At 37.8% G+C, this 59,547-nt stretch overlaps 8 protein-coding genes across 17 annotated transcripts; 4 read left to right on the forward strand and 4 right to left on the reverse strand.

The window, feature by feature from the left end:
• The first annotated feature begins 6,193 nt into the window (after positions 1-6,193).
• LOC120005177 (probable glutathione peroxidase 2) lies at positions 6,194-19,700 on the forward strand. Its single transcript, XM_038854670.1, has 7 exons — positions 6,194-6,381; positions 6,973-7,049; positions 7,150-7,211; positions 7,298-7,416; positions 18,547-18,714; positions 18,818-18,851; positions 19,523-19,700. Exons 1-6 carry the CDS (start codon positions 6,238-6,240, stop codon positions 18,848-18,850), a joined length of 603 nt encoding a protein of 200 aa, XP_038710598.1. The 5' UTR covers positions 6,194-6,237; the 3' UTR covers position 18,851; positions 19,523-19,700.
• Positions 19,701-20,309: 609 nt separating this feature from the next.
• Positions 20,310-27,593, reverse strand: LOC120006209. Of its 6 annotated transcripts, none has more exons than XM_038856159.1 (7): positions 27,441-27,565; positions 27,191-27,265; positions 26,928-26,989; positions 26,036-26,258; positions 21,895-21,995; positions 21,132-21,488; positions 20,310-21,049 (listed from the first exon to the last, which is right to left on the reverse strand). In XM_038856159.1, the coding sequence occupies exons 4-7, from the start codon at positions 26,088-26,090 to the stop codon at positions 20,366-20,368; spliced, it is 1,197 nt and encodes a 398-aa protein (XP_038712087.1). In that variant the 5' UTR covers positions 26,091-26,258; positions 26,928-26,989; positions 27,191-27,265; positions 27,441-27,565; the 3' UTR covers positions 20,310-20,365. The 6 variants fall into 6 exon arrangements, with proteins under 6 accessions (XP_038712087.1, XP_038712086.1, XP_038712084.1 ...); XM_038856158.1 differs by having other exon boundaries at positions 27,379-27,555; XM_038856156.1 differs by lacking the exon at positions 27,191-27,265 and having other exon boundaries at positions 27,441-27,590.
• A 3,540-nt stretch (positions 27,594-31,133) lies between these two features.
• LOC120005988 lies at positions 31,134-32,020 on the forward strand. The gene is made up of 2 exons (XM_038855866.1): positions 31,134-31,772; positions 31,853-32,020. Exons 1-2 carry the CDS (start codon positions 31,134-31,136, stop codon positions 32,018-32,020), a joined length of 807 nt encoding a protein of 268 aa, XP_038711794.1.
• A 383-nt stretch (positions 32,021-32,403) lies between these two features.
• LOC120005989 lies at positions 32,404-33,021 on the reverse strand. The gene is made up of 2 exons (XM_038855867.1): positions 32,893-33,021; positions 32,404-32,814 (listed from the first exon to the last, which is right to left on the reverse strand). The coding sequence occupies exons 1-2, from the start codon at positions 33,019-33,021 to the stop codon at positions 32,404-32,406; spliced, it is 540 nt and encodes a 179-aa protein (XP_038711795.1).
• A 63-nt stretch (positions 33,022-33,084) lies between these two features.
• Positions 33,085-34,734, reverse strand: LOC120005990. Its single transcript, XM_038855868.1, has one exon. The coding sequence runs from the start codon at positions 34,732-34,734 to the stop codon at positions 33,085-33,087; it is 1,650 nt and encodes a 549-aa protein (XP_038711796.1).
• Positions 34,735-37,512: 2,778 nt separating this feature from the next.
• LOC120006426 (pentatricopeptide repeat-containing protein At4g20090-like) lies at positions 37,513-41,571 on the reverse strand. 5 transcript variants are annotated; one of them, XM_038856457.1, is made up of 4 exons: positions 39,450-41,571; positions 38,303-39,085; positions 38,094-38,219; positions 37,513-37,931 (listed from the first exon to the last, which is right to left on the reverse strand). In XM_038856457.1, the coding sequence occupies exon 1, from the start codon at positions 41,374-41,376 to the stop codon at positions 39,694-39,696; it is 1,683 nt and encodes a 560-aa protein (XP_038712385.1). In that variant the 5' UTR covers positions 41,377-41,571; the 3' UTR covers positions 37,513-37,931; positions 38,094-38,219; positions 38,303-39,085; positions 39,450-39,693. The 5 variants fall into 5 exon arrangements, with proteins under 5 accessions (XP_038712385.1, XP_038712387.1, XP_038712388.1 ...); XM_038856459.1 differs by having other exon boundaries at positions 38,303-38,368; positions 38,527-41,571; XM_038856460.1 differs by having other exon boundaries at positions 38,094-38,234; positions 38,303-38,368; positions 38,527-41,571.
• Positions 41,572-43,033: 1,462 nt separating this feature from the next.
• Positions 43,034-49,523, forward strand: LOC120005103 (gamma-secretase subunit APH1-like). Its single transcript, XM_038854570.1, has 6 exons — positions 43,034-43,296; positions 43,903-44,058; positions 46,401-46,486; positions 48,222-48,347; positions 48,618-48,745; positions 49,254-49,523. The coding sequence occupies exons 1-6, from the start codon at positions 43,184-43,186 to the stop codon at positions 49,392-49,394; spliced, it is 750 nt and encodes a 249-aa protein (XP_038710498.1). The 5' UTR covers positions 43,034-43,183; the 3' UTR covers positions 49,395-49,523.
• A 1,561-nt stretch (positions 49,524-51,084) lies between these two features.
• Positions 51,085-53,206, forward strand: LOC120005991 (protein CROWDED NUCLEI 4-like). The gene is made up of 2 exons (XM_038855869.1): positions 51,085-51,266; positions 52,705-53,206. Exons 1-2 carry the CDS (start codon positions 51,085-51,087, stop codon positions 53,204-53,206), a joined length of 684 nt encoding a protein of 227 aa, XP_038711797.1.
• Positions 53,207-59,547: the final 6,341 nt, after the last annotated feature.

Here is a 59,547-nt window from a genome sequence, read left to right on the forward strand (position 1 = left end):
TGAAATATTTACAAGCCACCGACTTGCTTAAATGGTAAGTTTTGGTTTCCGTCTCAATCTTTTCGAGAGGAAACAAGCCTTGACGGCTTACCATTGTTTCTTTATCTACTTGTCAATGACATATTATATGTGATTTAGTTTGGTGATTATATAACCTGGAATGCTTGGTCATAAATCGGGCATTATATAAATCTTCATGCATCATGACGAATGAATGTTTATATATATATGTGTTGCACGAATGACATGAATTGTAAGAATTTACATTAGATGCATGGTGAGTTCCGAGGGTGGTCCCGGGCTCACGTTAGGTGTTGGATGTTATTTGGGCACGTGCGTGGATGATGGATAGGAACCTTGTGATGGTCCTAGTCCATAGGATTCCCGTAGCGGTATTTATTACTTCACACTGGCTAGTTATTTGACGCTAGGCCAGGCGTGGCAGGATAAGATATCACTGTGGGGCCAGCGGTAAGTGGTTGTGACCATATGCATGCCAACCTTCTCTCTAGCGGTTTGAGATTGGCAGACATGTGATTGTGGTATTGATTGGATGCTAGAGAGAGAGGTAGTGCGGTGGATTCTTATCGGCTTATCACCATATGACGGGAATCTGATCCGTCGGCTTGGGTGCGGATATGGAGGTTCGGTTGGGTTGATCGGGTGCATTAGTTTGCATTGTATTTTGTTGCATTGATTAAACGTTGTTTCTTCTCCAACCTTATTATTCTTTACTTGTGCCCTTATGTTTCATCCCTACTGAGCCTTCTGCTCACCCTATCTACTTTCCCTCCCCACAGGTGAGACAGGATCTAGTGCACAGGCCGCGGATCAATAGGAGGACACGTGACGGAGGTGGCCTGGACTTTTGTGTTTATTTGACATGTGTGTGTGTATATATCTATGTATGGCGTGATGTTAGCATCCTTTAGTTGTTTAAGTACATTGATGTACTATGGTTATGGCTGGATTGATGTATGGTGATGTTTTGTTGGCCGGGAATGGTGGCCCATGACTACGGTGTGTTTAATGATGATGATGAGGTATGTGTTTGACGGTAGACCTACGGGTCGATTGATTGTGATGGTATTAGAAGTGTTTTTCTTCGTGTGTGATCTGTTTACAGGTCGGTTTTTCCAATTTATGGGGAGATGCTGTTGAAATTTTCAGAAAAATTTTATGTTATTTTGGGATGTACCACATGAGATGCACGTGGTTGTGTTTGGTGTGTTGGTTGGGATGTCATTGTCCTTTTCTTCACGTTCCGCGGATCGGGGCGTGATATGCTCGATCCCCTGATATAGAAGGAGGGGGGTATTTATAGAAGAATGAAGATCAACCTTGGGAGTTGTGTGTACATTCCACTTGTCGTATTGGACCAGCTGGTATAAAGGAGATGTATGAAAAGTCTATTATCTTGGTTGTGTCAGGATTGATAGATAAAACGGTAAAGTAACAACATGAAATGAACAAGACAAGTGTCGATGAGGGTATGGATTGAATAGTAGGCGGTAATTAATGAGTAGATACGTATATGAAAGAAAGTCATACCTAGGGATATGAGCCTGTCACATCCATAAATGTCGGCCGTAAACTGGATTGACAGAAACTGCTTTACGGGAAAAGTAGTTCATGAAGTGGCGCTCGTACGTGCCAGCGCCTTTACTATATTGGCGCCTTTATACGGCTGCCAATACAGTAAAGATGTCTTGAAACCTAGTTCTTGTTTGTTAAGGAAAGGTTACTATAAAAGTAGTAAAGTAAACAGACCATAATACTCCTACAATAAGTGTCAGACATTATGTCACATATGGTGTCAGATGACTGCTACGTTACTTAGCAGTGATGTAATGATTATACATGGGCCTCAAGGTAGGTTTGTGAGCCCGGACAGTCCAACTAGATTTGTCGTTATATGACCATGTAGGGCCATACCATTTTGGGCACCTACATATATAACTAGTAATTTTTTTCTGAAATTCAGGGGGCACGTGCCCCTAATCCCTTAATACCTCCGTCCCTAAATGCTATCCGTTGGCAAAAGAGGAATCTAAGTAGCTTATTATCGGAGTCTTCTCGAATGGCACCATCGCATCAGGAATCCTTTGAATCCAACACTATTTCTTCGAATCTTGGGTAAGGATTTTTTGTTGCATCGCGTCAAACAGTTTCCGCGTCTCTAAACTTTGCCCTTTAATTTACACTTCACATGACTCCAATCAACTACTTTTTATCCCAATCTTTTACTTTTTCAAGCCTTCGTAGCTATTATGTTGATTTAGCTTGTAAAGCATGCTCTTTATACATTCCAATATGTATTCCCAAAGAAAATCCTAATGTATTTAAGGATGTGGTATTTTTCATTTTGTTAATAGAAATGCTGTAATATCCTGACCCGATTATACACTATTTATGGTATTTTGACACGTTGATCGAAGTGGAGTGAATCTCGGTAATCATGAATTGGGATTTAGGGAGAATAAAAATTAAATTAAGATAAAACTATGAAAATATTTTTAATAAATGGGGGATTTAAAAAGAAAATTATTGGCGCAAGAATTACTCGAATCGGATTTAAATTGGATTTATTATAAATTTATGAAGTTAATTTGAACATTTTAGTTAGGGGTGTTTTTGAAAGATGGGTGTTTTTGAAAGTAAAATATTGTATAAAAGAAAAATTAAAGAAAATAAAAAAAATAAAAAATTGCAAAAATACCCTCTTCTCTCACGATTTTCTCTCTATCCTCTTTCTCTCTCTAAAACGGGTTCAACTGTGATTTCATGATTCCGGCAACGGTGACGGTCAAGGCTGGTATCAAAAGAAGCGTACGGACGAGACGAGTGTAACCCAACTTGAATCACGTCGATCGGAGCTCCGGTTTGGGAGAAATCGGAGATTGAAGTTCCGGCCACCGTGAACTTTCTTTGGTCGATCCGGCCGATTCCGGCGACGGTTTGGCTTGATTTAGGTACCTATGAGTTCATTTCATCGAGATCTTCAATTTGATATAAGATTTGGCAGGTTTGGGTGGCCGGATCGCCGGCGGTGACGTTGAATGGGTTCCGGCCGAGTCAGGCCGAGTTGACTCGGTTGACTGAGTGTTGACCGGTTCAACACAGTTTGACCCGGTTTGACCCCGTTTTGACCCATTTGATCCGGTTTGCCCGTTGACCATTGACTTTTACTGTTGATCATAGTTGACCGAACGTATTTTAACTGTATTTTCGTATAATGTGTTTTTCGATGTAGACGGTGATCCCGGTTGAGATTTGAAGCAGGTTGACTTTCAGAGTTAGGGGTTTATTGGGGACGCGTGCGTGGTATTCGGTTTCCGATTTTCAGGTAGGGGTTTTCTATGTATCTTGCGTGTGATTCTAGGGTTCCGGCTTCACGGACTCTTACTATATTGTAGTTCTGTCGGTTTCCGGGGGTAGAAATACGACCTGTTTATATAAGTTGTACGTATTCTATGTTGATTATCATTGTTGGTACGTCTTTGGGAGTGGGGTGTTTGGAGGTGGTTGAGGTACACTGTGGGGCCCATATCAGAGCCTAATATATCGGATTATTATGGATTATACAATCAATCGGGTACGTACCTGTAGACCGTCTGAGGTGAGGTGCATCACAGGGGACGCTCTCTGGTGTAGGCTATGCTATCAGGATATCCGATCCTCATCCAGTTTTGGTATGGACCTGGACTGGGAGACACCCTACGGGGATTAGGGTGGGTCCAGGGGTGGATTATGGATTATGGATTACCGGAGATTAGTGTTTGTGGTTACGGTGTTGTATAGCCTTATCGGCTACCATATTACTTGGTTGAATTGCCAATGAATGTATATTTATTGTGCTGCATATTATGCGTCATAGTCTTGGATTTCTTTTTTTTTTTTTTTGGATATCGGTGTTCCCTTTCTATGCCCTACTGAGCTTTTTGGCTCACCCCTCTTCTTGTTTCCCTTTCAGGTGAGTTAGATTTAGGTGATGCTGGTCAGCGGCGGGACGCATGAGCTGGTGTGTAGCCTCAAGCTGTTTCTTTAGCAGGTTTTGAGGATTTGGGGTTTTGTATTTGTATATATGTTACTTATTTGCTCAGTCTGATCTCGGGTAGATAAGTTCTTATTTCCGCTGTTGTATAGATACTCTGATGTTTTCGATAGGTGTATATATGTGGTATTCTGGAGAGACTATGTCCATGTTATATTTCAGGAGTTGTTACTATTTTATATATTTTATATATTGATTTAGGTATATTGGATTAAGGGTTGGTTCGGGGGATGGGGTCCCCTGCTGGTCACATTCTTATGGGTTTAGGTACACTTCGGTATACCTTAGGAGAGAGGGGCGTGACAGATTTCTCATTCTGGTGTTAGTATTCTATCTTCTGCTTTTCTTACTTGACACTAAATAAATTCTAAGCCTTTTTCAAGGCAATATCGAATCAACAATTTTGTGTTCTTAAACTGCATACAACTCATTTGGTGGGAGGTTAGATTTGGTGCAATCTCATATCAAAATCTTTGAACTTACAGCAAATACGAACACACCTGAACATACACACATCATCATCAATCCAACACTGATATTTCTATAATTCAGGATCGATAGATCTCATGTCCAATGCAGAAGATCTCCTACATATTTTTGTCACGTTCGGTGGAACTCTGAGTGTTAGAAGCAAATAGCAACACAACTAACAATCTGATCGTTTCATTAATTTTGTCGACAATACAACCGCGGGTTAATACCACTTTTGCATACCCAAAGATAGTCAATGTTCCAATTTACACACCGTAGTTTAAAACGTTTCAATTTAGTCATTCATAGATGAAAATGTGCCAATTCGGTCATTCGGGCAGATTTTTTAAGTTTTGGGCAGTCAACCTACCCATGTGGCAGGTTGATCGATCAAGGTGGAAAATAAATTTATTTTCTCAAATGAAATAACAGATGTAAGAAATCAAATCATACACTTGTCTTCCTTCTCCTACACACTCTCTTCCCTTGCTCTCTAACCCTAAGTCAAAGAGGAGGCCGCCATGGAAGCCCACCTGTGCTTCGCATCTCTAGGCTTCGAATCTTAGTGAAAAAGACTCATGCCTCTGCTTATGGCTTTCATACCACCATATGATAAACAAATAAACACAAAAAAAAAATTGACAGATGGAAGAAATCAATACACCATGCCTATGAAGAGACTAAGAATTTCTTCGACTTGAGGGTGTAGCAGCGGGACCCAAACTGAATACCTTGCCTTTTGTTTTCTGTATTGAGAAGAAATCGTTAATTATTGGTGGGAATACTTGGCTTTGATCTGATGAGAGATTGGTGGTAATGAAATTGGTTGGAATACCAGGAAGCTTACGGACGGACTAGTGGTATTGGAGATGGTGGTTGCTATTGCAGGTAGTGATGGCAGTTGTTGGGAACTGCCGTGGGCGGAGGTAGGGGGAGAAGAAAATTCCTTCAGAGTTCGGTTTAGGAAAGGGAGAAGAAATTTTTTCTTGATTAATTTATATTTCTAATTTTTTTTCTGAGGTGGATAATATATAAATTATTTTTTTGTCTTATTACACATGTATGACTCTGATTTTGACATTTGTCTTTTTGTTTTTGAGAAAAAAAAATTATTTTCCACCTAGATCGGTCAACCTGCCACATGGGCAGGTTGACTATCCAAAACTTGAAAAATCTACCCAAATGATGGAACATTTAAACTACGGTGTGTAAATTGGAATATTGACTATCTTTGGGTGTGCAAAAGTGGTATTAACTCATACAACCGCCTCCAGTTGCCCAGGGCCGTACACGGACCCATCAAGTTATTTCAACATGTATAAATAAAAGAGAAAAGTTACGAGAGACGAGACAATCATGAATTTTCCAAACCACGTATATCAATTTTAGAAGGAGCTTGTTCTGATCACAATTGTTTAATTCAATACATTTAAAGATACAAATTCACGTCTGTGTGATTTTTAATTGGAAAGAAATAGTTTTGCAGGTGACAACCCACAAAACAACTAGTAAAATTTAAGGTTTTTGTTTTTTTACATAATTTTGAAGAAAGGATTAATAAATAATAATTACATGTTCACATCTGTTTTTGACATGTAAAAATTTCGTTTTTGGCATCTAATATTATATATATTATTACTTACAAATTTTTCTCAATAATATACTGTAGACAGAGCCTGTCGTCTTTGAATTTGGTACTTTATGGAACTGGTATGCATTCGTTGAAATTCTCAAACTGGGTTTCTCTTATCTTGCTAGGTCTTGCTATTCTGCTGTTTAACAGATACCCATATTCTCCTTCTCCTCAAAACATGGCTGCGGATTCTCCTCAATCCATATATGACTTCATTGTCAAGGTATTTTGTTCGATTTTGCACAAGTTTAAGCCTTTTAATTTTCAGCTTAGTTTTCGTTATTGATGTTTGGTTGCCGAGAAAGCTGAGGGAAAGGTACGGAAAGACATGATTGATTTGTGTGCTCGTTGTTTTGTTGGTTTCTGGGGAGCTTAATGAATCGATTTGGTCACTTTTAATTGTATTTGGGGGCTTAGTTGGCGCAGGAGTTATTTGTGCCCTCTCTTTTTGTGAAAAAAATTTGACAAATGATTGATAGACTAAAGACTTCCGGATGAATGTTCTTAACTTATAAGATTCTGATTGATCATGAATTCAGGCATACAGAATTTGGGCTTTTCCTTGGCAATTTTTTAAAATATTTATATATTTTGTAATCTGTGTCTGGTTGTGTTTGGACCCTGAGAAAGATCAGAAAGAAGAAAGAGGAGGTAGCAGTAGAATAGGGGTTGCTTGATATACCGATCTGCTGCTTCCTTTGTTTTGTGGGGTGAATCTATGTTGGGAATGATGTTTTGCACATTTGTGAATGTTCAATAGAGAGGAATTTTACTAATTTATTGATTATCAATTAATTCTTCAACTAAATCACAGGATATTCGTGGAAATGATGTAAGTCTGAGTCAATACAGGGGGAAGGTTCTTCTGATTGTGAATGTTGCTTCACAGTGGTAATCTTAGTGGATCTGTTTTTTTTTTTATTTCCGTCTATTACTTGTTCTGTTGCTATTCTTCTTCTCCCTCCCGTATGTTTATAATTTTTCCTTGCAGTGGTTTAACGCAAACTAACTACAAGGAGTTGAATGTTGTGTATGAAAAGTACAAAAACCAAGGTGAGAATCAACATAAACCTTCGTATGAATATTTTGGGGCTTGCGTGTTTTTCTTTGACATTTTTTGATTGACACTTCTATGGTAGACTTCGAGATCTTGGCATTTCCTTGCAATCAGTTTGGAGGACAAGAACCAGGAAACAATGATGAGATTGAAAAAGTGGTATGCACGAGGTTCAAAGCTGAATTCCCTATATTTGACAAGGTAATCTCTGATACTTCAGAAAATCTGAAAAATGGAGAGTGATTTTTCGCATAATCACTCCTTGGGATACCTTCTCGTAGATGAGCTGTCATAAATTACAATGTTTTTTTTTCTTGATCCCACCCCAAACCCCTGACTTAGTTCTCAGCATGTAAAAACGCCAACCCTCTCTACGGTTGCCATCCTAAACTGATTTTGCTATGGCCTTCTTCTTTGACGGAAGGTTGTTGAATTAGTCGAAGAATTACTGTTGGGTGTAAAATACACCTACTTTTACGGGCTTAAAATTACTATTTTTCTATGTTGTTTAGTGCAAAATAGTACCCGCATTGGTGTTTTTATGCACAGGTACTGCGGGAGAATAAATTCATTACTGGACAGAATTTGTAACCTGTTTTGCAACTTGTCGCGGCCGCAGAACGTGGGAACCAGACTTGTGTTAATTAAGTTGCTGACGTGGCAAGGACAATTGGGCCAGTTTAGGGCTTGCTAAAGACTATATAAGGCGTGTTAAGCTGAGAAAAAAAGAGACTTTTACTTTGCGCAGCCGAAGACCAAAGATTGAGGAAGTGGGTGTCGGCAGGAAGGAGGAGAAGCAACATCAAAGCTGGGCACATCAATTCTTCAGCAAATTTCTACTCTTCCATTGATTTGAACATTGTCTATGAGTATTTATATGGTTTTAATTTTAAGCATGTGTAGCTAAACTCTTTACTAGCTAGGGTTTGGTAATACTTCTACCATAAACCTTGTGCACATATTTAATTGACAATCAGACTAAGTTTAATTCTTTGTTCTCTGGATTAATTGTTTATTTCCTATTGTTATGCATGCCTGATCAACATCATAATTTTAGGAGTTGTTAGTTAAACATATTCGGCTGACCATGACCCGGTGTTTGACGAAGTAACAAGAATTTGCGTAAGATCCAAGTTTTGGGAACATAGGACATAATTGATTGGGTAATAGACCATTATCCTAGATTGTGCAACTGTCGATTTCCTAGTGCTTATGCTTGTCTTAGGAAACTCTTAGGATAGACCAACCAAGACTCCTTTGATAAGAAAAGATCTTGCAACTGGACCAAAGTCAGGATCGTTGTTTAGGGAAATCTAATTGACTGCAGCTGGACCAAGGCCTTTCAATTGACATTGTTAGACTTTTAAATTGTGTGATTGCATATTAATCTGTGTGCACAGGTGGAGGTAGTTGGAAGCCAAACCCAAGCTAGTTTTTCATCCATTGATATTTATCTAAATTTTATTGCTAGTTAATATTAGAAGCATCCGAATTTAATTTGCACTATTGTTAGTAGTTATAGTTGGTAATTAATACAGTCCTCGTGGATTCGACCCCTTTCACTATTATACTGTCAGTTGGCACGTACACTTGCGATTGGGATAAACCCGTCGGTATTGAGTTGCAAGTATTTCTTGCAATAAAAAGTATCGATCAAGTTTTTGGCGCCGTTGCCGGGGACTGTTAAGTTTATTATCAGTTGTTTCTTACGGCAATAGTGTGTAGTTAAGTATTTAGTTGATTTATCCTACTGAAACTTACTTTAATAAATAAATAAATTTTTGTGCAGGTCCAGAATTGTTGCTTACATTGCATGGTCAATACTCGCTCTCAACATCAACCATTAGAAGAATTTGACCCAGAAATTGAGAGAACAACTAGAGCTTTGAGACAAAGAAACATGGCTGAAAACCCACACAATCATGAGATTCAAATTGCTGGTGGTGCTGGGAATGCAGCGGGTAATGCAAGGATACCCATGATGAACAGATACATCCCGCAGAACATTACCCAGCCATCATGTATTACATATCAACCTACGGGAGCTGCTAATGTCAGCCTGTCACCTCAATTGCTGAACTCTGTACCACATTATGAGGGGCGGTTTGATGAAGATCCACACCAACATCTGAAGGATTTTACTGATCTTTGTCGTACTCAACACATGACAGGGATATCTACTGATAATCTGAAATTGGTGCTCTTTCCATTCACTCTTAGAGGAGGAGCCAAGATGTGGTACAACTCTATTGAAGCAGGTACTATTGGCACGTGGGAGCAGATGGCAACTAAGTTTTTAAGGGAATTTTTCCCAGCCCATAGAACCAAGCAGCTGGTGCGAGAAATTCAAAATTTTCAGCAAAAAGAAGGTGATTTATTCTATGAGGCTTGGAAAGATTTCAAGAGCCGCTTAACTCGTTGCCCAACTCATAATCTGCATAAGGATGATGTTGTGCTGCACTTTTATGAAGGGTTGAATGAGATTAATAGGATGAAGGTTGACTCAGCTTGTAATGGAGTGTTGATGCGAAAAAGTAGTGAGGAAGCGATGGAGCTATTCGAAGAATTGAGTGAAGATTCTCAACAATTTTCTACACGGGGTAGAAGCTCAACAAGGAAGCAAGGCATGTACGAAGTAAGTGCTGACACTATGGTACAAGCTGAGATGGGAAATATCAATCGAAAAATTGACATGATTGTGGAAGCCATGAAGGGAATGAATATGAAAACTTCGGTGCCAGCAAAGCCAGTTATTGTGTGTGCTATTTGTTCAAATAATGACCATGTGACTGAAGCCTGTCCATTGACTTCTATGACAGACCAAGAACAAGCCAATTACTTGGGGCAAGGAAATTTCAACATGAGAAATCAATCTTACCCATGGCGAAATCACCCAAATTTCTCGTGGAGGAATGAACAGAATTCTACTGAAACAACAGCTCCTGCACAGCAAACATCAAAGAGGAGTGACTTGGAGACCACAATGATGCAATTCATGCAGCAAACAACTCAAGCCATCCAAAAATTGGAGACTCAAGTGGGACAAATGGCTAAGGAGATGAGTGAACGAAAGAAGGGAGAATTACCTTCGCAGCCCTTGAATAACCCAGCTGGGCAACCAGAACAATTGAAAGCTATCACAACTCTCAGAAGCGGCAAGCAAATCAACAAGACAGAGCAGTTGAAAACAGAGTCTACAAATTGCAGTAAAGCTACAGACAGGGTACAAATGGGCCGCAAACTGCACCAGTGGAGACACAGGAATGGGAAAGAGATCCTCCACCTTTCCCGCAAAGGTTTGCCAAAAAGAACACTGATTCTAAAGCAGTTGATATTTTTGAGAATTTGCGGAAGGTTGAAATTAATATTCCATTGCTTGATGCTATTAAACAAATTCCATCTTACGCTAAATTTCTTAAAGAATGTTGTACTAAAAAGAGAAAATTTGCTGCTCATGAAAAAATTGCTTTGAAAGAAGAGGTCAGTGCTGTGTTGTTAAACAAACTCCCACCAAAACTCAAAGATCCTGGTAGTTTTACTATACCATGTAAAGTGGGAAATCAATTTTTTGAAAAGGCATTATTAGACTTAGGAGCAAGTATTAATTTGTTACCTTACTCTGTCTATGAAAAACTTGGGTTGGGAGAGCTTCAAGAGACTTCTATAACACTGCAACTAGCTGACCGTAGTGTTAAAAGACCCAAGGGAATTTTAGAGGATGTTCTGGTGACTGTAAATGACTTGATCTTGCCTGCTGATTTTGTTGTGTTGGATATGGAGGATAGTCCTAGATCAGCATCTTTGCCTATCATACTTGGACGACCTTTTATGGTTACTGCTGACATGAATATTAATGTGAGAAAAGGGACTGTAACTATGCAAGTAAATGACAAAGAATTGGAATTTCGTGTGTTTGATGCACTTAAATCTCATGATGATCATAGTGATTGTTTTAATGTTGACACTACACATGATCTTGTGAGTGAGGTTTTTCAGGTTACTAGAGTGGATCCAATTGAAGCAGTGGTGGCGTATGGTTTGAATGAGAAGACAATTTTGGAGGGAGAGTTGGAGGATGACCGTATAGAGGAGGCCATCCAAGCATTCCAGTTGGACCGGCCTTATGGTGGTAAGAATACTCCTCCATTTGAGCAACTGACGCCTACTAATGCATCTCTTGTTCCTTCCACAGTTAAAGCACCCAAGTTGGAGCTGAAGCAGCTGCCAAGTCACTTGAAATACATCTACTTGGGTGAACATAGCACTTTACCCGTGATAGTGGCTGCAAATCTAAGTTTGGGGGAGGAGGGAAAGTTGATCCGAATTTTGAGACAGCACAAAACAGCTCTTGGTTGGACCATTGCGGACATAAAAGGCATCAGCCCGTCAAGATGTATGCATCAGATTTTTCTGGAAAATAATGCAAAGCCTACCCGAGAAGCACAAAGGAGGTTGAATCCACATATGAAGGAGGTTGTCAAAGCTGAAGTTCTAAAGCTACTTGATGTGGGGGTAATTTATCCGATTTCAGATAGCAAGTGGGTCAGTCCAATTCATGTAGTACCGAAGAAAAGTGGCATTACTGTAGTGAAGAGTGAAAATAATGAATTGATACCTACACGAATGACCACGGGATGGAGAGTGTGTATTGATTATAGGAAGTTGAACAACGAAACTCGAAAAGACCACTTTCCGCTACCATTCATCGATCAGATGTTGGAGAGACTAGCTGGGCATAGTCATTATTGCTTTCTTGACGGCTATAGTGGATACAATCAGATTGCCATAGCACCTGAGGACCAAGAGAAGACTACGTTCACATGTCCATATGGCACTTTTGCATACCGAAGGATGCCGTTTGGGTTGTGCAACGCACCAGCTACATTCCAAAGATGTATGATGAGTATTTTCTCTGACATGGTAGAGAAGTTTATTGAAGTTTTCATGGATGATTTCAGTGTATTTGGAGCTGATTTTGATGAATGTCTTGAGCATTTGAGGTTGGTGTTAGAGAGGTGTGAAGAAACCAACCTTGTTTTGAATTGGGAAAAATGTCACTTCATGGTGCAAGAAGGAATTGTGTTGGGTCATCTGATTTCCAGCCGTGGCATTGAAGTCGACAAGGCAAAAATCGAAGTCATATCTAAGCTGCCTCATCCTACCACAGTAAAGGGTGTGCGGAGTTTTCTTGGTCATGCGGGGTTTTACCGAAGATTTATAAAAGACTTTTCCAAGATCTCGCAACCTTTGTGTGTATTGCTGACAAAGGATGCTGAATTTGTATGGACAGATGACTGTCGGACAGCATTTGATAAGTTAAAACAAGCACTCACTTCAGCTCCTATTATGCAGGCACCTGATTGGGAGTTGCCATTTGAGTTAATGTGCGATGCAAGCGATTACTCCTTGGGGGCTGTTCTGGGGCAGCGGAAAAATAAGACACCATATGCCATCTATTATGCTTCTCGCACCATGAATGATGCTCAGCTGAATTACTCAACAACGGAAAAAGAATTATTGGCGGTGATTTTTGCATTGGAAAAATTTAGATCTTACCTCATTGGCTCCCGAGTTATTGTGTATACGGACCATGCTGCGTTGAGGTATTTAATGACTAAAAAGGATGCCAAGCCTAGGTTAATACGCTGGGTACTTCTTTTGCAGGAGTTCGACTTGGAGATTAAAGATAAAAAGGGAAGTGAGAATGTAGTTGCCGATCATCTTTCTCGGCTGCTACCTGACAATGAACATGACGAACTTCCTTTGGGTGACTCTTTTCCAGATGAACAGCTCCTGTCCATAAACACACTGCCATGGTATGCCGACATTGTGAATTATCTTGTTACTAATTCTTTTCCTACTGACTTGTCATATCAGGAAAGGAAGCGGATAATTTCACAGGCTAGAGATTACATATGGGATGATCCTTACCTCTTCAAGATATGCCCGGATCAAATTATTCGTAGATGTGTAGCACAATGTGAACAACAAGAGATCTTGACTCATTGTCATGCCTATGCATGTGGAGGCCACTTTGGGCCTAAAAAGACTGCACTTAAGGTATTCCACGCTGGATTTTATTGGCCTACTATTTTTAAAGATGCTTGGAGTTTTTGTAAGACTTGTGACAGATGCCAAAGGACCGGTAACATAGCTGCCAGAGATCAAATGCCTTTAACAAGTATTCAAGTCCTTGAACTTTTTGATGTATGGGGAATTGACTTCATGGGCCCTTTTCCTAACTCTTTTGGCTTTGAATATATTTTAGTTGGTGTTGATTATGTGTCCAAATGGGTCGAGGCTGTCCCCTCACGAACTAATGATCATCGAGTGGTTGTGAAGTTTTTGCAGGACAATATTTTCTCTCGTTTTGGGATGCCACGAGCAATCATTAGTGATGGTGGCAGGCACTTCAATAATTATGCATGTTCGGCCCTAATGAAGAAATATGGGATCACTCACCGTGTGGGAACCCCATATCATCCTCAGACGAGTGGGCAAGTGGAGATAAGCAATAGAGAAATCAAGGCCATTCTTGAGAAGACGGTGAATCCAAATAGAAAAGATTGGTCTCTTCGTTTGACTGATGCTTTGTGGGCCTACAGGACTGCATACAAAACACCCATTGGGATGTCTCCATTCCGGTTGGTTTATGGGAAAGAGTGTCACTTGCCAGTTGAATTAGAGCATCGAGCTTATTGGGCTATTAAAAAGCTAAATTTTGACATAAAGGCAGCTGGAGACAGGCGTCGTTTGCAACTGAACGAGCTTGAAGAATTACGGCATGAAGCCTATGAGAATGCCAAATTATACAAGGAGCGCGCGAAGCAGTACCATGACAAGAAGCTTGTACGGAAAATTTTTTCTGTAGGACAGAAGGTGCTGGTGTATAACTCTCGTTTGAAATTGTTTCCGGGAAAACTCAAATCAAAGTGGCATGGCCCATATGTGATACAAGCTGTGTTCCCTCATGGTGCATTAGAGTTAAAACATCAAGATTCTGATCACACATTTAAGGTTAATGGCCATCGAGTGAAGCCTTATTGGGAGAATGTACAAGTTACTGTGGATGAAGTGGTATATCTCCACTCTATTGATGTCTGACCGAATCTAAGGCTATGTCCGGCTGAAGACAATAAATTTAGCACTTCATGGGAGGTAACCCATGTGGAAGAGAAGCATATTTTTGACAACTTAAATCAGCTAAGTCTCTCTTCCTTTTCCTTCACTTATTTGTGTTCGTTGGTTTCGTCATTGCAAAATTTCTGTTTGTTTTCTTTTTAAACATTGAGGACAATGTCAATTTCAAGTTTGGGGGAGAGGGAATTTGCTTTTGCCGAAAAGTTTTGAAAAAAAAAAAATTAGTGTTTTTAGAAGAGAGTTGGCATACTTGTGCTTAATTGTTATGAAGTGCTTTTGAGACTGATGGTGTGATTATTTGCATGACCTTTTGCAATGAATGTCTGCTTAGTTTACACATTATTTACAGCACCAATTAGCTTGTGAGGAGCCTTCAGGAAATTTTGTGTGCTATGAATTTCATGACTTTGTATAGCTAGAACTTGCATTAGACCATCTGAAGTAAATACTATGTTTTTGTTCTTTGAAAGTGATAAAGGCATTCTTTGTTAATTTTTGGCCTACCTTGAACCCAGCTGTTGCTTCCAATCCTTTCATTGAATTTCTCTGCTCTTGTGATAAACCTTCCCATCTATGTGATGTGTTATGCCTGTGTCATAAGTCATAAAATAGTATCCATCATGAGGCTATGGTCAAGGTGTTTGGAAGGTTATGAGGAGTCTAAGTGTGGTGTTGAATGGAGAAATCTGAACAGTGGAGAGAAGTGTATAAGTAGAGTGCTGGGGACTTTGTAGCCTTTGTGCAGCCTAAGTGTGGCCTGAAGTGTATACAATTAAGCGGTGACCCATGCCAACCAAAAAAAAAAAAAAAAAAGATAAATATATATATGAAGTAGGGTTGGTGCCAGGCCCTACAGCCGCCGCAACCCCTAATTTTCTCTTCTACCTCTTGCACCTAAAGACAGGGGAGATTACCTTTCTAAAAAGAAAAAAAAATTGGGTTAATTCTCTCAATTTTGGCAACAATACCGAGTTCATTAATGGCTACAAGAAGTGCAAAGAGGAAGAAGGAGTTAGCAAGCAAGAAGAAGGGAAAGGTGGTTGAGAGTGCGGATGTCCCTGTGGAGGAAGAAGAAGGTTTTGACCGATTCATATCCCCGGCAGTGCAGATCGAGTGTGAGGAAGTGTGGTCGAAGCGGGCTTTGCATGTGGAACGCCATGTTGTGGTGGAGCACTTCCAACGGGTTAACTGGTATTACAAATTGAAAGAGAGGGGATGGCTCGGCATCACCAGTGTTCCAGGTGTGGCTATTCGGCAACTGGTTTATGAGTTTTATGCCAATTTGATAGTTAATGATAACCACTGTATGGCATATGTGCGAGGTAAGCAGTTCTTTTTCAACCCAAGAAGGGTTTCATCTGTTTTGAGCTTACCCGAACCATTGAAGAAACCTAGCTTTAAATTTAGGGATTTTGGAACTTCGAATGTTGATATTGTGTGGCCTGATTGGAGGATTGTGGTTGAAACTCTGACTGGGAATAGTAGTGATGAGCCGAACAAAAATGTGATTTTATATGTAGATTTGATGCAACCTTATAGACTGTTAGCTCAGATAGTGACCAGGAATGTGATACCTGTGACTCATCTCTCCACTGTCAATGCAAAGTCTTGCTATTTGATGTATGCCATTATTTGTGATTTGGATTTTTGCATGGCAAGTACTATATATGATCACATTGTTAAAGTGAAAGAGGACAATAAACCTGGTCAGGTGCTGCCGTTTGGAGTACTAATCACTACTTTGTGTCTTGCTGAAAGTGTGGAAAAGGAGCTGGGTGATGTTCAGGAGAAAAGGAAAGCACCTCTTAACAGGTTTTGGTTTGATAGAAGTGAAGTGCAGCTTGTTAGGCAGCAGCAGAAAACTTCTGGGGCAGCTGAGGAGTCTCGGGTGCATAATACTGAAGAAGGAACTGTTGGTGCAGGTTGTGGTAATTTGGACGAAAGGTTGGAGGCTGTTGAGGAGAAAGTGACTGATTTGGGTGTCGAAGTTGAGCAAGTTGGGAGTTTGCAGGGGCAGGTTATAACCCGGTTGGAGCATCTTGAATCAACAGTTGAGTCACTTCAAATGAGTATTGGGACACATATGCATGAGATGAAGGAGGCAATGCAGAGGTTTGAGGCTCAACAGAGGGAGATGTTTGATTTGATTCGTGATGGAAGCCTACCCTGAAGTTATGTGGATGTGTGCTGGTGTTCTAGTTAGGTTGCTGACAATCTTATTTGTTATTTTGGAGTAGGGGAGTTCTCTTTTGGTACTTTATTATGTTGGGATGGTTAGATGGTGTTAGGATTAGTCGTATGATGGATGCCTATTTTTGAGACTGTGTGATATATGGCATGATCATCACATATTTTGTTAAACCATACCCGTATCTAACCTATGTATTCATTGACGCTTATCCTTGTTGCATTGTGCCTGCTTGTGATTGGATCATGATAACTTTGGTTTGAATCCAGTTTATATTTATTTTGTTCATTTTTTTTAGCCTTCCTTAGCCAAATTTCTTGCCCCAATAAAGTCCTTCTGATTTATTGAATGAAAATTTTAGTGTGAAGTAAGATTGGTGGACATGTGAGCATATGGCTGCAGGTTATGAATTCATAAGAGAGTAAACACTACCCTTATACACTTGAGTGAAAATTCTCTTCTATATATTATGTGCGTACCTTGGTGAGGGTGTGTGAGAATAATTGTGTAAACCAAAGTGGTTGTGAGCAGAGTTAGGGCTGTGCAATTTTCTACTGGATGTCAATATTGCATTGCAATAATGAGAGAGTACTTGTAGTGCCAATTCTTGATTGCAGATTTTCAACTGATGCTTAAATGGTTTAAACTTTTTCTTGATTACTTGCTTGAGGACAAGCAAGAGTGAAGTTTGGGGGATTTTGTTGGGTGTAAAATACACCTACTTTTACGGGCTTAAAATTACTATTTTTCTATGTTGTTTAGTGCAAAATACTACCCGCATTGGTGTTTTTATGCACAGGTACTGCGGGAGAATAAATTCATTACTGGACAGAATTTGTAACCTGTTTTGCAACTTGTCGCGGCCGCAGAACGTGGGAACCAGACTTGTGTTAATTAAGTTGCTGACGTGGCAAGGACAATTGGGCCAGTTTAGGGCTTGCTAAAGACTATATAAGGCGTGTTAAGCTGAGAAAAAAAGAGACTTTTACTTTGCGCAGCCGAAGACCAAAGATTGAGGAAGTGGGTGTCGGCAGGAAGGAGGAGAAGCAACATCAAAGCTGGGCACATCAATTCTTCAGCAAATTTCTACTCTTCCATTGATTTGAACATTGTCTATGAGTATTTATATGGTTTTAATTTTAAGCATGTGTAGCTAAACTCTTTACTAGCTAGGGTTTGGTAATACTTCTACCATAAACCTTGTGCACATATTTAATTGACAATCAGACTAAGTTTAATTCTTTGTTCTCTGGATTAATTGTTTATTTCCTATTGTTATGCATGCCTGATCAACATCATAATTTTAGGAGTTGTTAGTTAAACATATTCGGCTGACCATGACCCGGTGTTTGACGAAGTAGCAAGAACTTGCGTAAGATCCAAGTTTTGGGAACATAGGACATAATTGATTGGGTAATAGACCATTATCCTAGATTGTGCAACTGTCGATTTCCTAGTGCTTATGCTTGTCTTAGGAAACTCTTAGGATAGACCAACCAAGACTCCTTTGATAAGAAAAGATCTTGCAACTGGACCAAAGTCAGGATCGTTGTTTAGGGAAATCTAATTGACTGCAGCTGGACCAAGGCCTTTCAATTGACATTGTTAGACTTTTAAATTGTGTGATTGCATATTAATCTGTGTGCACAGGTGGAGGTAGTTGGAAGCCAAACCCAAGCTAGTTTTTCATCCATTGATATTTATCTAAATTTTATTGCTAGTTAATATTAGAAGCATCCGAATTTAATTTGCACTATTGTTAGTAGTTATAGTTGGTAATTAATACAGTCCTCGTGGATTCGACCCCTTTCACTATTATACTGTCAGTTGGCACGTACACTTGCGATTGGGATAAACCCGTCGGTATTGAGTTGCAAGTATTTCTTGCAATAAAAAGTATCGATCAATTACTTTGTACTGGGAACTGGGAAGCCATCGATTGTTCAAAAGTGTGAAGACAAATGCCGCAGCTTTTGATGTCATCTTTCATCTTAATGTTGTAGGTTGATGTGAATGGGAAAAACGTGGCACCCCTTTACAAGTTTCTAAAATCAGAGAAGGGAGGATTTCTTGGAGATGCAATCAAATGGAATTTCACAAAGTTCCTAGTGAACAAGGAAGGGAAGGTTGTGGAGCGATATGCACCTACTACATCTCCTCTTAAAATTGAGGTTAGGACATTCTCTTATCATTTCATTATATGCTTATCTCTGAGAAAGGGCCATCTATCGTAGCTGATTGCTTTGTTTTACTCCTTTTTTAAAAAATTTGCAGAAAGACATACAAAATCTTGTGGGATCTTCATGAGGTACAAGTTTGAAAGCTATTAGTTGCCTTTCCTTCTGAATGAACTTTAATTGTCCGTTCCCTACTGGATGCAAAAGTTGTGATACTGCATAAATAGCAGGATAACTTTTGGGTTTCTAATAGTATGATTAAAATCAAACTATATTTGCTCGGTCTTTTGATGAATTAAGCTGTCAAGACACATTGTTTCCTACTATGATGTCTGTTTAGGGCTGCAAACGAACAAAGAGTTCGACGAGCAGCTCGCGATTGAGCTCGAGAAGAGCTTCTATGCGTTTGTTTGTTGAGGCTAACAAACAAGCTCCTTAAATAACGAGCTGAACTTGAACAAAAGAGCTATTCCTATTATCTGGCTAATGATGACTGGAGTCAGAAAATGGTTAGGATGAATATGATGTATATGCTTTACAGAACTGTCTTGCCATGTCCTCTGTTCTTGACATGTTCATAATATAAGTTAAAATAGTGTCAACTTTTGGAACATGTTTTTATGGTCAATTCGCATATTAATCAACATTAACCCTAATGTCATTTCCATCTCATGATGAATTGCGCATATTAGGTTAGCATACAAGTTGTTAAAGTAATTATTGGATGCAATAATATGGGTTTTATCTTATAAACTATCTTTCAAATATTACATATTGACTGTACCTTTCTTAAATCCTGCAGGACCTGAAATTATGTCTCTTGAAGTTTCATGGAGCATGAAGAATATTACTGTTCTTCACATTTCAATTAAAGTCATGATTTACTGTCCGGATGCGCCACTTGATTAAACATTAAAAACAACACCCGTGTACAATGCTCTTGCAGTTGCTGGATGGAGATGTTATAATTTCCTTATTTATCTTGTGTGCTTTGAGATATTTTCTATTGTGTTTTGCCATGTACACATTCCTTGCTAGTAGGTAGGTGAAAATTTGAAGATCTTAAGTTACATTTTCTAATTGAATTGATTTTGTCCAACTTTAAAATCCATTTTTGGTAAGTAGTTTCTACATGCAGGTAATGATCTTCTCCTTCCCATTGAGAACCCTATTGTTCCTCTCCTTGACTCCTTCCACACTGACACTGTCCAATTGGTTTTCAACATGCCCTCCTTTTATTTTTTTTGAAGACTATCAATAGTGAGAAACCGCTACCGAATCATTCATTTATATTAATATTTGAGAAATATGAGGTGTATTAAAGACAATAATAATTTAAATTTTTAATAATTAATTCATCATAAATTTTAGAAAATAAAAAAAAAATTCAAAAATAAGTTACATTAGATTAGCTGATGCTAACTTATATTTAATAATTTACTAAGGAGATGAAATCTACAATGCACATAACATAAAATTCAAACAGTTAAAGTTAAAATATCACATAATAATATTAAATATCAGGGATAAAAATAGCCTAATCTCTCGACAGTTGGCCTTAAATTCTTCAATGAAATAACACACAAGTTAAGCATAATTACACATATGAACTACAAATTTCATGTTAAGTCAAGTTAACCAAAATTCATAAATCGCCCAACTGTCGCCCACTAGCGCTTTGGAAGAATTTATGTTCCAGATAAGCCAATCGTAATTCTGGTTCACATGCAATGAACATATCCCTTGCATGATTGTCTGCAAATAAGTCCATAGCAAAGAAATAGAGTTTATTAGAAATTGGATTCTCTCTCTTCATATCTTTTAAGATGTCCATGGCAACTTCTCCCCTTTCTTTCGAAGCACTCGATTGAGATTTTGTATTGAAAGCAACCTGAGTCTCAACTGCAGTAACAAGTCTCGCTATTGCCTCATGTTCGTCTACACTGTTCACTGATGGCTTCTTTTTCGACCTCTTTGCAGATCCCTCGAAGGACCTTTTTCCACTTGATCTAGACGCCTGTGAAGGTGTACATGGAACATCTTTCCTTGGCGAACTTGGCGAAGAAATCTCATCGACTGTGCCTTCAAAATTAACTGTGTTTCGGGTGGCTTCAAGGTTGACAACAGAATTTGTTTGCTCTGGTATGCATGCATCATCTCCAAACCAAGTACCCACTCCATCACCAAGCTGTGTCTTTTGAATAGGGACAACTCCACTAGAAGGTGCTTGAGGTGATGATCCAGTGGCATAGCTCCCTGTAAAACAAAACTCAAGGTCCGCTTTATTTTTAAAACCATGTTTGCGGAACCTTGCATGATCCTTATCCTCCTGCAACAACATAATAGTATATGAAGCATTAGAATAAATATATATCATAACTAATGTAATGTGAAATCAATTTTGCATGTACCTTGATTTTTTTGTCCCACCATTCATCAGTTGCATCCACATTTTCTCTGACAGAATCCCATCTCAAACCTGCATCTTTACCAACCATGTTTGTCCACAAAGTCCATTTCTTTCTCAGCATATCCCATTTATTTTTTAAGGATCCTTTATGATAGTTAAAACCTGTTCTATTATTAAATTCGATGGCAACATCTTCCCATTCTAACTTTGGGATTCGAGTGCCAGGAACTCGCTTTGCAGCTTTCATAATCTCAACACATATATCTATCAAGGATCGAGTTTTCTCTTCATCCCATTTAACTTTGTCGTTCTCACTACCTTCATTTGGGGTCATTATGGCTTTCCCTTTTCTTGACATCTTAATCATCAAAATAAACAACATTAAGAAAATAACATTCGAAAATTTATTTTTCTTTTGGAAATAAATATTGAATTAAATCCTACCAAGGTGATAATTGAATGACAAGAACTTGCACTAGTTCCTCTCCCATTTATTTTCCTTATAAGCACCAAGCATTCAATGTACCCATATCGAACAAAAACTCTAGCATGATTCTGGGCAATACATGCAGATTAATATTTTTTAATATTTTTATATCTAAATTGACAGAAAGGCTTTTCCTATTGAAATAATGAAATGTCATAAATCAATCATTCCAAATCCAAAGGAATCCATTCTCTCTTACTTTTTCAGGCATGTCCATATCCAGAAAGACTACTACACTTCAAAAAAATTAAAGGGAGTGCATTGAAAAATGGCTCACCTCTTTAACATCTAACAATAGTCGCTTTCTTATCTCCTTTTTTACTTGCTCACCCAATGTAAAGACCTCTGTAATCTGGATTCCATTACAGAACAAGAGCCCTGAATTGATGAGGAAGTAAGCTTAGACATTATGCACAAATTGGATTTGGACTTAAGTAACACAAAACAACTTGCATTCAGAAGTAGTGTTATTGCATAATTGCAAGTCTTTGAACAAAACCCAAGCAATTAACAACAATAAATCTTTGAAAGTTGAAACCATGCAAGACAAATTTGCAAAGAATCGTTGAACCATCAAAATTCCAATCCATAATTAAACATCTATACTCAACAATGAAAATTGAGTTGGAAGACCACACAAGAGGCTAGAGCAAGAAACTGCAACTCTTGGCACACGACCAATCACAAATGTAGAACCCACAAGCATCAATAAGATCTTTGAATTATAACATAAGAGTTCACTACTAGAGGCTCTGAGGAACAGACCCTAGATTAGCAGGGGTAGGACTTTCCAATCCCCAAACATTAGGTCCACCATAATGGATGGTATCAAACTAAGCAGCAGCATCCATCAACAGAGAACCAAGAGTAACAGAGTACCAAGAGTTCACTACTAAATGAATAGAACCAAGATGAAGGGATAAGAGTGCGTTTGGTTTGTTTTATGTTTTCTATTTTCTATTTTTCATTTTCCATTTTTCATTTTCCATTTTCATTTTCCAAGGATCAGAAAACATGTTTGGTTTGAAACTACTGAAAAAAATATTTCTATTTTCTGTTTCCATTTATGTTTATATGATAAACTTTTAACTAACTATAACAAAGAGGGATTTTTTTCCCCTCCCTCACAATTAATATATAAGTCCAATAACTTATCAAAATATCATAAATTATTGATCCAAGAAAACAATAATAAGTTAGAATTCAAATCTATAACAATATGTGAGAATAAAGTATGAGGACATAATCAATTCTTAGAGTCTGTTCCAATACTTGGTTTAGTCCAAGCTCTTCTGCAATCCATTATTGGTCCATAAATAATCCAGTCTGCTAGCTAATACGGCACACACAGCCTTAATCAATACTACAAATCTCATGCTTAGAATCCATAGAGTATGTCAACATACAGGCAGTTCACAAGCGAAAAATAAAACTATCAACAACATCAAACAACCATTATCAGAACCCCTTTTATACAATTTTTCATTGCTACCATCACTGACAAAAAAACAAAAATGGTAAGAAAACAAATTTTGAGAGTTGAGTCGCTCAGGAAGTTGCTGAACTTAAAATTAAAATTACTGTAGATTCATTTGTGAACTCCAAGCAATGATTCTGCTAATACCTTACAAATTGTCTTTTATCGTCTTCACCTCCCTACCTCCCATAAGGATTGCTATCACTAAACCCATTTCGTGTTCCTTCAACTTCAACTTTGCATACTTTCTTCCTAAATTTGGACGCACTATTGTCCAAGTGTAAATTGACCATACGAGGGCCAGAAAAGCAAAATAAGGCAGCAACTGCCTGAAAAGATCAGTTTCGATCAAAACAAATTAAGAACCAAGTCAAATGCTAAAAAAATAATGGCCCCATGATTTCAAAAATTCATGAAACATTCACATATAAGAAATTTACCACTTTCTCCATCCACATTCATTTGATTGTGAATAATAGAAAAGAACTAGCAGCTTAAACTTATGCCATTACGAGCATGGGAAAAAACATGTGCCAAATAAGGCTCTTTTTGAGTTCAATTTGGTGCTTAAAAGAATGAGAATCAGGGGAAATTTCTGGCCAACAAAAAATAGCTGGGTTTGCTTACAAAACAGAGTTTTAAACTGTAATCCAAGATTTTATGGTCAAAGGGGGGCAGGTGACTGATCATAGTAAGGAGATTCTCAACTTTATTCTAACCATTTATGGATAAAGACCTTCTCTCCACTCATGTCTTTCAACGTCTCAGAGTGGCCTTTTTAGCAAAATCTTCATTGATATGCTTCAAAATCCCCAAAAGCTCATGTGGGGGATTTTTTGCTTTTGAAAACTCTTTTTATTGATTTAAAATGACAACAAAATTAGAAAGAAACCCAATTCAACTCTCAATTCTGCAAGTCGGAAACTAATCCATGAAATCGAATTTCAAGTTATTTATCACAAAATGATCAAAAAAATCCCAAGTATCCATATCCTTTCAAGAAGAAAGGAAAGCAAATTCATGCTTGTTTTGCAAAGCTGGGATCGAGACTCAAATCACAGAAGTTACTTCAGTGCAAAGGACATCCCAAACTGTACAGCCCAGAAAACCCAATGGACGATCAACTCAAGTCACATAAACAAAACCCAACAAACCCTAGGATCCCAATAGGCATTCAACAACACAAAACCCTAAATTTCAAACGAAAATTCCATCCATATGAGCGAAGCAAAGCAATCTACAAAAGAAAAATGAAAGGAAATGGAAATGTGAAGCTAATCAGCCAAAATATGAAGAACAATAACAAAAAGAGTACCTGAAGAGGCAAACAAAAGTGAAGAACAAGCAAAGGGGATTGTGAAGAGGGTTGAGAAGACTCGAGGGAGATGAGTGAAAGGGTCTCCACATTCTTTCACTTGTTGTAGTCGTGGCCTTCAAAGATCGGATCCATCAAGACACAGGAAATCGAGGCTCGGGTAGGAAGACGAAAGTCGTTTTCAGTTTTTAGAAAACGACCTTCTTTCATGGGTTTTTTTTTTTTAAAATAATAAACATTTTTTAAATGTAAATCTGACCCATTCAATAAAGAGAAAGACATAGATACCTTTTCACGCATTTTCATGCACTCCCTCTCTCTTGAAATCCTAAAAATGATTCCCCTAAAAGCACTCTACTCTATCTACGAAATCTCTCTCTTCTTCAAACTCAGTAAAACAACCTCATCTATACCTCTTTCCTTCAAAATTTGTCACAGATTTAGTGAAATTCATGTGCCCAAGCTCAAATCTTCAAGGTTGAAGTGTCACGACGTCTAAGCTGCCGTAGCGACGTCACCCACGACGTAAAAAAGCCTAAAGTCGGAACGCAAGCTCCGTCTTCGTTCCCCGTTTAACATAGAAGTGCTCACCGTTGTCGCTAAGTGTCCGACCCTTCGTCTCCTACCTCACCGAAGCTGCATTTTACCGTGTAACCTTATGTGCTCATTTTTTGCTTGCCATTTAAGCCGAGAAGGAAGATAGCACTAGGTTAGTGTAGTGCATTTGGTTTAGGAAACTGCCATATTTATAAGTTACTATACCAGTACAAATATTTCGTTGATAAATGCATGTTGTTTTCGTTGATGTGAGGCAAATTTTTCGTTGGAAACTTCGTTTATTTTCATTTAACTCGGGCAAGTTTTCGTTGATAAAACATTTATAGAGTTGATAATATCATGATTTCAATGAAGGGGGTTTCTCAACCAAAGACTTTAACTATGACTATATGCATAGTGCAGAAGATGGTTCGACCAGTCAAAAAATGTAAGGTTGAAGACAAAATGAATAGGATGGTTAGACCAGTTGTAAATGACAGAAAGTTTACACTTATACTTCATCATTCTGGGATTCTTCAATTCTTTCCAGGAATATCCACTCGTGTGAGGTACATTGGAGGATTCATAGACGAATTGATGTGTGACGCTTCTTCGATGTCCATGTTTGGCATTGAATTGTGTCTTGAGGATTTAGGGTATGAAACATATGACGAGTGCTACCACATTTTATGTATAAGTCCACTACAATCACCTATGGACTACCCATAAATAGTCCCACGACCTGTAACGCCCCGACCCGGGATGCGTTACTTTTGGTATCGTCTAAGTCAACCATAATTAATTCAATCATCACACCACCGTAAATTTCGACAGCACATTCCCATAATACGGAAGATGTCAATCTAGAGTAAACACGCAACAATATCACAAATATATTCACAACCTAAGCAGGGCTTCCGATCATCTAACAATTCATATCACAAATAAATACTCAAGTCTAAGCAGGGCCTCAGGCCACCTAACAATCACACATAATTTCTCCACACATAATAACATGTATAATCAACAACCAACACAGGTAGCAATCCCACAAACATAAGAAATTGTCAGGACACAAAGTCCACAAACCCGGTTCGGAAGTCCCGATCACACGGAGCACCGTCCCAACCGTCCATCCCACCATCGAATAGGGATACCACACAATGTGTCTCAACTAAGAAAAATAAGTATGATAAAATAGTAATAACATAATCAAAGTTTAGAACCATCTAGTCCCATCACTCTCCAAGGGTCCACCCATGTCACGCACCCCCCTCCTGATCCGCTACCCTTGTACCGAAACTAGACTCACCTGCGAGGAGGGAATAGGAGAAAGAAAATGGTGAGCGAAGGGCTCAGTAGGGGATAATAAAGAGTAAGTGAATAATATAAGGCTGAATACTAAAGAAAAGCATGAATGCAACAATATGATAGCTAACATCATGTACACCAAACACAAGTAGATAACCACACCATATGCGATCCTAACGTGGCCCACCGGCATCCCTATACATATCGGGACCCTGAACAACTCAACGACATCATTGCATGGTGTTTCGGACACATATGGAATCCTGACTCGGCCCACCAGCATTCCCGTACTTATAGGAACCCTGAACGACCCAACGGCATTCCACATTTTCCATCATTCACAGCTAGGAGATATACGGGTCCATACCCGACATCTACCATGCAATTACAATGCATGTCTAACATGGTTATGCAATAGGGTATACATACAACCTATATATATACTACTACTACATGATGCATGTTCAGGAGTAATTCATGCTCAATGGAAGATTGAACAAGTAGGGTATGCAATATAACTCAAATCATACAACGAAGAAATCACAAAGTGGGGTTGCTCTCCCTTCGGTGCAATTAAGGCGAGAACGAATTATAATGAACAATGAGAAAAGATAACGTTCTTAATAGGAGACATATTCAAAGAGAATAGCAAAGGGTGAAATTTCCCTACCTCAAAGCGAATTGTAAATTCTTACCACAAACGCAACGTATACTCCACGTAAATTCACTAACCTATTCAATAAAATAAACTTCATTAAATTTCCATATTCATCAATCACTCAAGTCTCACATTCCATACTTTAAAATTCAACCAATTTCTTAGAAATCCACATTCTACCTTAAATTCAAAGGTTAAACAATCTAATCCCAACATATATTATTTCTCATGTCAACCCAACCTTAAATAGAACAATTAAAATTAATAACACTTACCTTACAGCTTGTTAGTGTCTTCAATTCAAGAAATCAAACTCTTCTCTAGAGTTGATTCAAAACCCACACTTGAATCTAGTAATACAATATGATTAGAGTCTAATTTGAGCCATTGAACAAAGAAAACTCCCAAAGAATCAAAATCCCCAAAACCCACTTATACCCACAACCCTAAGTGCAAAAATTACCTTAATCTTCTATTTTCTTGTAAGAAATTGAAGCATGTGTGTGGTCTTAGAGAGGAGAGTACCTTGCCGGCCGGAAGACTCGCCTGAACGTCGTCGGAAGCAGCTGGCTGGAGGTGGTGGAGAGAAAAGGAAGAGATAACCCTTTTGTCTTTTTGTGAAAATGAGAATCGGGTGCTACTGCATCCTTTTTCTCTTCATTTTTTTTATTAAAACTCAATATTTTCCCCCTTTATACTTTTGACCCTAAATTAATTTTTTTAAATTCCTTTAAACTCTTTTGAAGTTTCTTTCTACCCTCATTTTTATTTATTTCATAACTAAGTCCTTTTTTTATTCATTTTTTTTATTATTTTACATTTTATTTATTTTTTATTTGGAACGGGATATTACACGACCTGCCACAAGTATGACAACTATATACTTTGTTTTTAGGGTTAATTATACTTTACAACACTGAAAGATAGGGTTTGTTATGAATTAGTCACTCAAATGAATTTTGTTATAAAGTCATCATCCAATATTTCAAAATGAGACAAAACACTCACTTGGGCAGATTTTAAACCGTATCTATCACGAATCCAGCTGATGTGACATTAATTCAACAATAAATATATACTTATGTGGCAATATATGATATATTTTTATTTTTAAATTAAAAAATTTATCCCTTTTCTCTCATTTCTCACTCTCCCTTGGTATTTCATTCTTTTTTATTTGTAACAAATCCTATTTTTTGGTGCTGTAAAATATAATTAACCCTTGTTTTTATTGTTTATATCAAGTGCATGACCAGACATCCTGTCCACAACACCTCGACTCAGGCTACTTGTCACCTACCTATTCCTCTTTCACCTTGCCTTATCATTGGCCCCAACCGTAATCTCCAGGATCGACCAATGACAAGTCTTCCTTTGATCGAGTATTTCCTAGCTTAGATCGATCATCTCCATCTAGAATTCCTTGATCTTGTTGACCTAAATTCTGACACAATCGATCCAATCCTGTAATTACTGCAGATAATTTTGCTTGCATTTGCGACTCAAAAGAAGTGGGAGAATTCACAATTTATGTAGAAACATAAGTATGCAATTTACTGAGAGCAGCTTTGAGAATAGCTACTTGATTCTCCATAGCTGGTTTCACCAGTGGCGGCCCTGTGTTGGGGTGAGATGGGCCGTCGCCCAAGGCCCCCAAATCTTGAAAAAAATTAGACTACTAGTTATAATATTAATAGCCCAATTAGAAACAACCCATTTTTAACTTTAAAGGCAAAGCCCATTAAGATCCAATTTGAAACAACCCATTTTAAACAAAGAAAACATAAAAATGAAGGGGGCCAATTAGAAAAATCAATCCCAACTAAATTTAAGATTAACTTTAAAACCCACAAAGAAATAAATAAATTCAAAAAGAAATAAAACAACAAAAGGCATTTTCCATCTTCGTATCTCCATCTCTCCCTTCTCCTAATCTCCTCAACTCTGAATCTCTGATTTCTCTTTCTCCCCATTCTTGCGAGTCAGTCTAATAATTATGACTTTCAAGAACTATATGACATCTAAAAAAAAATTTAAGAGGACTCGTTTTTAGAGTTCGCCCAAGGTTCTCGTAGAGTCAGGTACGTCACTGCGTGTAACTTTGTGTGGCATGCACAAGAAGGGAACACAGAGATGAACGAGAGAGAGATGCGAAGAAAGAACTTCATTTCCATTCATATCAATAATTGCCCATTTTTTACGTGATAATACGTATTTATATATAACTTAAACTGACTTAACCCGCCTAACTAACTGCCACATCAGCAGCTATTAACCAATAGGAAAAGACCAAGTCCATGTCACTAATTCTACTAACAGAAATCATAATAGACTTTTCTTATACTAAATGAGGATCGTAACAATGAAGAATGGAGTCGGCAAACAAGACATTGAGGGTTTGTTTGGAACAGAGGATAAGACTCCGTATGATATAAAATTATTCTTTAATGAATTCATCAGGTGTTTGGTGGTTTTTAAAAAACTCAGGTAAGTATAACTTTATAAAAAATGAGGCTATTTTACGATGCAGGTCGTATAATATTAAAACACCTCCAACTCGTTTTAATTTTATACGAAGCATATAGTATAAGAGATAACATGACAAATGACTAAAATATCCTCTTAAAAAAATAAACTTTAGTCACTTGCCACTTTATACACTACATGTATTTTTAAAAAAAAAATTATCCATGCTAGCCACAAAAAATCTAACAATTTTTTATCTTTAATTTTTCATAAAAATTGATAAAAGAAAAAAATAATTAAAAAATACTAATTATTTTAATTCAGGGTAATTCAGACATATTGCCTCATATCTTATACTATCATTTTGTCTAACAATAAATCAAACATTGTATTGTATAAGAATTATATTATTGTGGGGGAATATTCTCTCAAGGACACATGGTGCAAGTCTATTGGTCATTCCAATAGTTGATCAAATCATTAACAGCGGTCCCGCAATATTAGGAATTGTTTTGCAATTAAGTCAGGTTATTTACTGATTGGAGGAGATCCTTAAAATTACTGTGATAGAGTTATAAAAGGAATGAAACTCTTCTACTATGAAAAGAGGTAAAGCCTTAAGGTATTTTTCCCCTTAAACTCTAATTATGATTACTTTGGCTGAAGATTGTCTTGGAGGCTAACTTGAGCGTCAGAGTTCCTATGGTCAAACAACGACCATTGGGCCAACTAACAATCTTTGTTTTCAGGATAAGGGCAGCCATATCACGGAGGAGCAGTCAGCCGAATAGCCCCTCGCAACTTTGAGAAGCATTCAACCAACGTGGTGATCAAATTTTATTCACTACATTTTGGCGACCACAGTGTGTTTTCCACAAACCACGAAGTCGGAAGTGACATGGCAATCGTACGATCTGAGTTCGGAGTTGGGGGAAGAGGATCCCAACAGTGAAATAGGCAAGAGGAGGTTGGAGGACACTCACCAGAATGTTGGCGTCAACGCGATTCAAGTCGATGAGGTCGCGAGGGACCAGGTTGAGGTAGAAATCCGGCGCACAACTGAGTATTTAGAATCCTTGAGACAAGGGCTTGTTGAAGTCAGGCGAAAAGGCAAGCGCCCCCCACGAGAGTCCACCTCGTGAAGCAAAGAAGCGGGCGCTCAAAAAAAGAAGTGCTTCTCGTTCTAGGCGAGGGCACTCACCAGGCTGACATTCGTACACCAGGAGGGAGTATGAAAGGCGAACCCCAGAAAGAGTTTTGTCGAGAAGAGAAGAGCATAGAGAGGATTGGCATTCCCATCATACTGATAGCAATCCCCAAGAGACCAAGCGCTAAGATAAGGGGTCGATCAAGTATAGTGACGAGCCAGATGCTATGAAGGCCGACCTTATCTATGGTGCCCAACATAGAGCAATGAAGGCTCTTGATCAAATGACAACTTCCTATTTTACGTAGGAGACCAGGAAAAGAGAGGTTCCTAGAAGGCTCGTCATGCCAAAGTTTGAACAGTTCAATGGTTGAACTGATCTAGTTACCCACCTGGATCAATTTGTGTAGAAAATGATCTTGTGGGAAGGAGAATAACCTATTTTGTGCAAGGTCTTCCCATCTTCCTTGGGAACGATTGCATCGCGATGGTTCCACCAGCTGCCTACAAACTCAATTTCGTCATGGTGTGAGATGGCTAGATTATTCGTCAACCATTTTATCGTTGGTAGTTGAGAACCAAAGACCCTTAGTACCTTGCTTACCATGAAGCCGAATAGTGGAGAGGAGGCCTCTGACTACTTGTCTAGGTACCTAGAGGTGTGTGCGGAGGTGGAAGGATGTGATGAGACGACGACTGTCACGTCCTTTAAGATTGGGCTACCGGACGGATGTAAGCTCAAGGAGTCACTGGTATTGTATGAGCCTAACACCATAGCTACCTGGCAGGATAGAGTCTGGAGGTACGCAAAGGTTGAAGTAACCAAAGGTGAGAGAATGACCTCACTAAGGAAGGAGGAAAGAGAGTCCCAGAATGAGCGATCTGGACAATATGGCAGAAGGGTCTCAGGACGGGCCAAGCACAACAGGTCAAAAAGAAGTTCGACCAATTCTGTTGAGTTCAACATGCCAATCCACAAGATCTTCTACGAGGTCAGGGATCAACGGTTCCTAGTTCGTTCTCCAAAAATGTTAGGGGATCCAAACAGAAGAGACAAAAAGAGGTATTACGCCTTTCATAGAGATGTGGGCCACATGACTGAGGAGTGTAACAATCTGCGGGAACACCTAGAAGAGCTATCAAGACAAGGGATGCTAGCAAAGTATCTAAAGAATAATGGAACTGAGAACAATAAGACTCGAGATAATGACATGATAGCTATTGTAGCAGGGGGCAGGACGATGGTTCTCCAAAAGGGACAATCAATGTGATTATGTTTGAAAAGCGGGGGCACATGATCTCTGTGAATAGTGCATCTACCCAGAAAATAACGGTCGAGGGCCATGAAGCAAAGAAAATGAGAAGGACTGGAGTAGACATCACATTCTTAGACAAGGATCTGGCTGGAGTGGACCCTGCGCATAATTATGCCCTCAAGACCACCATGATAGCTATTTATGCAAGGTTGCAAAAATCGCTAGTCGGCCGCTAGGCGGTTCACGGGGATTAGGGATTAATCGGGGACTAGTCGGAGATTAATCGGATTAATCGTTTTGAGTTTTTTTAATTAATATATATATATATGCAATACATATCGTATATAAATGTGTAAAAAACACAATATAAATGAAAAAAATCATCCAATCAATGTATCATGATAATCCAATCAATGTATGATGCATCAATTACTTAAACCCAAATGCCATAGATTGATCCTGAAGATCACATTCTCCACCCTGATCACAAATGGGGCTATCCTACATCAAATCCAATAGTACACACAAATTAAAAATCAGGTTAAGACTAATCATAAATCCATTCAAATCCAATAGTACACACAAATTACAAATCATAAATCCATTCAAGCATCACTCATCAATCATCATTCTCAAAAATCTCATCTCGCTCCTCCACTAGAGGCACATCTCTTTCTTCATTGGACTCAAAGTCACATCCATCATCTTCTTCGGACGACTCCTCCGACACAAACTCTTCCTCACCAATTTCTCTTGCATTCCTAGTGCTCCTTCTAGGTTGAAGCACTTCATTCACTTCCACCGCTTGATCAAGTACCTCCCATGTTGCTCCGATCACTGGATCAACATCACTCTCGTCGTCAACACCATCAACCAACCAATGTTGAGCTTTAGTACAATCATATGCTTGAAGGACATCTTTATCATTGCTCACTTTTTGCTTCTTGTAGACAAGTTTTGCATTGAATTGAACATACACCAAGTTATTCAATCTTTCCGAGTCAAGTCTATTCCTCTTTTTAGTGTGCACCTACAAGATAATACGGTTGCCACTTAGATGAAAAAAAACCCAAAAACAATCATATAAAAAAATGTAAAAGTCACTTACCCCTTCGAATGTACTCCGATTCCTCTCACAACCCAATGAACTTATAGTCAATGAAAGAATCCTAATTGCCATCTTCTTCAAGTTTGGTGTACTACCACCATAGTTACTCCACCACCCAGCTGCATTCATTGATAAAAAAATACTAATCAATTCCCCATTTATGAAAAAAAAAATGATGTAGGAGTTTAGGAGTTAAGACTTATCAGGATTGAACTCATTGACACCTTTACTTTCATAAGCAAAAATGGTTTGTTTTCTTCCAAACATTCCCTTCAATTTCTTATACTTGATCAATTCATCATCAGACACTATCCCTTGAGTGGTCATATCATCGGGGAAGAACTTTTCCACACAATCGAGAAATGCATCCATTATAGTTGCATCATCTCCTATATCCACCCTATTCTTTGTAAAGTAGTACGGATTAAGCAAGTAACCCACCAAGTGCAAAGAGGAATCAAGTCTTCCTTTCGATTTACTCTCAATTATGTCAATTATCAATTTATAATTCTTTTCAAGTCCACTACATACGTCTTCCTTGATCTCTCTTACCGTCGATTGAAGTTCTCTATACAACCATGGCATAGATGGTCTGTCACTATCAACAAGCCGAAGTACTTTCACCAATGGACGAAAAACAAACAAACAAGAGTTCATGAACTTCCAAAAGGAGATGCTAACAACTGTCGCATATGCCACTTTTCCCTTCGCACTCTTAGAATGTGAATTTCGGGCCCATTCTTCTGAAGCAAACATAAGTCTTAGTTGCTCCTTTTTCTCCACCAAGCTTTGCAAACAAAGGTAGTTAGTAGCAAAGCGTGTCACACCCAACCGTACTATGTCACGCTTCTTCGTCATCTTTCTCATCATGCTTAGGGTTGAGTGATGAGCATATATGAATATGGTTAAGGCCCTTGCCGTATCAATTGCACTCTTGAACCTTGGAAGTTTACCAATTGCCTCAAGCATAAGATTCACCGTATGTGCGGCACAAAAAGTCCAAAATAAATTGGGTCTTTTATTTTCCATCAAACGTGCAGCTGCCATGTTATTAGAAGCGTTATCCGTCACAACTTGCACAACCTTTTCCGGCCTTACATCTTCAATGCATTTATTGACATAGTCAAATATGTAGGTTCCTGTATGGGATGCATCAGAATCCTCCCTTGAGGAAATGAAAGAGATCCCTTCCCTACAATGAACACACAAGTTCATAATGCTCCTTCTTTTACGGTCAGTCCAAGCATCAGTCATAATGGAACAACCGGATATGACCCACTCATCTTCATGCTTCTTTAGGGAGTTCTTAACTCTCGCAACCTCCGCTTTCAAATATGGACCACCCAAGCGATACCTACTCGACATAGGTAGTCCTGGACCAAACTGCCCAATAGCCTCTGTCATTAGCTTGAAACTGTCACTTTGAATGATATTGAAAGCAATACCATTCTCAATGGCCCACCGTGCTATGTATTGTTGCGTATCGATCACCTTCTTCTTGTCTATCAAAGCAACCAAACTAGCTTGCTTTGTAGACTTTGTAGAATCAGTGTTTGCATGTGAATTAATCTCCACAAATCTACCCATAGGCCCATGATCACATCTTCTCCTCCTTGATCCCATGACTTCCATATCCTCATCCATCTCCGTAGCACCACCAGATATCGAAACTTCATTTCTAAGTTCAGACTCTTCAATTTGCTTCTCTATCTTTTTCTTCTTCTTACCATCTAGTGTCTCAACACATGCCTTTATTGCCTCTTTATTGGCTTTATGACAAGCCCTCACATTGCTTGACCTACCGGCTACATGACATATGAGACGATAGATGCCTCCGGACATAACTTTTGAGCAGAATTTGCATTTGATTTTATCTAATGCACTAGCATCAACAAGTTCGCCAAACTCCAACCAATATCACTAGATGCACGTTTCAATGTATTTTGAATGTTCACATCACTTGTGACTTCACCAGCATTGGAATTAGAAGCGACTGATGAACTAGCCATATCCCTAAAAAATAAAAATACACAACCAAAATAGCAAAATTTCAATTTTCAAAGACATATTTTGTGAAGCTAGGCCAGAAGATTTGCTTCACCAGCATTGGACAACATATAATCAGTCTTAGATATGCCCAAAATGTCAGACTAACGTATATAATAATAATGCAGTATAACAATTTACTGTAAAGATATTAATGCTTGCTAACTTCTGCTATTTGGTCTTGCTATTTTCTCAAGACAGATCATCAAAGAAGCACTGACCCAAGCCCTATCAAGTAGCAACCATGCTTTCAATTTTCAAGGATAATAAAAAGGAAATATTAACGGTTATTACAGGCAAATGTGGAGTTTCCATAACTTCAATTTTAGAGAAAAGGCTAACCTCTTCAAGCTTTTCAATGAATGATTTACGTTCGTTACTGCTAGCAACTTTTTGGAACTCCTCAGATGTTTCAAGCTGAAATTTCCATCACCAAGCAAATTTCCATTGCCTGCTGCTGTCGTGCTTGTTTTGTCGCGACTCGCGATAATAGAGAGTAAGAAGAAGAACATTCTCGACTGTCTGTCGCGATTTAGGTCTAGTGCTGGGCGGTTTTTTTTTAAATCATCCAAAACGATGTCGTTTTGGATGGAAGTTGTAAAAAAAAAAAATCACCCAGCCCCGACTAGTCGGGGCTTATTCACCGATTAAGTGACCCGATTACACTATAGGTGCAACGGCCAGCGCCGATCACCGCCTAGTCGACCAACCAAGCCGACTTTTGCAACATTGATTTTATGTGACATCTAGGTGTAGTGTTGTTTTGCATCATAATAATGCTCAATTATGAATGACTCATGTTTGAACCTATATTGTTGTCTATTTTAATATCTTTCTTGTCACTCTCTGTGTATTCAATGACCATACTTTTGATGAACTAATGATAGTCAGAGATATGGGATGAGTTTCTCATAGTTCTGCTATACTAGACTGGCTCCTCACCGAACTGCACAAACACTGGATGTGGCTGAACCAAGTAATGGACTGAGCTGATGCTGGTGCAAGCCGACCCGAAGCACTAGCACGGACCAATAAAAAAGATGGGACCGTAAGAGCATAACTTTGAATAATTACACACGACCGAACTCAGGTTGGTGGGTATACTCATGCATGGCCGATCATGATTGTGAGTGGACAAACGAGGTTTGGCCGACCTGAATGATGGACTATAAAATGTGACGAAAATATGGGCACTAAAAGAAGAACGACAAATCAAGTTAAAGGTTTCCAAATTTTTCTCAACCTTTGACCAAACAACTCAAGGGCATTTAAAAGAAATCATCAATTGACTTCAATAATGAGGTGTGGTTGTGAGCAACCAATATGCAATCTCAATGAGCCAGAATAGTACATGTGCAGCAACCCATTCCGCAAATAGCGTAGCTCATTAACAAAGTCCAGTTCAAACATATTCGAACAGGTCTTTTGGGGCAAATGTAGGGGAATATTCTCTCAAGGACACGTGGTGCAAGTATATTAGTCATTCCAATAGATTGATCAAATAATTAATAGTGGGCCCACAATATCAGGAATTGTTTTGCAATTAAGTGAGGTAATTTACTGATTGGAGGAGATCCTTAAGGTATTTTTTACTTTAAGCTCTAATTGTGATTACTTTGGTTGGAGATTGTCTTGGAAGCTAACATGAGTGTCGGAGTGTCTACAGTCAAACGACGATCGTCGAGCCCACTAACAATCTTTGTTTTCAGTATAAGGGTAGCCATATCACAGAGGAGCAGTCAGCCGAGCCGAATAGCCCCTAACAACTTTGAGGAGCATTTGGCCAACATGGTGATTAGATTTTATTCACTATAATTATACAAGCCTAATATCATTTTTTTTTCCAAACACTAGATAGGATTAAATTATATATCCACTTATCCAATGATTAACTTATACATTAGATAGCAAAATTATATTATCCTATACGGAGATCCACACGGAGCCTGAAAAGCTTGCTCAGAAGCTTAAGTTCAACGTTGAAAGGCGTACCCAGGGTGTCAAAGTAAGATGAAAAATGGGAGTCCAAGGGAAAGACCCACTAGCCCAACTGAGCTTGCCACCAGGTTTCCAGCACTACCCGACCGATGAAGAGCTTCTTGTTCAGTATCTCTACCGCAAAAGTTGCCGGCCATTCGCACTAGAAATCATTGGAGAAGTTGATCCCTGGGTTTTACCTAGTAAGTGTTGAATACGGAATCCTTATTCAATTTGACATAAATTTGGTGCATTAATGCTCTATTTGATTCATTTTAGATTTATTCATTTTATTATTGGGATAATACCACTTTTGGTTACTGAATAATATCACTCAGTTCAATTCGGTCATCCATTTTTTAAAGATTTCAACTTGAGTATCGAAATTTTAAAATTGTGCCAAAATGTTCACATGGCCAGTTTTCATACTTTCCAATTAGTCAAGCACATGACGTGACTAAAAAAGTCAAATTCAACTGATTTTTGCAGATGTGGCCAGACAAATTGATGACTTGGATATTTATTATATTCTTTAAATAATAAAAAATGACACAGAAAAACAAAGAAAAAAATAAAAATCCAAAAAAGTGAGAAACCTAGAAAAATATTCATCTTTCTATGAATTGGTTTGCCATCTCCGTCAACCTTGTTACTGAAAAAAAATATAATGTAGGAAATTCGTGGCAATATCCATACTGGACTGTTGTAGAGAAAAGCGTCCCTTAATTTAGAGCAAGTTCCCCAAGCATAGAAATTTCTGCAGAAATAAACATAAATCCACTTAAAGGAATAAACATCAATAAGAATAATATGATACCTCCTGTCAGTGAAGACAAAACAAGCCTAAAGTGTTCTGATCCAAATCTTCTCACACAATATCAAAAGTGAGAGTGCCCCATTTGAATTTAACTTAATAGGTAACCTTTCTTGACATCAGTGTTCTTGGCATCATCATTCCTTGGGGTCATTGCTAGGAGCTATTCTCTGCTTTTTCCCATCACATGGGTGGTCTTATCCTGCATAAGTTAACCATGGAAATAATGTTTGATATGTGCAAAAAAAAATATTTGCGTGACATAAGTGACGAGACATGTTATACATCCATAACCCATGAAAAATACGTCTGATATGTCAATTATTGGAAGTGGTACCATTCGAAATTTTAATATCAAACTTACAGGGAATGGAAAACATGAGGAGTTCACATATACAGCATTATAGTGATCAATGCATTGTGATCTGGTCCTGGTTCTAACATGTTCTGCAACATCAGTCCAGTTTCCAAATCCATACATTTCAACGCCCTGAAAAAAATCTGACTGCCATCACTTGCTACAATAACCACCCTTACCCAGGAAATTTGTGATTGATTAAGAGAGAAAATTACCTCTAGAAGCAACATATCTTCATCTGCATTCCAGTCTGGGCAAATAAGTGGGAAAGATAGATTGTCCTGTTTGAGTTAAGGGAACAAACATGAACAATAAAAATGGGAAGAATGCAACCATAAGCCTCTATCAACAGACAGGTTTAAACTGAAGTTATTCTTTCTAGCCAGAGTTGCCTAAAGCCCGAAAGAATTAGTAGTATGAAATGTAGGAACAGCCTCACAGTTTCTCATCACTTCTTTGTTTTTATTTATCTGGTCCAGACTCTAGAGCCGATGGTTCTTGTATTGTCAAACCCTTCATGCACAAGGCATCTAGCTTCCATCTTGCTGCATAACTTAATAGCCAATTCATCTTTTCCACAGCGACAAAGACCGTCATAAATCTCATATCAGATGCCTAAATCAGGAGGAATAGCTCTCTCTCTATCATTTCCTCAAGAACTAGAAGTCCTCCATCATAATCGTCATTCTTGCAAAATGTAGATATCAGCATCATGAGGGTATGTTCATTTGGATGACAACCACTCCTTACCATGATTTTATAAGCTGGAAAGCACGACCTGAGTTCCTCCTCACACATTTTCCCGTTATGCAGAAAAAGTGGAGGTATTTGAGACAAAGTTCTTATCAACTTCTTTAACCAAATATGCAGCTTTCTTGGTCTTACCCTCCTTGTAAAGACCCAAAATCAAGGCATTATATGTCAAGACATCAGCCTTAACTTCTTTCCTCGCCATCTCCTCATAAAGACTGCCACCCATCTCACTATTTCCCACCTCACTGTATCCATTGATCAATGCATGGTAAGTAACAGTGTTAGGAGACACATTGCAGAAGCTAGTTAAAATGGCTCAATCTTAATTTCATGAGCCTACCTACTGATAAACATATTTGATTAAGCAAGGTACACATTCTAGACTCACGTTTTAATTGATCAGCAATAGCAAAGCAGCATAAAAAACAAAAACATTATAAGACATTAACTTTGGTAAACCTCTTATCCCAATCCCTCCAATGAAACAAATATGCCTAGCCAGAATCCCACCATGCTCCAAAAAAATCCACCCAGAAACTGAAAATATACATCAGAAACAAACCTGAGATAGTCCCCTAAATATTTAAAATGACACCAATAATACAGTACCTGAAGCATCGTAATGGTGCTTCTTTTTTAAAGATCTGATGATATAGATTATCTGCACCGTATATTTGAGGTTTATAGAGGCAGCCATTGTGGATAATCATGCACTTGTATGTAGAACCTATAGTATATGCATAAATGGTCTTTTTAAATCTAGAGGGTAAGAATCCCGTGTTTGATTGACCAATCTAGATATACTTGTTGTCCATTGCATATGAAGAATTCAAAATTTGTGTTTCCCGAGTTATCAGACTTTGTCCATCTTCTGTAGCAATTCATCAACAATTTTGAAACTGCCATGCTGTTGAAATGCATGTTCACAAGCATTCCCCACATATGTTGGTGGGCAGAAGCCCCTATCAAGCATCGATCTTAACTTTTCATACACAACCTGTAACTGACCCATTTTACAGTGTTTAAGCAAGATTTGCGATTCCAGCTTCCCTTTCAATTTAATAGACAGATCCTTCTGCCCACATTCTCTCAAAAGTTTATCCACTAAGGAATATGTGTGAAAGTGTAGAATCCAACCCAACCCCAACATATCTATCAATATATCATAAGCACCCTCCCAATTCCTAGCTTCTCCATAAGCATGGACTAAAGCAGTATAAGTAACATTATCCGGAAGACATCTTTTCTTATTCATAATTTCAAAAACCCTTTGAGCCTCATCCAAACACCCCAATTTGCACTGCATGCAAAGTATAGAATTATAAACTACTAACTTGGGCTTTAAGCCCTTTGAAAGCATTCTTTGAAACAAATGGCTCGCTTCCTTCACCAAACGCTTTTCACATAAGGCTTGTATGACAACAGAGTAACCCTCTTCCACACAATTGTGCTTCTTCTCCTCCACAATTTTGAGGACCTCAAGAGCCTCATCCACCATCTGCAATCTGCAAAGCTCATAGATGAGCCTGCTTATAACATAGGTACTCGGCAACAAACCCAAGGAATGAACAGCCCAAAACACTCCAAGGGCTGGCTGTATAGCACCACTCTGCACACCCACATTCGGAACTAAAATTGTAAAGGGCCTACGAGCATCCTTCACTCTAACTTTCTCAATAGCACCTTCCTTTGCACTCAATGAACACAAATCAGCAATAAGAGCGTTCACAGCAGACCGAGTTGGAACCAAACCCACACGACCCATTTCATGGAAAACTTGAAGGACAGCCTCATACCTTCCAAACTTACACAATCCGACAAGGACATTACTATATGAATATGTATCAGGCCATTTAATCTGATGAAATATATCAAGAGCAACATCAATTAATTCCCCCGATGTCTCCTTTTTACAGAGCACATAGAGCATATTATTGTACACATAATTATCAGGCTTACAGTGAAACATAGTTTCCATTTCCTGAAACAAGCAAAGAGCCTCTCGAACCCTCCCCTGCCTACCCAAAAACCGGATGCAAATTGAGAACACACGACACGAAATATTTCTCTTATGAGAAAACACTGTCACCAGCAGGCACTTCATATCATCAAAAAGTTTCCTCCTACCCAAGAAATCAGCCATGTATTCTATCACACAGTCATCAAATTGAAAACCCATTTGGGAACCAGCCCAAGAAAAGAACTCTATTGTCCTAACCCTCCCTAATTGCCTATAATTCATCAAGATTTGAAGCACAATATCAGAATTCAGCATCTCTTTGTAATCATACAACAAAATTTCAAGGTTTGGTGTTTGATTGGCATTGTGAGATAGCAGAGAACAGATTGCAGAAACGAGGGAGGAACTTACACTTGGTGAGACCTCCCGATGGTTTCGAAGTATCAGTGAGGTGGGTGGGTTATTGGTATGAGTTGGGCAATCTGAGAATGGAGAGGACAGAATAGCAGCGAAGAACTTGGAAAGACTTGAAGAGCGAAAGGAAGCTCCATGGGGAGTACCTGTCCTGCAAAGCATCACTCAACTTTCAGAACTGTTCGCCACAGCGATGAGAGAGTGAGAGGCGTTCTGCTATTGCTTGGTCTCTGTAGTGTGCTTCGAATCCGGTCCAAACGGTCTTGTAGTTGTCTCCATAAATTTTCCATACCAGAGCAAACATCTTTTTATCTGTCATGGACTTCGGCGATACAGCAACTCTCAACCCTACCCAAAAGCCAAAATGGGGGAAAATCATCCCTGCAGGTAGTTAGGGCAATTGCAATGGTAGATAATTATTGGGCCAATAAAGATGTTGTCTTATGTTGATGTGGTTATATTGTAAAATGTGTTTTGCTTATATGATTGTATTGAGAGAAGTGTTTTGCTGATGTGGATGTATTGGTATTTGGTGTTTTGGTGGTGTTTTGTTGTGGATAATATGGAGGAATGAAATGTTGTTGGGTTGAGGGAAGAGAAAGTGTATAGAAATTTGTGTTTTGCTGATGTGACTGTATTAGAATACGTGTTTAACTTGATTTTTTGTGTAATAGAGGTGGAACTCAAGATTAATTAACTTTATTAGGGACATTTCCGCTTAAACCATTACAAGTGCCCCTAGTTGGTGTCTTGGTGGTTGTGGTAAATGTTAAAGTCAAATAACGGGCTCAATGGGCTGAGCTAGGCTTTAATTTTGGGGGGTTTTTGTCCGTCAGGATAAAAACTAAAAATTGTATTCAAATAAGGAAAACTTAAAAAAAAATTTAAAAAAAAGGGACAAAATCTATCAACTTATAAAAATACATTCTCTCATTCTTCCTCCTTCTTCCTTGCTCCACCATATCGAAAGTTGGTCATCTGTCCATCATTTTTAACAAGTCAATTACCGAAATGAAGCTCTAGGGTCAACTCGATCAAAATTCAACCATCACCCGGAGCCGATTATCATTTGAGTTGCCGGAAAAGCTTCGTGAAATCACAACCACCATTTGAAAAAGAACTAGATCCGACCAATATGACCAACGCCGACGACTATCAATGCCCTCACTCAACTCCACAGATCAAGACGCATCACCTATGAGGTTTTATTGTTTTTTCGAACTCTTTTTCTTCTGAAATAAAATATAAATCTGTAGATATAATATCTGTTTCGGATCCGTTCTGATATGTTATCTGTTTCGAAACTTCAAACAGATAACATTTCATTAAAGACATAATATTTTAACAAGACAAATAACATTTAGCAAGACAGATAATATTATGACAGATATCAAATTAATCGAAACAGATAACATATCATTCGTAGTCTGTAGATCCCAAAAAACCACGAAAATCATCATAGAAAATGTCGAAAATAATGATGTGATGACAAATCGAAGGAAAACAACAAGATCTAAGGGTTATGTGGTGAGTATGAGTAGATCTAGTTCGAATACAATAAAAATCAGGATGAAAAATCACTAAAAGATGCATAGAACTCTCGAATATAAAAAAAAATCGGGATGAATCATGTGCAAGAGGAATATGTCATGTTTGAGAATGAAGATGAGAGTATTTTAGACAATAAAAATATATATTTTAATTTTTTATCTTTTTTGAAATATTAATTCAAATTTTATGAATTTTATGGAATAAGATTTTAATATTGTCTTTCTTGAAAGATTAGTCTTTAATTTTCCCTTAATTTTGTTTCACGAGCTAAGTCGGGTCTCCTCGGAAAGCAACGAGCCGAGCCTAAAACTTGTGAAAGCCTGGTTCAGCAGGACCCGCTTTCATTCATTAGAACTTACTCTTCTTCACTCTTCTGCTTCTGGGGACTCTGCCGACGAGAAGAAAAGCGAGGAAGGAAATGACGGTAGCGGCTGGGATCGGGTACGCCTTGATAGCGCTTGGACCGTCACTCTCACTCTTCGTCTCTGTTATCTCTAAGAAGCCCTTCTTGATCCTCACCGTCCTTTCCAGGTATACGCACTCCACTTCTTAATCTCTCTATTTTTGTTTGCTTTTGAGTTGATTTTGTTTCATCAAAAATTGTCCGACAAGAAATTCGGAAAACGAGTGATACTTTGCTGTAATCATGTTCTGGTTCTGATAGGTGAAGTAGATCATTTGCACCATTTTAGGGGTTTCTCTCACTTGTTTGTATATAGCCTGTACTTTGGGTAAACTGAAGTGTAGCAAGTAACTGTGCACAATGCCTACTAATGACTCTGAGTTTAGTTAATTGAGTTTCTTCTCCTCAATTAATCGAAGTATCGAACTCTACTGGAAGTCCTTGATTGATTGATGGCGAGGAAGGAAAATGGGATGGGTAATTCTCACTGTTTTAAGTTTTTCTTTTGTAGTATGAAATTTTCAATTACTTGTACGCTTTACTGACGTCTGTCAAATTCAGGTTTTGCATCCTGAACAGAACCTAACCGACATGTACACAAACATGTATATGAGCCCTATTCAGTGTTTGCATGGAATATAAGTGAACTAGGCTTTTCAATGACGACAATACAATGATTTCTTCGCTAGAAGTGAAATTTTTTGCAAGACTTAATTCAATTTTAATTGATGCAGCACACTGTTATGGCTTATAAGTTTGATTATTCTATCGGGAGTATGGAGAGCCTTTCTTCCCCTAAAATCAAACACATGGTGGCCTTATGCAATACTGATAATGACATCTGTTGCCTTTCAAGAAGGGTTGCGCCTTCTTTTCTGGAAAGTTTACAAGTAAGTTGATACCCTGGATATTTCTGATTCGATTATGTGATATCTTTTATCTGCTTAATGTTGAATTGAATGCCACTCTGAACTTGTGATTCGCCCCTCATAGGAATGGTCCTTTCAGCTTCTACAGCACCACCTCGGCAATTCTTTTTGCTTCTTAAGTTTTATTTTTTGGATTCAAGAGGAATCAATTGAGTAGTTTGCAAATATTTAAGTACACAACACATAGTAGTGAGCCTGATTATTAACCTGTAAATAGCTTTGCTGTTGATCATGCTTAAGTCATTTAAATGCCAATGAATTTTTAATTACTGCATTTTCTCCTTTTCTATTGGAAATGATTAATGTGCCTTCTGGAGTAGTTTTGTTTTTCTGGCGACAGTAAAATATCCATGATTAATATGCCTTCTGGAGTAGTTTCGTTTTTTTTTTTTAATAAGTTAGATTAGATGACGGGACTTGATAAACTATGAAGTAGATAGGGTCTTTTTCTTCTTTTGGAACACATTTTAATAATAACTATTTACTAAGCTGCTTTCCTAGCAATGAATTTCATGAAGTTGATAGCTTGTGAATGCACCCTAAGCTCTTGCATAAGATATCTACTTTCTTCTGAGGTAGGTAGGTAAAACCTCACTACGTGCTCTTGACTAATTGTAATCTCTTTCGTAGAGTAATATCATCGTATCAAATCGAATAATCATTTGGCTGATTCAATGACGGAATTCCTGGATGGACATTGCCCGATAAAGTGCACTTAGTTTTAAGCCCATGCAGGTCATGGGCAAGACACTTGCTCGAAATTCCACAATACCAGCTAATTTGTCCGTATTATCCGCATCTCGTTCAGCCCTCGTCTCACCTTTTCTTCACTGAGTTAATGTGTGACATTGAAACAACATTTTAAAAACCTCTTAAGCTGGGGAAGTATCCTGTCAATAATCATCAACTAGAATATAAATTCTGATAGATGCAGCTGTCCATGAGTCCATGACTTTCAAATATCTACAATTGGCTCTTTATCCAACAATTATGCCAGAAGCCACTGGTGTAGATAATCAAACACCTTCTAGTTCTAAATATTCAACTCAGCCCAGGAATTCTGATTCATGATCTGGAGTTGCCTTCGTCTGCCATCAGACTAGAATCCAAATTGTGTCCCCTTTACAGAAGGATTTTGAAATAGACGCTGTTTATAAAGTCTTTTCAGTTCATTGGCAAACATGTTAGCTAACAACTCATATACGTTACTTCCTGGAAAAACCAACAGAAAGTTCTTGAAATCCTGTTACCTGGAATTATAGGATTAATGTAATTGAACTGCTTTTTAAACCTGTCAACTTGATGAAGCCCCTGAAAAAATTTGCAATGTCCATAATCAGTCAAGAGAAAAAACAATCAGGATGTGGTGCTTCTCACTTTCCTTTTTAAGCTACATATCTCTGCTGCAATAGGCCGGACCAATCAATTACGCTATGCATTATACGTACTTATAATGCGACTGAGTATTATAATGAATAGGTGCCATATGTATGCCCACAAACTATATTAAATAGGTGCTTTGATAGTTAATCTAATTGGAAAATCCTCTCTTTGACTTTTTCTTTTGAACTATGAATCTTACTTATACACGTATTAGGATCTTAATTTCCAACTACAGAAAAATTCCAATTATGGAATCATTCTTGAAGAATCATATGGATGATGGATCAATCTGGTGAAAATGGAGCACATGCACTGTTACTAAATGTGTAAACCAAAAAAGAGAACAGAAGTTTGCAAACAGTTTGACGGCCAGCTCTTAGCAGCAGTAAGCCACCTTTCTATAAAATGATTGAGAGAAGATTCTTGATCTCTAAAGATTCTACATAATCTTTACTTCCACTGTGGCCTGCAAGTTGCTTAGGGGATGAACTGGAAAATCCTTGTGTTTTGGTCTTGCCCAAGAGACACCAGCTCTAAACTCTGAGTTTCTTTACCTATTACACAATCTATGCTAATAAGACTCCGCATAATTTACCAAAATTTCCTGGTCCAATCACAAAAAAATCTTAGGATTTAGGTGGCAGACAATCTCTTCAGTTCTTTGACTTCTATGGAATTATGTAAAAATGGGTAGGAAAGTTGGACTCATTGGAATATACACTATAAACAAACTGGAAGGGAATTAATAATTCTTATTTTAGAAATGCCATTATTAATATATGCAAAGACGTATTTATGTTTCTACAATCATACATATGCATTTGTAGACAATGAGCTATTTGTTGGCACTAATTTTTCTTTGTATATGGTAGGATATAATGTTGGGTTTCCTTATATTTGCTTTGATGAATTTTGTATAGGAGATTGGAGGATATATTGGATGCTTTTGCTGACAGAGTCTCGAAACCACGCTTATTTTTGACTGATAAAATGCAAATTGCTTTAGGTAAGCCTTCCTGCAGTTTAAGGGGCTTCACATTCTTCTTTACATTGCTATATTTTCCAGTCCCTGTAAGAAGAAATTTTCATGATTGCTGCCCTGTTATTATTGTCCTTTGAAATTCATTACTCCTAATTGCTTACCCATTTCAAGTAATGTCCAAGCTAATTGTAGTTGTTGCACTTTGTTCATTCACTCACAAGGACTGCTTCCATCTTTGGGTACTATCTGTCATTGACTTGCACTTGTAAATCCATTTAGATAAAGATCATGCAATTTGGTCTCAAATTCATTTGGTTTGTTTGTAGGTATTCGTTTGGGCTTTTTTCTTTTGTGATTCAGATACGTTTCTGTGATAAACAATTAGGCCTATTCCAATTTTGCCTCCCATTTGTTTGATGCAACTGGTGCACGTGATGGACAGTGACAATGATGTTATTCTTTGATCTTATGAGATTGAAAAATCAAATTAAGGATCCTGTGCATGCGTGTGATTGGTGATTGGGGGGGGGGGGGGAGGGGGGGAATTGGACTGTAAATTCCCTGAAAAAGTATACTATTTGTAGTATACTTTGTACCAGTACCAATGACCCTAACGGCAGTTTCATTAGAAAAATGCTGTTGGGGAAATGTAGATTCCTAATCTGGTATGGGGAAAAATGAACTTCCTGATACTATTGTTAGCAACAAGACTTTCTAAGGTAGGTTTATAAATATAATTAAAATTGAAAATGAATATAATTGACTCAAATCATAACATAACTAATAAATACCGCCCTGAAATTTAGAGTGTTCATTATGGGGAACAAAAGGTAAATCTAATAATTGAATTCCAGCACCAGAAATGACCTCAGATAAAAAGTAAAAAGATCATTAAGTTGATTCCTCTGACCCAAATCCAAAGCCCTTGTACACCAAAATCTTACTTTCACAATACTTAAGAATTTCTGACAGTGGAGAAAAACCCTTGTTCTGAATTACAGAAGCACCCTAAGGTGATGCACTGGCACAAGGTTGGCTTGAATTTTATTTTGGCACCATAGATTGTTAGATTACAATTTGATTTCCTTCATTTGTGACCTGGAGAAAATTGTGGCCCCAAACTCGTTGTAGGTTGTGCATGTCCCAACTCCTGAGGGGCTGTCTGCTGGCATGGGAACCAATTGACTTCAAAACTATGCATGTCTTGAATGGCTATCTGATAGTGGGACTATCTTCAAGATTCTAACTCCCACTAAAAATGTGAGAGATGGCTCCTTTGTGCTGTGTATGTCCAATTTGGTCTGCTTATTGGAAGGACAGACTGGTAAAAGTTAGCAGAAGACACTATAAACAAAACTCTCTAAACTACCTGACCTGAGATGATCCTGTACAAGGACCCAATAAAAGCATATCCCAAAAAACAAAGAAAACCTATATTGATCTCTTGATCTCTTCAGTCTGATTCTTGGTTAAACTTATATTAAGAATACATGGTATGTTAGGCAGTCAATTCAACGAAGATCAAATCAAAGCTTTATACTGATCTGGCATGTTGATTGAATGAGCAGCACGAAGTAAGTATTCTACTCATATGTTGCCCTATGATATGCCATCGCTTTCTGTTCTTGAATCTTGATGTTTGTTTCTTCATAGGACACCTTTTGGGAGATAGGTCATTCCTATTCTCAACTTCTTTTTTCTTGACATGTTTTATTTAAAATAATAAATCCACTAATGTTATTTCGTCAATTGCTTGCAGCTGGTGGTCTAGGTCACGGTGTGGCGCATGCTGTGTTTTTCTGTCTCAGCCTTCTAACACCAGCATTTGGTCCGGCAACATTCTTTGTTGACAAGTGTTCACAGATGCCCTTTTTTCTCATTTCTGGTAGGTAATTATTTTTCGTACTAGGCACATGCTCTCGTGTTTTACTTTTTCTGATAATTATACCATGAAGTTAGTTTTAAAACATATTTATGCGAACGGCTTAAGTTTTTCTTTTGGCCACGTGCTTGTATAATAGGATCAACGGAATTTTCAGTGTGGATTTTAATGATTATTCAAGTTTAGAATCATTTGAAGTGGGTATTTGATTTATTGATCTTGAGTGCTGATTATTATAAATCTTTTGGACTGCTTTTGTCTTATTCATTGCAGCGATCATTGCTCTCGCATTTGTAACAATTCACACATTCTCAATGGTCATTGCTTTTAATGGCTATGCAGAAGGGAATAAAGTGGACCAACTTTTTGTTCCTATAGTTCATCTAATTGCAGGAATGCTGGTAAAAGCCTGTTCTGAGTTCTGACTCTATATCTTCATGACATGCCATGCAGTATTTTTGTCTGATTAATGAATTTGTTTTTAACCTTCACTTGCTCAACACAAATGGAAACTCATACAAAACCAGTGGACATCTAAATTAAATTAGAGTTATGGATCTTTCATTGAATATTTATTCATACATATGGTTTTGAATTTAAATTATCAACTGGTCATCTTACGTTGCACTTACATAGAAACTGGCATCTCAAGGTTTCCATACATATATCCATCATGCCCTCTAGAATATATCTAATAATAATAATTAGGGTATACTAGTCTTTTATATGGGTTGCAGTTCAATTGGCTGAAAGCCTGAAATAGTTTTCATGTTACTTCTTATTGTGTTTTTTCATAGTCTTTCGCATTGTTTGAAGAGTTTTTATGATGTTATTTGAGTGGATAAATCTTGAATTCACTGGTTGAGTTGAGTGGGGCATACTAATCCTCTGTATTGGTCTTCTCCTTAGACACTGGTGAATTTCGCATCTGGCGGTTGCGTTGTTGGGATTCCTCTCCTGTATTTTATGGCTATTTGGACCTTAATGCATTGTGGGAAGATGGTTTGGGGAAGAGTAACAGAAAATCGAAGCAGACATGGTGCTTCATAGTGGCAACTAACTTCAATTTGATCCCCTTCTCCTGAACTTTTAGTCCAGTGGTGTCGTCGATATATACAAAACTGTGTAAATTACATTGAAGTGAATGCTTTCAAGTCAGAAGCCATATATTTTCTTCCATATCCTCTAATTTTCTGTTGTTGGGTAATGTATTTGGGGCATGTGTACCGGGGAAATCTTACCGAGAGGGTGCGTATTGTCTCAAAAAGAGAGCGACTTACTCCGTGCCTCAACCTTGTCGCCCTCTCTTGGTGTGGTTCAAAAGCAACAATTATCGAAAACTCTTTTCAGCAACATCATCAACAATTGGAGACAATATGTTGATATGGAGAGTGTTGGTGAAAGCTTGCCCAATGCTGTCGATAACCAAACTGGTGACCTTAACTGTCTCTTTCGCTCACCAATCATAAAATGTGGCGACAAAAGAATGGAAGACTTTCTTTTATTACTATTTTAAACGTGGCTTATATTTTGATTGAGAAAAATCCAAAGAGAAAGAAAACTGAAAATATGTGCAGTGCGACAGAGAAAAAATTGAGCATGAAAAAGCTGAGAAAAAAATGAGAGATCACCAATACAGTAAAACTCTCTATGATTATTATATGATCAAACTTATTTTTCTGCAAAGAAAATTTGAAGAACCTATCAATGGAAATATGATGGTGAAGAGATGGGATCGAAGAAGTATTCTTATAGCTACTATTTTAGGTTTTAAATGGTGAACAACAAATCCATTAGATGGAGCCTATGGCCTTTAGATGCTTGATTTATGTAGATGAACAAATAGAGGTAGCTTGTTATGATCTCTCAAGTTATCATTCGAGCATATTACTTAGTTTTAATTGTTAGTTGACCGTTAGGTTTTTGTCAATTTTAACAAAAACAATTAAGGTTAGCTGGGTGGTTATTTTGTAACTAATTGTACAGCTGTTAGCTGTTATAAGCAAAGATTAGAGAAATGTAATGGCGGTTATTGAATGAAAACGAAGTATCAACTTCACGTGTGTTCTTCATGTTTCTCTCTGTAATCTTCTTCTTTCATTAAAATTAATCTCCAACAGTAACAGTTGTTTCCTAGCACATTAGCAAAATAAAAGGGGCTTTTACTGGCATGGGATGAAAAAAGAGATTAAGCATATTATGGCAGTTTGCCCTACTTGTCAATAAAATAAATATGAGACTATGTCACCTCTTGGTTTGCTACAACCTTTGCCAATTCCAAAACAAATTTGACAACACATTAGCATGGACTTTATTGTGGGCTTCCTGTATGCAGAGGTAAATTATAATGGTAGTGATTGATAGACTTACAAAAATAATAGTCATTTTGTGGCTATGCCACATCGATATGCAACTGTTGGAGTTGCTCACATATTATTTTAAAACATCTTCAAGCTCCATGGGATGCCAACAACAATAGTTAGTGACAGGGATATTGTTTTTATTAGTTCATTTTGGAAGGAGTTTTTTCACCTACAGGGTTCAAAATTGTGTATGAGCTCTGGGTACCACTCCTAGAGTGATGGCTAGACAGAGATGACCAATAGATGCCTTGAAATATATCTGGGATGCTTTGCTAGCTTGCAGCCAAGATAGTGGATTTAGTGGTTGCCTTGGGCTGAGTGGAGCTTTAACACTTCATATCTTATAGCCACACAAGCAACTCCTTTTGAATTAATGTATGGCTACCAACCACCTCAAGTCATTCACATATGAATTACGTACAGCAAAGCTAAATGTTCTGGAGAAGGTTGTTTTGGAGAGGGATGGAACGTTAGATATGCTAAGGCACAATTTCAAGTTGGCTCAAGAAAGGATGCAACATCAAGCAAATAAACATAGAATTGTTCGTGTGGAGAAGGGGTAGTTGTTATGATCTCTGAAGTTACCATTCAAGCATATTACTTAGTTTTAATTGTTAGTCAAATAATTGTTAGTTGACTATGGGAGTTTCTGTTAGTTTTAACGAAAACAATTAAGGTTAGCTAGTGGTTATATTTATAACTAATTGTACAGTTGTTAGACGGTGATTGGTGGTAGTAGTTGTTATAAGCAAAGATTAGATGAATGTAATGACAGTTGTTGAATGAAAATGAAGTATCAACTACAAGTGTGTTCTTTGTGTTTCTCTCTGTAATCTTCTTCTTTCATTCCATATCTTGCTGGGTTTAGGTTAGAAAGAGGTTTATCATAGCTGCCATTATTGATAGACTATCCGAATCTTGAAAGGAATTTGGGAGGATTTTGCGTCAAAATCAAAAAGAGACTACTCGATTTTTGGGTAGAAGAGGAATACAAAAATCAAGACAAAAAGTCCGATGTTAATAAAAATTGCAATCCTTTTGATGGTGAGAAGAAAATTCTTGTTGGTGATTCACTGATTCTCCTATCAAACTTGTACTTGGCTATGAGAGGTTCAACTCATATTTACTTCTTGTTGTGTCTTGATGCTCAATGAAATTTGGCATGCTTCTGAATGTTAAAATCATATATATCTCACATCGGTTCGGATAGGTAAAACTCATCTCTTACATTCAACAAAATCTTTTTCCTAAGTATAGTGAGTTGGGCTTTGACCTGTAGTAACTGGGTTACTCAGTAAGTTGGGCTTTGTCCTTAGTAGTTGAGCTCAGGAGGAAAAAAATTATGTGGCCCAATATGAGAATCTACACCCCCATACATCCCAATTATATTGTTCTCTTTGGGGTTCCGATTCCTATGTCAGATTACTCTCACTGGTTCGTTCCTCCCAAGCCCAGCGATTGGGCCAAGGCCCAAGTCAGAAGTCATTAAGTTTAGGGAAAATACCTAATTGATTGTTTGAAGGTGGGCTTTACAATATATACCCATTGGAAGACCTTCATCTTACCGATGATGTGGTATATATGTCTTTAACACTCATATCAGAAAAAAGAATTTGATTTCTTCTTTTCTCTTTAATAAGGCTAGTTTTAAATAGTTTTTGAATCATATCAATATGTTCTTTTGAAAAATGAAATGTGTGTAGGAAAAAGGCTATGCGTGAGATGACATATTTAAACTCAATGGAGAAATGAATGAAATTTCTTTTGTTTTTGCTTACATACTTTTTGTGTAAATATTTGGCATGCTTGCTTTAGCATATTTCATATTAATTCTGAATATTTTGAAAGCATGATTAATTTAGGTTTCATTCCTAAACTTCAAAATAATTTTTGAAAAATGTAAAATTTGTACCATGAGTAAAATAACAATAGAACCTTTAAAAAGCATCATTTGAAAAATTAAATTCCTTGATTTGGTTCTCGCCAATAAACTTGAGGTCGAGATCTTTGACCTGCATCATCACATGGAGAACGCATTTGGCTTCCAAGAATGAGCAAATTAAAGCCTTTGTTGATGCAATTGAAATCATGCACAAGCATGATCAGGCTGTCAATGTATCTACTTTAGTTGAAGTTAGGAAATGTGCGGAGTGTTTGAAAAAGACTCTAGGAATTGAGAAAGAATGTATTTCTAGTCTTGAGATACCCTTGCATGAGATGCGTGCAAAATGTATTGAAACAAAGGTTTTATCTGATAATAAATTAGCTAAAGCCCGAACCATGGTAGAAGATGCTCAAAAGAAGTTCATTGAAGTTGAAGCAAAAACGCATGTCATAGAGTCTTTGCATACAGAGGCCACCCGATATCATTGTGTTGTTGAAAGAAAATTGCTTGAGGTTGAAGTATGTGAAGATGATCTGACGCTTGAGAGACAATCTATAAGTGATAGACAAAGGTTTTACAACAAGGACAATTGTTTGATGGACAAGCATTGCTGAGGCAAAGGGAGGATTACACTTTCAATAAATCTTGAGAACTCAGTCAGTTGTAGAAAAAGTTAGAGGCCTCAATAGAGAATATTGAGGAGCAATGCCAAGCACTAAATGAGTAGACATCTAATTTGGAGCTGAGTGTGGTTTCCTTGTCAAAAAAGAGGAGGTGATTGTTGAGAAGGAAGTTTTACATCTACTTATTTTGCAAGAGAACATTGCAAGTAAAGAATCCAAAGAAATAAGAAACACTATAGCTGATCATGAAGCTATCTTGAGAACATGGAAGTCTAAATTTGAAGCTAAATTAGAGAGAAAGTGTAAATTGGTTGAAGAATGAATTTGTCGCCAAGAGAAGAGCTTGAGAGTTGAGGGATATTGATCTAAACCAAAGGAAAGACCTGCTTTTGAAAAGAAAAACATGACTTGGTGGTTCAGTCAAAGTCTGTAGTATAAAAAGAGAGATGTTGCTGAAAAGTCGAATCATCTGTTGGAAAAAGAAAGAAGTTTGAAGGATGCCTAGAAAGTTTTTGAGCTTAAGAAATTGCTCTTACAAGGTGAAAAAGAAGAACTTGTTAAAATGAAACTAATCTTTAGGAGTTATTGGCTTCTCTGGAAGAAAAAAAGAAGCAAGGTGATTATGGTAAGGAGAAAATGATATATGGAAGAGTCTTAGTTCTTGAGCCATGACTTTGGAAAAGGTAGATACATGCATTGCTTGTTCATTGAAGTCAATAATTAACTAGATTGCAACTTCTTATTTTGAAAATGATAGTGCCATATCGACACTTGAAGTTCATGTTGCTTCTTGGAGTCTTTTGAGGAATGCAAAAGGTGTTTTGAACATTGGTGGATTTGGAGATATTGTTGGTTTCAAGGGAATGATATTGGCTGACAAATATATTAGAGAGAAAAATGTCTCTTATTTGGGAATATGTTTGGGCATGCAAGTTTCAGTCATTGAATTGGCTAAATTAGTTTTGCGTTTGGGAAGAGCTATTTTGTGGATTGCTAATGATGCTATTGATTTCCCATTCGATTCTGGAGGATTCAAATATCATATTGGCTTGAGCTTAGCCTATGAAGAAATCAACACGCTTTCTCTGACTTCCAGTTTTGAAGGTTTACAATTTGCTGTTATTCTTGAGGACAATGACGGTTTTCAAGGGAGGGGTAGTTGATATGAACCTACTTATCTTACGTGGTTCGTTTAATGATGTGGCTAGTTTAAGTCGGTTTAATTTCATATAAATACTTGTATTAGTAATGTAACAACGGTAGTTTATGAATGATAATGAAATGGAGGTTTTCTTCACATGTGTTCCTTAGGTTTTTCTCTATAACTTCTTGTAGCTTCTTCTCTATTGTTGTAGCTAGGTTCAAGGTTGAAAGGGGTTTAACACAGGCAACCGAGGATGGCCTTTTGAGTCATGAGTGATTTGGCAATTGGAACGAGTTGTGGCTCAAGGTGCTGAGTTTTCAATTATTGGATTTTCTCAAAGAAGTTCTTAGTTGGATCGGAGATCGTTCTTTTGTTCGAATTCCAGTAATGGAGAAAGCTGGTGAGCTGGCGGTAGAGGAGGAGGTGAAATTGGTCTCTATAGAAAAAATAATAATTGATAACATTTTTTCCCTAAATCTAAAGCGAGAGAGATAGGGGACTGAAATTGTTTACCTAAAATTGTGTGAAAATAATTAAATCTCAGCCATCCATCTCATCAAATTGTTGAGATTCAATATATTAAATCAAATCCCAAATCACCTTCCAAAGACCAAATCGTTCTAATTCTCTATTTTACTCATTTCCTCCCAAAATTGGTCCTTTATCACAACACAAGCAACGACTACTCTCATACTACATAACCATGGGAACTAGTAGTAAATACAAATGAATCAAGACTAGTACTAGAAGAACAACTCAGTGATAACTAAATATCACTGATCCAGAGTTACAATCACTATAATATTCATAACAACAATGAAAGGGAAATAGCATAAAAGGAACACCTATTCGAGAGAGGTGGCTCTTCAGAGTTCTATACAATTCAAACATTCAACAATCCTTACCCTAATGACAAAATAGTTTTATGTGTTGTAAATCAATAGAACCATCATAACCATCAAATCTCCTCCATCATGCAACGGCTCTACTTGCGATAGTAAAAGTAAGATAAAAGTAGATTAGTTGTATATCCTAAACGATGTCACGACTCTTCGCTCCTGAATCCACCTCAATCAATTGAAGCAGTACACCATATCTTCCAATTCTTTGAATTTATCATAACTCGTTGAAGAAATTAGCGCCTCTAAAGGTGGTTGCGACCCTACCAACTTGCAGTTGTTGCCCTGGTACACAAACTCTATGGTGAGGGTTCAAAAATTCAAATGCACAACTTCAAAGTTTCTAAGCCATTATACATTGAGAACCAAGTCACTGCCTCATAAAGGAAAACCCCAAAATCCATATAGGACTGCAACTTTTATAGGCTGAACAACACACCTAATGTCTTCCTTGACTCTCTAACTCATCATCATTTGCTATCTTGATTGGTACATGGGCATGTGGGTGGAGCACTAGTTGAGTCTTTTGTGAAATGGTGGGATTGATAAAATTGTGAGTAGATTCGATGTCGATTATGACCACAAATTTATGGTTTCCAATTTTATAGATCCAGTGTCAATTAAGACCATGAATTGATGGTTTCCAATTCTGCCTATTAGCCTCATCATGCAGGGTGCTTAAGACCCAAATGGAGAATGTAAGGAGATCTCTGGCTCAATAGTTGGTGTGCCAGCAACCATTATTGATTCTCATGGATTGTCTCTTTGTTCCTCCACTAAAGGCATACTATACTTGCACTTTATGCAAAGTTCTTTGGGTATAAGAGTGTCCTCTTGAGCCTCTATTATGAAGAGTTTTGGATTTGGACATTTATGAGTGGTGTCCATTAAGCATCACAACTATAACACAACCCCTTTTACCTCTTATCTCGCATCTATTGAAATGTCATCCATTGGACCGCAACCCCTTTCAGAGGGAAAATGTGCTTGGAAGGTTCAAGGAAATTGGAGCGGGCCCCCGTTGGTGGTGGAGTAGTGACACTTGAGGGTGGATTAGAAGTCATCCTATACCCTGGATATGACAAAGAGAGTACAGATGGTGGTGCCGATAGCTAGAGAAAGTGTGTAGGACAAGAGTTGGTTGGTTTTAGTCTCCAAATGGTGAGGTGTAGTACCCAATTGTGGTCTACAAAATTTCTGTCTGGTAACTTGCAGCGTTGCTTCCTACATCTTGACTGTGAGATGAATTTCCTCTTTTGGCCCCCCATAAGAAACAACATAACTTATGTGTCTCTGTTAACTTTGAAATTCGAACAACAATCTCTTCTAACTAGATTTTATATTTCTTTAAAGTACTCATTTGCCTGAGTCGAATCAGTTTTCCATCTGGTCCTCAAACAAGCAGGGACCAAAAATCCTTTGAAGCACATCGATGAAATCAATCCAAGATAGGAGTTGTCCAAATATCTATTATTCGAGAGAACAAACTGTCTCGTGTCCCTCCATATAGTATGAAGCAATCAGGACCCTCTAATTCATTAGTGTTTGGTAGTATGTAAAGTACTGGTTGGCCTTAGGGTTGTTACTGGTACGGTAAATTAACCATTGGTATACTATTACCGACCTATTGGTAATCGAAAATAACAAAAAACTGGTACATCATTACCAATTCTTTGGTACGGTAAATTTATCGATGACTTCGGTAACGGTAACGGTAAGCAAAGTTCAAAATCGATAAATTTCCCGATTATCGACTTATATATTAAATATATATTAATATTATTTTCAGTTTTAGTTTTCTTTAATTATGACCATTAGATTGATCTAATTTAATCTAGACCATTGATTATTTTTAGGGTTATCATTTATATATCACTCGTAGCAATTTCATTAACTTTAAAGCAGTGTTTGTTACATAACAAAATGTTCTCCCTTCCCATCGTGGTCTTTTATCTTTTATTTATCTTATTTCTTCTAGCTTTCCCACTGTGGAGTTTAAAACACTTCGGATACTAAAAATATTAGAAATGAATGGAATGATAGATTTTCCATTATAGATTGATGGAATAATGTTATGTGAATTCTCCTCTCTTTTTCTCCGATTGATAGGTCTTCTTTTCTTTGATTGACATGTAGCACAATGATCCTTCTCATTAATCTATCAATTTTATTATTGGTATTGTAGGCAAGATGAAGTGATGTAGAGTCTCATACAATGGCTATTAAGCACAATGCTACTTGATGCATTTTTTTTCTCTTTTTTAAATAGGTTTTAAGAATTGGTAAATTTACCAACTACCGACTTACCATTACAAATCGATCAGTATACCTACTCTTTTGGTAACGACAACATTTTTTGAGTTACCAAAATAATTGGTATAGTAACGGTATTCCGTGTTTAGTAACGGTAACCATACCAATAATAGCCCTAATTGGCCTGGTGGAGCCATATCGTCGGGTTGAATCCAGTGAATTTAGGGAAATCCAACTATGGATTTTTATTTTGTCATGCCATATTATAAGCATTGTAATCCTGCCCCGTTCAAGAGCCTGTACTACAGGAGGTGGAGCTAGTAGTGGTGTTGGAGCACAATCAAAGCGGTCCGTCAGGGTTTGAAATTATGCACCAAAGCGGGTAGTGAGTGCAACTATAGTTTCAACGAGGGGAGCTTGGGCATCGTCATTTGCCATTGTTCTAGTTTTCATCATGAGAATTGGGTGCCTCTGATACCAATTGTTACGCAACCACATGACTAGCAGTAAACATAAGGGAATCAAGATTAGTACTAGCAAAACAACTCAGTATTAGATAACCAAATATCACTGATCCAGAGTTACAATCACTATAATATCCAGAACAATAATGAAAGAGAAATAGCATATAAGGAACGTATATTCGAGAGAGGCGGCTCTCCAGAGTTCAATAGAAAAATTCAAACATTCAACAACTCTTACCCTAACAACAAAATACTATATATATAGTAGCTCAATAGAGCCATCACAACTGTCAAATCTCCTGCATCATCCAACGGCTATGCTTACGATAGTAAAAATAAGATGAAAGTAAATTAGTTGAGAGGCACGTGACATCTCACTGGTGATCACTCCCTAGCGACAGCGACCTGCAGAGAGACATAACAAAAGTGATTGACGATGAAAACATAGAATCAAGGGCTGAGCCAGGAAGTGACAGTGGGGTGGGCTACTGCATTTTGATTTGCTCTAAAGAATTTAGTGAGGGTTGCCCTCGAAATTAGTTTTTAGGGTTGTTCTACAACAATAGTACAACAATACAACTTATTGAAATGATGTTATTGATGACCATTCATCTTAATGGTTCATCTCATAAAGTAAGCCAAAAGGTTAACATAAATAAATATTAAAATTGATGAAAATTAATCAAAGACTATGTAAGACGAAATAATATATAACTAGAACACATAAGTATTGTTATATATTGTTGTTTAGATATGCACTTACAAAAAAATATACATAGACAAATATATATACACAACATACAAAAATTCTCCAATGTGCACCTAATTTGCGTATTTAAAATACGAATCACTTTTTAAGGGCGTGGATGAGTGAAATGACAAGTGAGACCAACTATTTTTTGTCCCACATATTTTAAATCAATGGTGAAAGCATATATGCGTATTTTAAATACATAAATTAAGTGCTTATAGGAGAATTCCTCTATATATATACATATATATATATATATATATATATACACACGTAAATAGCATATTTGAGGAGGAGGAATCCAAACCGTGATCACCAAGGTGATAAACACCATCTTTAGTATTTCAACTAATGAATCGGATAAGTAATATATTTTTTAAAGATATATAAACATATTTTATATATATGTGTGTGTGTGAAGTATAATTTTTTATATAAAAAATTTGGGGGCTTGCAGTCCCCTCCCTCCGCCCTTGATGGAATGGTACCCACCAGAGGCAGAGAGTTCTTGGACAGATTCAAGAACTGCAAGATGCTTGAATACCCAAATGGCAGAAGCCTAATTACACTAGAAAACCCATTGCCTAACGACTCGATAACTTGTAGCTTAAGTTTATCTATCATCTGAAAAAACCCACTCATGAAAGGGAAGGTAGAAGGAGGAGTTAAGACGTAAAAAGGGGGACATAATAGACAAAAAGGTAATTTTGCCATGTTGAGCTAAGCCATACGATTGAATGAACGGGTGGGATTTTAAAAATTCTAAGAATTTCAGTTACCATGCATTTCAGACTTTCAGCCCCCAATCCGGAAGTGAGCCT

The sequence above is a fragment of the Tripterygium wilfordii genome, chromosome 9 (genome assembly GCF_013401445.1).
Source record: "Tripterygium wilfordii isolate XIE 37 chromosome 9, ASM1340144v1, whole genome shotgun sequence".
Classification (NCBI taxonomy): domain Eukaryota; kingdom Viridiplantae; phylum Streptophyta; class Magnoliopsida; order Celastrales; family Celastraceae; genus Tripterygium; species Tripterygium wilfordii.

Coding starts and splice junctions, on each gene's coding strand:
- LOC120005103 (XM_038854570.1), top strand. CDS start 43,184: ATGACGGTAGCGGCTGGGATCGGGTACGCCTTGATAGCGCTTGGACCG. Junction 43,297..43,902: donor ATCCTCACCGTCCTTTCCAG/GTATACGCACTC, acceptor TAATTGATGCAG/CACACTGTTATGGCTTATAA. Junction 48,746..49,253: donor ATCTAATTGCAGGAATGCTG/GTAAAAGCCTGT, acceptor TCTTCTCCTTAG/ACACTGGTGAATTTCGCATC.
- LOC120005990 (XM_038855868.1), bottom strand. CDS start 34,734: ATGTCCGGAGGCATCTATCGTCTCATATGTCATGTAGCCGGTAGGTCA.
- LOC120005177 (XM_038854670.1), top strand. CDS start 6,238: ATGCATTCGTTGAAATTCTCAAACTGGGTTTCTCTTATCTTGCTAGGT. Junction 7,050..7,149: donor GTGAATGTTGCTTCACAGTG/GTAATCTTAGTG, acceptor TTTTCCTTGCAG/TGGTTTAACGCAAACTAACT. Junction 7,417..18,546: donor AATTCCCTATATTTGACAAG/GTAATCTCTGAT, acceptor TTAATGTTGTAG/GTTGATGTGAATGGGAAAAA.
- LOC120006209 (XM_038856157.1), bottom strand. CDS start 26,090: ATGGTGGGATGGACGGTTGGGACGGTGCTCCGTGTGATCGGGACTTCC. Junction 21,996..26,035: donor GATCGGGACTTCCGAACCGG/GTTTGTGGACTT, acceptor TCATCAATTCAG/GGCTCTTGTTCTGTAATGGA. Junction 21,489..21,894: donor TATTGTTAGATGTTAAAGAG/GTGAGCCATTTT, acceptor TTGATGATTAAG/ATGTCAAGAAAAGGGAAAGC.
- LOC120006426 (XM_038856457.1), bottom strand. CDS start 41,376: ATGCTTTGCAGGACAGGTACTCCCCATGGAGCTTCCTTTCGCTCTTCA.
- LOC120005989 (XM_038855867.1), bottom strand. CDS start 33,021: ATGAATGCAGCTGGGTGGTGGAGTAACTATGGTGGTAGTACACCAAAC. Junction 32,815..32,892: donor ATCGGAGTACATTCGAAGGG/GTAAGTGACTTT, acceptor ATTATCTTGTAG/GTGCACACTAAAAAGAGGAA.
- LOC120005988 (XM_038855866.1), top strand. CDS start 31,134: ATGAAGCCGAATAGTGGAGAGGAGGCCTCTGACTACTTGTCTAGGTAC. Junction 31,773..31,852: donor TAGCAGGGGGCAGGACGATG/GTTCTCCAAAAG, acceptor GCATCTACCCAG/AAAATAACGGTCGAGGGCCA.
- LOC120005991 (XM_038855869.1), top strand. CDS start 51,085: ATGGCTACCAACCACCTCAAGTCATTCACATATGAATTACGTACAGCA. Junction 51,267..52,704: donor ATTGTTCGTGTGGAGAAGGG/GTAGTTGTTATG, acceptor AATAAACTTGAG/GTCGAGATCTTTGACCTGCA.